Source organism: Silene latifolia, chromosome 11 (assembly GCF_048544455.1).
Source record: "Silene latifolia isolate original U9 population chromosome 11, ASM4854445v1, whole genome shotgun sequence".
Taxonomy (NCBI): Eukaryota; Viridiplantae; Streptophyta; class Magnoliopsida; order Caryophyllales; family Caryophyllaceae; genus Silene; species Silene latifolia.
In genome coordinates, this window is record NC_133536.1 from 202,610,336 (window position 1) to 202,671,283 (window position 60,948).

The window sequence follows — 60,948 nt, forward strand, 5'->3', positions numbered from 1 at the left end:
CTAAAGGGGAGGGGGAGGGGGTTGAAACAATAAGTGCGAGCCACGAGAGCAGAGGGAGGAAAAATGATAAAACGAAAATCCGCAAGGACGAGTGGTTTAGGCAAAATGAGAGATCTAGGCCAAAAATTAAACTTGTCAACCTAGTTTGATACTTCCTATCAGAGTGTCGGCGACATAAGAAGAAGAGACCAAGAAGGGAGAGAAAGGGTAGGTTAGAGTGTTCCAAGGCTAGATGGGGGAGGGGTTGGACTTTGGAGGACTACATTATGCCTAGCGCTTGGTGCACTAGTTGATTGTGATTGACTTTGTATTTATGGTAATTGTGTTGTATTGATTTGGAGGACCTTTGTGGTTGTCTACTTGATGAATTAGGAGGTGTTGCTATGCTTAGATGGTCTTGTATTTCAATAGCATGGAGTGACAAGGGGGAGAAATAAAGAGGATGTGGGTTGAGTTATGATGTCGAGATGAAGATTGAATTGGTGGAATTAGGATCATCTTAGATGAGGGAAGGCATAAGGAGGGCGCGAGCGAAGAGCGACTCTTGTTGGAGCATTTGGGTCACTTATCTTATTGATGGTTTGGGTGATTACTGAATATTGACCATGTTGATAATATGATGAGGGTGATATAAGTAGGGTGGGTGTGAGAGAAGAGAGACGGATTGTTTTGAGGTACCCATGCTTCTTATGAGCTTTTTGTGGATCGATTGGTCTAAAAATGATATGCTCGGGACGAGTAAAAGCTCAATTGTGAGGTTTTTGACATCGTCATATTTATGCTAGTTAAGTAGTACTTTTAAAGCACAATAAGAGGTTTTTGTGAGTGGTATTAGGGCGGTTATTGTCACAATTGCTATCTTGCAAATATCAACCTAATAAGGGAGCTTTGAGTAATAAACGGAAGCAGAAACAAGTCTCGAGGAAGGCCAAAGAACAAGTCACATATCATGGAGGAAGAAGCCACCCAAAAACAAAAAGGAAGGAGCAAATTGAAGATCGAGTTTAGTAAGAAAGGCGCATCGTGCGCCCTACCCAACCCAGAAAGGCGCACCGTGCGCCATTTCTGGGATTTCCTGTTTTTTTGCTTCATACGGACTTAGCAACATTTTGAGGCCTATTAAGCGCTCTTAGGTTTAGCCTGTGTATATGTGAGTGCACTAGGTTTTCATTATCTTATGCTTTATCTTTCTAATCAAGTTATAATTTTGGGATAATCATCTTATTTGGAGTTTTCTAGATCTAGAATGGAGTGCTAATCCATTTGCTTAATCCAATCCAACGAGGTGTAATCTTTGGTTATAAGACACTCTAATATGTCTCTTACTATTGTTACTAGTATTGATGTCCGGCTTCGCCCGAGCTACCTCAACTTACCACTATTTTTTTTTTCATTAAATAAAATTACTTAAAATTGTATAACCCATAAATTTATCATTAATATATTTTTCTATGACATATCCATTACGAAAATAAATTTTGAGTCAATTCACTACTCCTGCTATTAATATTTTACTCTTATTAATGAAATAATAGTAATAACATTTCACTAGTTGCTCCTAATCATTATTGCTTTCACTACTCCCGCCGTAATTATTGTTATTTTCACTACTGCCGCATTAATATTGATAATTTCACCACTCCCGCCGTAATTATTGTTACTTTCACTATTGCCGCATTAATATTGATTATTTCACTACTGTTGTTGTTGTTTCTACCACTTTCACTAATCTCGTTGATAATATTGTTACTTTTACTATTCAAATGTGTGACTACTATCATATAACTATATACAATGTTACTACAATTTTTTTTTTTACTGACGAAATTAATTTTACTACTTAGGCATGCAATTTTAAGAGGATATGCATTAAATCAAATTGAAAGAATTATGCAATATTATATATTATGGAATTTAACTTAAATTATTTATAACCTACTTATTATATTTTTGTATGTTAAATAATTAACATCTATACATTTAATAAACTATAAATTTTAATAAAATTGAATAGATTTTAAATTTAATACATAATTTTATGATGATAATAATTAATACCATAATTTGCATGTTTATACAAATTAATTATTTTATTTTAAAGAAATTTACCATCTTTTAATCTTCTCTAAATATTTAGGAAAACTACCAAGCATCTTCTTTCTTTTAGTCCCCTTCAAATTGACCATCTTAATTAATTATTTTATTTTAAAGAAATTGACCTTAATTAATTATTTTATTTTAAGGAAATTGACCATGTTTTAGTCTCTTACAAATGTTTAGGAAAATTACCAAGCTTCTATATAATTTAATTTTAACCTAAACTATATAATATTTGCATTGAGATCCCTTAATCGGGTCCATCACACAGTGCTATTTATTTAAAACTATATAGTATAATTAACTTGTATAACTTTCTTTAATTACATTGACGTCCCTTTGCTTCTGGATTTAATATATAGTATTACTTATACTTAATCTCTTGTGTTTAGTTGTTGGATTTTGGAAATCTTATTTGATTGAGTTAATTAAGTGGATTTCATTGTTGCTTAGTTTTATCAAGTTCCTTAATTTACTTGTTGTTAGAATTGTTAAGTGTGATTTCCTTGCAATTCTATCTTTGCAACTCTTTGTCTTTAAATTAATGAGTATGATTTCCTCCCAGCTTAATCTACAAGAAAGGGATTAAGTTGTAGTTAAGCATTAATTATGTTTCATTTTGTCTAATACCTCTAATTAAATCTCCCATGCTTATTTTCTTGTTAAATTAACCAATGTATGTAATTTCTAATTGGTATTTGATGAGTCGGGTGAATGGTTAATTGTGATTTCCTTGTTGTTGACCACTATTAAGGATGTTTAGGAGATTTATCTCCCTAATAGAATAGTAATATATAATTGGGGATTGATTGTGTCGAGGATCGAGAACATTTGAAAATCGATTACAAATCCCCCTTTCTTTGGGTTCGACCCTTGCTTTCCACTTTACCTTTGAATAATTAGTAGGTAATTAGTGAGGTTATAAATAGTTAATTTGACCATTTTAAATAGCGACGTTTTTAGCGAGTCAAATTTTGGCGTCGTTGACGGGAAAGGTAACAATTTTGTTAGTTGTGGTTTTAGAATAGTTGTGTCAGTTTATTTGCCCATAATAAACAGTCAAGCATACTGAACCACAAGGTTGAGATATCAAGTTGCTAGTGAGAGTCTGGACCATACATGCTTCTAGTTCGAATTGAAACACTATTTTTTCACATGAAAATTGACTATAAACTTTAATCCACAAATATTTAGTGAAACCATCGAAACAACCAATACACAACACGAATAACAAACAATGAATCCAATGAAAATCAAACCAATCATCCAATATCAACTAAGCACAAAAAATAAAACTGATAAAAAAGGTACGCCAGAAACCACCTCTGACTAGTAAGTCGCTCCCCGCCTCAACCTCGCGTCCAACTGCCTCGCCAGTAGCTCCCATTAGAGCACCGCGGTTTTAGTCGTAGTTCAGTGTAGTGGGCGCGAGACGGGACCTCTGGAAAGACACGCTCAAGAAGCTCGCTCGCAGAACCGCCTAAGCCACGACCAGCAAAGTGCCCGAGTAGTGCAACTCCCTGGAAAGAAGAGGAGACGACTGAGCCTAGGAGAAAAGCGTCACCAGACGCCTCTAGTGCCCGGTCGAGAACGGACGGCCTGAACACTGTCAAAGCCGTTTTCTTTATATATTGTTGTTAAATCGGCTACTTACGCTTACGAGTTACGATGCCTCTTGTTTGTTACGGGTTCTTATATTTTAATTTCTATGTATTTTAATCAGTTGCCTAATACGTCGTAAATATAAACAATTTTGGATAAAAACTACTTTTATTATCCATGAAATTCACGGGATTAACTATGTAGTGACGTTGCTGGTGTTATGCAAGCCCATAATTATGATCGCAATGGACCCTGAGGACAAAAGGACCCCGTAATAAAAAAGTATTTACTAATCAATACATATAGTGACATAATATATCGTCAAAGTATAATTATGTTATGTATATGACCACAATTGTTAAAAGTTTGCCACAGATTATTAGTATTTTGTCACGAATATTTCTATGTTTATTAGTAGTTTGTCACGATTATTGTTGTTACAGATGTTGTTGTCTTTTTTTGTATCCGTGAAAATTATGGGTGCGTTTGAGGCTAACTGTGTAAATTTACTCATAAACGTAACCTTATTAATCTAAGATATGTTGATATTTTTGTTGCCTTTTGTTACATACAATGGAATATAAAAATGTTATACATGAATTATAATTCATATATTTTAATGAAAAACAAAATAACATTTTAATGTTCAATTTCACATGAATTAACGTATGCAACAGGTAAATATATGTAATAATGTATATGTTCTAACTTCGGTTCTCGAACTACTTATTTGAATATTGAAAATTGCGATGCAAAATTAACCATGTCAAGTAATGAATATTCGATACCTACAGAACTTATTTTCATCATAGACCCAATATTTTTTTATATAATATAATATACAAATACGTGGTTGTATAGACAAATAAAATGTCACAACTTTCTTATTATCTTATTCTATAAATTTGAGAATATTAAAATTTATATTTACGTTAATTAACTAACATAATGCATTTATATAGTAACTTTTCATTTGCATGTATTAGCTTAAAAAGACAATAAACTGATCAATTCCTTAAAATTTTCCATTAAAACTAATTAAATTGATCATATTTTATATATATATATATATATATAGAGGCGGGATCTCGTGAGTTTGGTTCTTACGGTGAGTTGTGAGTTTGTGTGCTCACAAATCTCAGCCATTGAATAAAGGGAAATAGATGGCTAAGATTGAATCTAATAAAAATTATAATAATAAAAGAAAAAAAAAACGCTCAAAACAAACTTACGACTGCAAGTCCCAGACTTTTACTCTTCTTCGTCTCCAATTTCTTTGATTCAACATTCAAAATCCCAGATTCAAAACGTAATTCTCTCTTTCTCTTCCTCTAATCTTGAATTCGTGACATTCACCAACAAGAAATCGATGAACGATGCGATCGAAACAAGGCTTCTGATACCATTATAATTTTTGTTTGTTTTTGTGAGATTGATATTGAACAAGGTAAAATTTCAGTTGAATTCTTATTTCACGACATTTAGGCCCAACTAAGATGTAATCAGGAGAAAAAGAAAGGGCGATTGTACTACGAAAAGACCGGTAAAAGATGGGATAAACGACCTACGCGATCTGATATGAAGTTAAGTACCAAGTAACTTATATGATCTAGATTCTGGAATATTGTTGGTAGAGGTTAATGTATGTACGGAATTTTGTTGAGGACTTTGATTTCCGGGAAGCGCGATATAGGAGTACATCATAATGGTTAATCCAAATTTTAATGATACCAGATTCCGCCAGTTTAGATGTTTACCTCTCCCTTCAATAAATCGGGAAGATTGTCGGTGGAAACAAGGCTTCTGATGTCCTCCAGTAGCGTATTTGATGTAATTAAGGGTATTAATTTTGGATGCAACGATGCTACTGTCTGCCCTAACTCTGATAACTATGGAGAATTAATGGAAATTATCAATTTTGAGTCGGTTGATGCAACCCCAGATGCCCAAGGTTCTGATATCTGTCCTGAAATTGAAAATATTGATTTTGGGAGCAATGATGAAAATTTCAGCCCTCAATTCAATACTCAAAAACGAAGGAAAAGTTTTGATCTCACTGAAGTACTCAAGAGTATTGATGTTGAGTGCCATCGACCCCAAAGAGGTGTCTAATTTTCCCAGTCTAATCTAAACAAAAGCATAGGGGGCACAAATAACCCACACAATCCCCCTTATACTAAGAGAATAAGAAAACTGAAAATTTTCCCGCCTAAATGCTAATAGCTAGAAATTGGGCCTAACTTTATCTAGATATGTATTGGACCTAATATATGGCCTTTATGTGTCACAGACTCACAGTATCTTACCAAACACCGCAACTTTTATAGTTGGGCTAAATGTGTTTTATTGATTATTATCTCATTTGTCCAATATATTTATCTTAAATGTCGTAAATATTATATTTAAAACGTATGCATATTTTAATCATTTTATTAAAATCAGTGTGTGCTTTTCACTTTTTTATTCTTTAAATTTTTTACTCCGTTAAATTGTTACTCCGTATGTAGTAACAAAAATTACAAAAATAGTTATATGCTTCAAATACGTAAAAAAAAGCATAAGTTTTGTAAATAATCTTATATTTTTAATCATAAACTTATTCCGAGTAAAAATGAAAGATTTTCTCTATTTTAATTCTTAGTATTTTTGCACATTAACAATTGTAGATAATTAAAAATAAAATTGAAAGTTCATTTATATACTATTATCAGCTCTAATTATTAAGTTCTCTACACATGACCATCTAAAATACCGTGCATTCGCACGGGCTCTACACTAGTATTAAGTACACTAAATTATTGGTAGGTAAACAAATGCAATTCTAAATCACTGCATCACTCAAAACTAGAGCAAGAGTAAGAGTTATTATCTAGGAAACAAAAACAGAGTTTTTTTCAGAAAGGTAACAACAAACCACTGCCAAGTTTTAGAGGATGAACTACTTTCAGTCTATCCAGAACACCATCAAAGCTTGACTTAAATATTTCCGGTTTTGTTTTTCGTCATCCAAAAACACTGCAATACCAACTGATGATGCACCTGTAAATGCTGGATTAGAGACAGAAACCATGATGATTGTAAGTGCCAACTTTCACATATATTTAATAATGATTTATGTATGTGTTTTGCTTGGACATGCTCAACTTGGCTACCAAAGCTTAAGATCGAGCTCAGGCTCAGGCTTAGCTCGAACTTCGTCCATCCTAAACTAAGATCGATAATGACACGATAACTGATTTCGTAATAGTATCTCAGACCGCGATCAATAGTCAATACCATAGTTAGATCCACCGACAATTGGAGCATGCATATTAAGATTGTTTAATTGTTTGATCGATTAAGAAAGTGAGCTGATTCATATTTTTTGAAGATTATGTAGTAGTCAAGTGCTGAAATTATTATAGAATATGAACTTGGAACAATCAAATGAATACCATCTACTATCGAAATCCCAAGATCTATGGGTTATTGTGCTTGAAAATGCATTCGTGGGCAGAGAAAGAATTGGTGATGGCACCTGGTGGTGCTTGAAAATGCATTTAGTTTGTCAATAAATTAGAATAACACCGCCATAACAACACAATAACACCGGCGTAACAGTACAATAACACCAGAATAACAACACAATAACACGTGGTAAAAAAAGAGTAAAAAAATCAAAGTCGTAAAAAATACTCAAAGTGGCACCGGAATAACATCACAATAACACCAGAATAACAGCACAATAACATGCGGTTTAAAAAAAAGTAAAAAAATCAAAGACGTAAAAAAAATCAAAGCGGTGCCGGAATAACATCACAATAACAACAGAATAACAGTAGAATAACAGCATAATAACACGTGGTAAAAAAAAAAAGAAAAAAAATCAAAGTCGTAAAAAATTCACGAAGAATGAAATAACATCACAATAACAAATGGAATAACAATAACAAAGACAATAACATATGGTAAAAAAAAAAAGAGAAAAAAAAATCAAAATCGTAAAAAAATCAAAGTAACAACGAATAACATCACAATAACAAATGGAATAACAATAACAGCACAATAACATGTGGTAAAAAAATAAAAAGAGAAAAAAATCAAAGTCGTAAAAAAAATCCAGGTAAAAAAAAAGCACAATAATAGCATAATAACACAAGGTAAAAAAAATATGAGTAAAAAAAATTTCAAGTAAAAAAAAAATCCGGTACAAAAAGAAAAAGAAAAAAAGATAACATAATGAGTAAATTAAAGAAAAACATAAGAGAAAACAAAAATCAAAGTGGTGAAGCATAATAACACGAGGTAAAAAAAAGAGAAAAAAATAAAAGTAAAAAAAAGTAACATTAGAAAAAAGAGAAAATAAGTAAATGACAATGGTTTTATATGACATGTAAGATTTGATCTTGGCCACTCATCTTTAATATAATCTAGTGGTTGAGATTCCCCCAACTCACAACTCACCATAAAAAAAAAATCACCAAATCCAATCTCTCTCTCTCTCTATATATATATATATATATATATATATATATATATATATATATATATATATATATATATATATATATATATATATATATAGAGAGAGAGAGAGAGAAAGAAATTTCTTATAAGCCCTTACATCCATTGAGTCCCTAAGTCCTTATAAGGGCCTTTGGATGGAAGGGATGGAGGGATGAGATTACATCTCAATGGATGGTCATAAATCTCCCTCCCTAATCTCCCTTCCTAATCCATGTACAACTCCATCCTAATTTGTATAACTCCATCCTCCTTCTAATTCTCCCTTCTCACTTCCTCATAATTCATCCTCTCACTTCTCTCTCATTCACTCTCATTTCCCTCTCATTCTCACAAAACCAAAAAAACCAAATCAACAAAAAAAAAAACCCAAAAATTCCCACTCCCTCTTCCACACCTCCTCACGACCCACCACCCAACCCGGCCACCACCCGTCACCCACGGCTCAACCTCCTCCTTCTCCTCACCCACTACTGAACAAGCCACCACCCGTCACCCTTTTCCTCCTTCCTTTCTCTTTATATTTTTCAGATCTGAAAAATTAAAGTGGTTACTGTTGTTGTTAGTTGTTGCGGTTCCGATTTCTATTTCGAGCATTGACTAATTTACTATGGATTTCTATTGGTTTTTGGGTTTCCACTTGGTTTTCAGTGGATTTTGGTTTCCACTGTGTTTTTTTGTTTATTTTATTTTCTTGTCTAATTTACTATGGATTTTTGTTAGTTGTTGTTTTCGATGGTTTTTTTTATTTCCTTTTTCCTTTTTTTTTTAAAAAACAAATTTTCAACTTTTCAGATTTGTTTCAATGAATGTCCCCTCATATGTCTCCCTTTTCGTGTGTTTTGTGTTCAGGCTCCCAGATCTTTGTTTTTTTTTTAAAAAAAAATTTCGGTTGATTTTTTGTTTTATTATTGTTATTTGGTTTTTATTATTGGTATTTGGTTATTTGTTATTATTGTTATTATTGTTATTTGGTTTTTATTATTGTTATTCAAGTTTTTTGTTTATTGTTTTTTGTTTATTGTTCTTTGTTTTTTGTTTTATTTGTATTTTTGTTTTTTGTTTTATTTACGGTTTTTGTTAGATTTACGGGTTTTTTGTTAGATTTATGCATATAATTTGTTATTCTCATGAGTCATTCACCAACATTTTATTTTTGTATATAATTTGTTAATTTAATTGGGTTATACGACTAAAGTTATACAATTTACGACTTAAAACACCAAAGTTATATATTGTTATTGAAGTATTTTTGGACTAAAGTTATACATCTTGTCTATTAAAGTTATACACTGCGTGCATTAGAGTTATACACACGATATTTAAATTTGGTTTTTTTTTATTGTTATTTGGTTTATTTCAGATTTCGGGTTTGGTTGGGTTGTTGGTTTTTTGGTTTTATTATTGTTATTTGGTTTTTTGTTTTTGTTATTATGAGTTTTTTTGGTTTTTGTTATTATTATTTTTTTTTTTCATATTTTTCATATTTATTGTTTGATTTTTTTTACTATTTACGACTAAAGTTATACATTTTATGACTAAAGTTATACATTTTATGACTAAAGTTATACATTTTATGACCAAAGTTATACAAAAAAAGACTAAAGTTATACAAAAATTGGACTAAAGTTATACAAAAATTGGACTAAAATTATACAAAAATGAACCAAAGTTATACAAAAATGAACCAAAGTTATACAAAAATTGACCAGAGTTATACAAAAATGCACCAAAGTTATACAAAAATTGGACTAAAGTTATACAAAAAATGAACCAAAGTTATACAAAAATGAACCAAAGTTATACAAAAATGAACCAAAGTTATTCAAAAATCGACCAGAGTTATACAAAAATGCACCAAAGTTATACAAAAATTGGACTAAAGTCATACAACAATGGACTAAAGTTATACAAAAAATTGGACTAAAGTTATACAAAAATGAACCAAAGTTATACAAAAATGAACCAAAGTTATACAAAAATTGACCAGAGTTATACAAAAATGCACCAGAGTTATACAAAAAATTGGACTAAAGTTATACAAAAAATGAACCAAAGTTATACAAAAATGAACCAAAGTTATACAAAAATGGACCAGGAGTTATACAAAAATGCACTGAGTTATACAAAAGTGAGTTCATTTTTGTATAACTTTAGTCCATTTTTGTATAACTTTGGTTCATTTTTGTATAACTCTGGTTCATTTTTGTATAACTTTGGTTCATTTTTGTATCACTTTAGTCCATTTTTTGTATAACTTTGGTGCATTTTTCTATAACTCTGGTCGATTTTTGTATAACTTTAGTCCATTTTTTGTATAACTTTAGTACATTTTTTGTATAACTTTGGTCCATTGTTGTATCACTTTAGTCCAATTTTTGTATAACTTTAGTCTTTTTTTGTATAACTTTGGTCTATTTTTGTATAACTTCAGTCTTTTTTTGTATAACTTTAGTCCATATTTGTATAACTTTAGTCCATTTTTGTATAACTTTGGTCCATTCTTGTATAACTTTGGTTCATTTTTGTATAACTCTGGTTCATTTTTGTATAACTTTAGTCCAATTTTTTGTATAACTTTAGTCCATTTTTTGTATAACTTTGGTGCATTTTTGTATAACTTTGGTCATAAAATGTATAACTTTAGTCGTAAATAAATAAAAAAAAATCAAACAATAAATATGAAAAATATGAAAAAAAAAAAATAATAACAAAAACCAAAAAAACTCATAATAACAAAAACAAAAAACCAAATAACAATAATAAAACCAAAAAACCAACAAACCAACCAAACCCGAAATCTAAAATAAACCAAATAACAAGATTTAAAACCCGAAATCTTAAAAAAAAGTATAACAAGAAGAGATTTGAAAAAATGAATAAAAAAGGAGAAGTAACAAAATAAAAGAAAATAAAAGACAACAACAAAAAATGAATGGAAAAAACAACTCAAAACATGAAAATAAAGACAAAACGAAAAAAAAAAAAAAAAAAAAAAAAAAAAAAAAAAAAAAAAAAAAAAAAGAAAAAAAAAAAAAAATGGCGGCGGTGCGATGGCGGCGGTGCGGTGGCGGCGGTGGTGGGCGGTGAGTTGGTGTCGGGTGGGATAGTGGTGGGTGGTGGTGAATGAGGAAGAGAAGAATGAATGATTTATTTGGGTTTTTTGATTTAATTGGATTTTTTGGGTTTTTTGATTTAATTGGATTTTTTGGGTTTTATTTATTTATTTGGGTTTTGGGTTTTTTATTTATTTGAATTTTTTGGGTTTTTATTTTTTGGGGTTTTAGAGAGAAGATGAGTTGTGTAATATATGAGAGAAGTGGATGAGAGGAAAACAAGTTATAGTGAATTAGTGATTAATTAGAAGGATTAGTAAGGAGGAGAGAATGAGTGATATTAGTACATAAACACACTTTTGGAGGTTGATCTTGGCCATCCATCTCCCTCCATCCAATGGCTCACAATAGAACTTATGGACTTTATATTTCTATGTACCTTAGTTGATCCCTTCTCTCTCTCTCTCTCTCTCTCTCTCTCTCTATATATATATATATATATATATATATATATATATATATATATATATAGGGTCAGGATCCGGTGAGAACCACTAACATAATGAGAACCGTGAGAACCCTTACTAAATCTTCACCAAAACTTGTTTCGAAAGTTTTGATGGATTATTTAGCATTAGTTTAGTTTATTCAAACATATTCTTTAGTATAACTAAACAAAATTTATCGATTTTATTAACAAAATATAAACTTAATATACAAAAATACAATTAGGTATATTAAAACGGCTATAAATGCATGAAAACGAATTCTAGGTGTATGAAAAATATTACATGCATGAAAATGATTACTAGGTGCATGAAAATAACGGATTCTAGATGCACGAAAACGAGTTTAGGTGCATGAAAATTGTTAGATACTTGAAAATGAGTAATAAGTGCATGAAAATTAATAAAACGTATTTCGCCTCGATTTCCGTCAAAATTTTAATACTTTTTGGATCAAGAAATATGTTTTCTAACCATAAAATTCTATGTCGAATCCAAATATGTCATTATTTTTCTTAAAAACATTCCGTAAGGTGGAGTTCTCATGGTTCTCATTATATTGTTGGTTCTCACTGGATCCCAAATCTCTCTCTCTCTCTCTCTCTCTCTCTCTATATATATATATATATATATATATATATATATATATATATATATATAGTAAGGATCTGGTGAGAACCACTAACATAATGAGAACCCTTACTAAATCATCATCAAATCTTGTTCCGAAAGTTTTGATGGATCATTTACCCTTAGTTTAGTTTATTCTAACACATTTTTAGTATAGTTAAACAAAAAAATTTGATTTTATTAACAAAATGTAAACTTAATGTAGAAAAATACAATTAGGTAAACTAAAATGGCTATAAATACACGAAAACCAATACTAGGTGCATCAAAATTGTTACATGCATGAAAATGAGTACTAGGTGCATGAAAATATCAGGCTCTAGGTGCACGAAACCGAGTTCTAAGTACGTGAAAATTGTTAGATACATGAAAAATGAGTATGTACTAGGTGCATCAAAATTAGTAAAATGTTTCTCTTCTCGATTCCGATCAATAATTTATACTTTTTGGACCAAGAAATATGTTATCTAGACATATCATTCTATGCTGAATACAAATATGTCGTTATTTTTTTAGAAGAAAAGGTCATTAAGGTGGAGTTTTCACGGTTCTCACTATGTAGGTGGTTCTCACCGGATCCCAAATCTATCTATCTATATATATACATATATATGTATATGTATATATATATATATATATATATATATATATATATATATATATATACATATATATGTACATATGTATATATATATATATATATATATATATATATATATACACGATGTCACAATGTCACTGTCTCAATAATAAATCACAAGTAGTCGTTGTTGAGACTTCAGTCTAAGCTCAACTACACCATGTGGGTTAGCCACGCCAGGTCCATGGCCAACTCCGAACACCATGTCCTGCATGTCCTATCCAAACCAAGGTCCACGGCTCGTCCATATCCCCGTGTCTTGCCTATCCAATTCAGGTTCACAATCGCAGCCGTGCCTGACCTATCCAAATCACAAACCATCCCGCCATATTGTTGCCAAAACAGAATATCTAAATCTTACACAATTCATTCACTATAATAAATAATTGCCAAGTATTTTAATAGCCAACAATGCCAAGCTCCTTTTAAGTGAATTACAATAACATGTCAATGCCAAATGCAATACACTAAGATGTCAATAAGATACAACCAACCAGTGAACAATCAACAACAACACCCAAGTCACGGTTATAAAACCAAAGGCCAATTATAAAATTTCATTAGCAAATTCCGTCATAAGAGATTAATAACATGCCATAACAATTAATTGAGACACGTAATTGCTCATAAGAAAACCCTGCAGTTAATTGTTGAGTAGCTAGCCTACCTTTTAGCAACTCCGTTTAAATAATCCAAGTAAGCAAATTCAAAAAGCTTCCTCAACGAAACCGTCACCTAGTACAAACAATAGTACGAAGTAATTACTAATTAATTTATGTTTAAGACGGTATTAAAATTATTCAATTAAACCGATACCTATAACCCATGTCACGGCTGGACGCCACTAGCATTACTGCCACTAGGGTCCACCGTTTCCACGGCCAACAGCCACCCGTCACACCGCACACAACCCTCACCAACACCACCTTTCTCACGGCCTAAACGCGAGCCCTAACTTACCCGTGACCCTTTGCCCTAACACCAACAACACCCTCGACACACACCGCATACACCCTCCAATTAGCCACCACCGTGCCACCACCCAAGTCCCCGTGAACCACACCATCCACGGTTCCCAATTCCGCCATAGCAGCCCATTACACGATGGCCTAGACCTAAACCCGACTAACCACAACACATAACAACATCTATGGTCAAAGCCCAGTCATCCCTCGTTTAAACCACCATGGTCAGGTCAACAGTGGTCTCACGGTGGTCACGGTCAAGCAAGGTCTCGGTGGTCAAGACGGGTCAAACACGATATGTAAACAATTTATTATTTTAGGGCTTATATAACTTACCAAAATAAAATTAGAGCAAGGTAAAACCGTCTTACAATTCTTTCTCAAGAGTTGTCTCACAAATCTCTCTTTTTCTCTCTTTTAATATGAGTTGTGTTTTTAAAATAAGGGTTTAGGTGGTATATAAGGTAGGTTTATTTATTAGTATGGGGAAGCTTCTAGGTAATTCTAACTCGTCTTACCTGGCCATTCTACACAGCCCTATTACGCTTTTTTTTTCGCTTTTTTTCTTATTTTTTTTCCTCTTATTCTTATTATGATAACAACACTTGTAGAATATAAAACGCCTTTATAAAAATAAATACTTTAAAATGCCTTATAAAAATACCGGGTATTACAGTCTTCCCTTCTAAAAAGAAACTTTATCCCGAAGTTTACCCAAAACCAACGCCCTTCATGGCTCAAGTGTCTCACCAAAGTCAATCAATTACTCATATTTATCACATAATTTGTTATGTTACGACGGTGTTTTACATTCCACCTACCTAAAAAGAAGGTTACGTCGCCGTAACCACATACATACTTAGTGAAAAAATTAGGGTATTTCTCGCGCATTGATGCTTCTGTCTCCCAAGTAGCTTCCTCCACTTCATGGTTAGACCACAACACTTTCACCAAAGCCACTTCACCATTTCTGGTTTTGCGAATCTTAGTGTCAAGTATCTCCTTTGGGACTTCTTCATATGTCAATTGCTCATCTAACTCAATGTTTTCAATTTCCAGCACATGTGACGGATCACTGACATACTTCCTCACCTGTGACACGTGAAACACATTATGGACTCGTGCTAAAGTTGGTGGTAGCGCTAAACGGTATGCCACTTCTCCTCCAATTCTATCCAAAATCTCATATGGTCCCACATACTTCTGACTCAATTTTCCACGCTTCCCAATTCTCGTGACTCCCTTCATTGATGACACTTTAAGCAACACCTTATCACCAACATTGAACTCAATCTCAGATCTTCTCAAATCTACATAACTTTTCTAACGATCCTGTGCAGCTTTCATCTTCTGTCTTATCACTTGCACTTGCTCAATCGTCTCTTGCACCATGTCAGGCCCTACGATCCTCCTCTCGGCACTATCATCCCAGCAAATCGGGCTTCTGCACTTCCTCCCATAAAGAGCTTCAAAAGAAGCCATGCCAATACTGACATGATAAGTACTATTATAAGAGAATTTAATCAAGTCCAGTCTCTCATCCCAAGACCCTCCAAATTCCAGAATACACGTCCTAAACATGTCCTCTAGCGTTTGTATAGTTTGCTCAGTCTGACCGTCTGTTGCAGGATGAAATATTGTACTCATCTTCAGTTTAGTTCCTAAGGACTCTTGCAACTCTTGCAAAACCTTAGATATAAATCTTGAATCTCTATCGGACACTATATCTTTAGGAATTCCATGTAATTTTAGCACATTATTTCTATAAGCCTTAACCAACCCGGCTTTACTCCAGGTATCTTTCATAGGAATAAAGTGAACAGACTTAGTTAATCGGTCTACTATCACCCATATCATGTTATTTCCTTTCTGACTTCGAGGTAACCCCGCAATAAAATCTATAACGATACTTTCCCATTTCTATTCAGGCACTTCTAAAGATTGCACCCTCCCTTGAGGTCTCTTATGCTCTCATTTAACTCTCTGATATGTCAAACACTTGGCTACAAACTCTACTGTTTCCCTCTTCATTCCAGGCCACCAAAACGTTTTCTTCAGGTCTCTGTATAACTTATCTCCTCCAGGATGAACTGCATATGGTGTATTATGAGCATCAGACAAGATACTCCTCTCCAATTCATCATCATCTGGCACGTATCAACGGCCCTCAAACCGAAGTCCTCCGTCGACACTAATCCCAAACCGTGTGGTCTCCCCACTGGCGGCAAGGGCTCACAATCTCCATATCATAATCACTAACCAGTTTTATCCACCTCCTTTGCCTCATATTTAACTCCCTCAGAGTGTAAGTATATTTCTAACTTTTATGGTCTGAAAATACCTTATATGTCGCGTCGTACAAGTAATGTCTCCATAATTTCACTAAAAATACTACGGCTCCCAGTTCAAGATCATGGGTAGGGTAATTATCCTGATAAGGCTTCAACTGACGTGATGCATAAGCTATGACTTTCACGTTCTGCATTAAAACACACCCCAACTCATTCTTTGACGCATCAGTGTATACTTCAAAATTGTCACTTTCATCTGGCAAGGCTAAGATAGGAGTTGTTGTTAAGCACTCCTTAAGAGTTTGGAAAGCTTCCTCACAACTCTCATACCATCTAATAAACGGTTCTTATTCCTCATCAAAGTTGTCAAGGGCTTCGCTATTTTCGAGAAATCTTTCACAAACCTCCTATAATACCTTGCTAACCCCAAGAAACTTCCAATATCAGCCACGTTCTTCGGTCTCACCCAATTAGAAACTGCTTCAACTTTACTCGGGTCCACCCACACCCCTTCCTTTGAAATGACGTGACCAAGGAAGGCCACTTTCTCCGACCAGAACTCACACTTACTCAATTTCGCATACAACTCATTCTCCTTCAAGGTTTGTAAAACTAGCCTCAAATGTTGTGCATGCTTTACTTTGACTTTTGCCTTGTCCAAGCCTCAGTCAAAGTGGCGGCTCTGTAAATACCTCGTTTCTACACCTTCCACCAACCACCCAATGATGATTGCGTCGCATGTTTTTAACGCGGAGCGATTTATGACATTTCGTAAGTTCGTCGACAAGTGATAGCTCAAACAGTCGAGTCAACCTCATGGTCGTCATCTACGCGCAAATATGGTCGTTTTGACAATAGTTAGAGTACATTTAGAGTCCGAGTCAAAAACCATTTTCATTTTCTAAAACAATCTTAAGCCGAGTCGGAATGTTCTAGAATGTTCTACAGTTTTATTCCTAAATATTTAATTTTTTATGATTTAAATGTCGAAAATATCTTCTTTACAGAATAAGGAAGCATACAACTCCCCTAATTCCTAATTTAAAACCGCGGAAATCTTTCTTGCTAAGGAGGAAACTATCTGAGAGAAAACGCAACAGGAGTTGCGCCTCTTGGAAAGATAGCAGTTACTGCCGTGCCTCTTCCTGGGCTGCTTTTTTCCCCAGTTTCCAGAATCTTTCCGGATTTCTTTCCTAATCCAACTTTTTCTTAAATTCCTCCTCGTAATTAGTATAAATAGAGGCCTTCGCCTCACATATTTCTCACGCGAGTGTCCGCCCTTTCTCTTCTCTCTTTGCATTCTAGAATTTTGTTCCTACTATCGACGTCTACATGCTTGCTCTATGCGACTGCGTAAACCCAGATCATTATTCTGGGTACCAATCACGTTGCATAGACCGACCAATTTGACCACTAAAAATCATTAAAATCAATAAATCAATCTTTTTAAATCCTTTTTCAATGACACTTTCATATTTGCATAGATCGAATCGGGTTACAACTAAAAAGCCGATTTTAGTTAAATCTCGCAAAAATAACATGTAAGCCTGAGGGTGTAAACCCTTCCTAATCTTATTTATATTTTATAATTGTTATTTTTGTAAGATTTATGTCGTAAACATGCCAAAATCATATTTTAAAACCGTCTTTTAAAACCTGTTTTGCAAATTAGCAGCGATTTGGCGTGGGGAGGGATCGCAGCACCTGATGCGCCTTCTGTAAAGGTCGCAGCATCAGTCTTATTTTCTTCTTGTTTCGCCAAATTCACATATTTTCAGTTTTCTTAATTCTACAATTTGTTTTTATCAAGTTCTTTTCGACTTGAATCCCTAATAATCAATATTTGCGGATTTTCGTCATAAATTCAAACCTGGATTTTGAGGTTTCAATTTCCCCATATCGAACACCCTGAGTTCGTTTTTTGTACATAATTTTCATTCAATTTCCAGTTTTTAGCTTTCATTCTTTTCTGGTTTATTTATAAATCAAGTTTAATTCCGTCTTTGAAATTCCGACATCATAATATGTAAATTGTAAATACGCTGTAATACTCGTTTCGATCTGTTTTAATTCAACTTGTGACGATCTTCAATATGTCTATCACTTGCTAAATCACTTTCACTTGAGTCGTATGCTAATAATCTGTCTAAATTAACTAACGAACACTAACTAATTTGCGGATCTTACTTTCACAGTCATAACCCAGCTTGAGAACAGACGCAAGGGCTAATGCGCCTCTTTCAGAGGATGCACTAGTTGTTACGCCCGTTCTAGGTTCGGTTCCGCTTCTGAACTCGTTTCGCTTTGACGTAGGCCTTTCTAATTAGGATTTTAATCAACTATTATTCCTATTATCACCATAATTCGACATATTTTTCATAATTCATATTTTCCTTATTTTCTATTTTATTTTTATTTCCTTATTTTCCTAATTTATTTTATTTCCTATTCAATTAATTTCCTTATTTCTTTTATTTTCTTTTATCTCTTTTATTTATTTCCTAAAATCTTTTGGCTTGTTTATGACATAGATTGTTTCTCAGTTGTAATTTCATGATAATTTGTAATATTTCATATTTATCTTGTACGATTTATTTATCTGGCATATTCACATGTAATTTATTCTAAATTCCAACTTCGACCAAATTGTATGCTAAACTTGTATGTCAACCGACTTAGTAAATTTCACATGCTAGGTCTAATCAATTGTATGTTGCATTTTATGCATTACAACCAACAATACATCGAGTATAAATGACTTCCCTAATCATTAGTAGAGGCCGCTATCGAGGCGGGCGGGATTAGGTGTTCGATTAAAGAGCTTCTTAATACGTACTCTCATCCCTTACTCGGATATTTGTGAGCATCAGTGTTCATTGGTATCGCGAGAGTCGTTCTAGACATGGAATGCTAAGGGTAACGGATTTCTTAGTGTTCATGTCACTACTTTGTGTCTTGACATGACATGAAGTATTCGAACGGTTTCAATTTTCAATAAAAATTGGTGGCGACTCCACAAATGTAGGCTTGGTCAAATCTTTCACCAGTTTCAATGCCTCACAAATCGGTAGCGGCCCATGACGTGCTTTGGCTTTCACCACGGTTCTGTGGGATAAGTGTCGCCGCCTCGATTCCAACGCGCGGGATGTCGCGCGGCGCGGGTGGCATGTGTCCACAATTCTTAGTCAATCATAATAGCGTAACAATAGGACATGATCGTTGTTGTATGGTATGATGTGGATTCTTGCTAGGCACCGTTGTGATTTATGCGATTGCTATGAAGTGGCGAAAAGATAGAGTTTCCCTACTCAGTTTCAGTTTATGGTTTTTTGTTCAATCGTGTTATGTGATTACCATTATTATAACTATCTTGTTGTGTTAGTTCAGTTACGGTATTGAGATGGTGACGGTAGCGTTATTGGTATTACTGGTTTGTATTGTGGAGGCATTCTTGGGAGATGGTCTTCACCCCCCATGTTCGCCTCTTGTGGCTCCCGTCACAAGGCGGATGTGCACATTAATGATATGGGTTCGCTCTTTGCGATGTGTAGGGATTAGGTGCCAAGGTTGCGGTCTCCCACTGGCGTTGCAGGTTACCCATTGCGATGGGAACCATTGGAAACTATGAGGTTGGAGTGGTGGAACTCGGTAATCGATGGTCTTGAGTTTGTACTGTTCCGTTGAATTGCCTTATTTTACTGTCTTTATATCGTGTTACTGACTTGGGTGGTGTATCTTGTGTTTCTTCTTGTTGTATGTGTCTACGGTGATCCATTTGATATTGCCGACAAATGGTGAGCAGTGAGACTTTTCAAGTTGTTATGGTTGCTGTCTCGATGTAGCTGCTGGGTTGGAGAGGTCGCATGACATAGAGTCGATCTTTGGTTTATAATAGTTTCACCAGTTGTATTTTCTTATGCTATCATAGTTGAGTTGTTCTTCTTGTGTTTCCGTTGTAAGTTGTAAAGAGATTATTAATTGTTCTTTTATGGTCTATTTGATATAGTTACCTCGGGCAACCGAGATGGTAAATCTCTTACTTATTAGGGAAGGTCTTGTTAAAGCTCCTTGGTAGGTGCGGGTGTTAGAATACGGTCTCTCATGGGAACCAGATCTCTCATTGTGGCTTCCTCAAGTACACTAAAGGATTCTCAAAAGTTTCTTATTGTATGAGTACTTTTTCTATCAAATATTCCTCTGCCTTAGGATTTTCAATCCCTCTTCTTCTTAATACGTTTAACCTTCTTGGCCTTGCTTCAATATCGTGATCAATCTCAATATGTTGGCCTCTACGGGATTGTCTACTCATACAAGTCGGCCAACACACTCAAGTAGAGAGTTAATAAAACAAACGGCACACCAAGGTGTGCAAAATAGGACAATAATCTAGTCTAGACATTACTAAAATGTTCTAATATGCAATGGCTTCCCGACAACGGCGTCAAAAACTTGATGATTATTTTAAAAACCGCAAGTGCACAATGTTTTTGTAGCACTTAGGGGTCGATTCATGGGGAGCAATTATGCAATACTAGTCAATTTAGTACTTGTTTTTAGCTAAATCGAAAAAGTTGAGGTTGGTTCACTATCTAAGATTCTAAACTAATTAAGATGAAACGCAAATTAACTAAATGAAAACACTAATTATAGTGATTAAATAAATGAGGTTGTAAATCAATATATTAACGGGCTGGAACCTGATTTCTCCGCTGACATTCATTTCTACAAGCTTAATTCGCGTTAATCAATCATTAAGGTGATAATAAGGAGGAAGACGGCTCTAGGTCGCCAAACACCTCCCTTTCGGTCCCGTGTTTGGACACTAGTGACTCCTACTCACCTCCCTTTCGGGTTCGTGAGTTGGGTTTCTAAATACAGATATCTGTGAGCACCAGTGTTCATTGGCATCGCGAGAGTCATTCTAGACATAGAATGCTAAAGGTAACGGAATTCTTAGTGTTCATGTCACTACTTTGTGTCTTGACATGACATGAAGTATTCGAACGGTTTCAATTTTCCATAAAAATTGGTGGTGACTCTACAATGTAGGCTTGGTCAAATCTTTCACCGGTTTCAATGCCTCACAAATCGGTAACAGCCCATGGCGTGTTTTGGCTTTCGCCAAGGTTCCGTGGGATAAGTGTCGCCGCCTCGATTCCAACACGCGGGATGTTGCGCGGCGCGGGTGGTCTGTGTCCACTATTTTAGTCAATCTTAATAGCATAGTAATAGGGCATAATCGTTGTTGTAGGGTATGATGTGGATTCTGTTGGAATATGTGTCCTCCGATAATAATGCGATCACAATTGTCGATCATAATGATCACATGTTTAAATCTCATTTTAAGAATACATGTGGGATGTAATATTTTTACAGTCAACTGGTCCACACATATCGGTAATGATTGGCTGACTAGAGTTTGACATTAATGTCGTGCGACGGTGGTGATCAGTTGATCCCCTTAGGTCATACATATAGGGAAATACTCTTAATTGATTATTTAATTAATCGTATACCGATACGAGTTAATTAAATTGCTTAAAATTGACGGATGATTTTGTGAGTATAATTAACGTATCTTATTGTAATATGATTAAATGAGACACGGTCTAAGTAATCGAATTGTTTTATTACTTAAATAAAATTGTTGTTTACGAAACAATTGAAACAGAATGAATAATTTATTATAAATACAAGTTGTTGTAATTTATAAGTCTTTATAATTTGATAAACCATTTTGGTACAAGTAATCAAGAATTACTAGTTAATTTTGTATGTGACATATTTTATTAATATGTTGATTTTTAATATGTTAAAAATACATTGCATTGTAACATGTCATGTAACATGTAACATGTGACAAAATTGACAAATGACAAAATAAAATGGACTACCCATTTTATCTCAAGTGTACCGAAAATTAGAGGGTCTTAGTGGATAAATTGTGTTGATTATTTTAATAAGGGAAAAACACAATTATTACACTCTATATGTAGCCATGCAAGCCTACTCTTCATTTGGAAGAAAATTGGATCCATGCATTGGCTCCTCATAGACCCTCCAACCGGTTTTCCCTATGGAAAAACTAAAATGTTTTCCTCAAATTTATTCATCACTTCAACTAATATTTTTCTAGAGTAAGAAAAATTAATCTCTCCATAATTTGTGAAAACTTAGAGAGATAAATACTCACAAATCCTTCATCTTGGCCGAAAAATTTTGAAGAGCCAATACATAATATTTTGTGTCAATTTTAAGTATAACTTATATTTTTACTAGCTCATATTTATATAAGTTTTTTAAGAGATTTCTTTGGGTATTCATCCTTGGGAGGGATTCTACACTTGAATCCTTGTTCTTCCATTTTAGGAGTGCTCAAGAACAAGTAAAAAGGCGATCTTACTTGTGCCCAATAATCCGAAATATCAATGTGAGATGATGATTTCTTCTTTATTTATATTATTGTTTGCATGCATAAGATCATCTTTTAATTTTATGACTAAATTAAAATTATAACATTATGAATATGTTGAGTAAAGAGATATAGATTTCTAACAAGTGGTATCAGAGTACAAGGTTGTTTGCATGCAAATCGATTATAGTTTTTCCGAGTTATACGATTAACATATAAAACTTATAAATTTGTGTTTATTATGATATATCACGAAATTTATTGTGCATGTTAAAGTTTCTGATCCTAAAATATTTTAGGATATTTTGGTTTAATTTATGGATTTTATTGTTCGTTTTATATAATATTGGCATTAAAATGTGATTTTTATGATAAAAATGTCATTTTTGGACGAAAATTAGCTAAACTTCGAATTTTCCAGTGGTTTTTGTATATGTTTTCACATATAATATTTTTAGATGATCTAGAAATTTTCAAAATTTTTGGAGTTCTTATGCTCGAAATATGGATTTTTCATGATAAAAATCGAATTTAAATGAAAAATAGGTTAATATGAGAAATATTTCGATTCTGGTCATAGAAATTTAGTATGTTGTCACATGCAATTTTTCAAGATGTGTGTAAAATAATAGGCTATAATGAAGTCTTTATGCATGATTTATGATTTTTTGATGAAAAATAACATAAATAGTGACTTAATTAGTATAAATTGCTAAAACATACTTCATGACTAAGGAAAAACGTCACATGTTGCATTTTATTACCTTTTTCAGATCTAAAATTGAAAAGTTGATGAATATAATTTTTCTCATGTTTTTATGATTATTATTGATAAATCCGACAAACCGCAACATAGTTTTTCCGATAATTTTACGAAATTTTAACCTAAGTTTTTTTTTTTGAACATTATGAGTGTCATGGTATTTTTCCAGAATGTTCATAAGTTTAAATTTCAAATTTTGAATTTATTTGAATTTTTATGATTTATTTGGAGTTTATAGCATTTTATTATAATTTTGAGTCCATTAATGAACAATTTTAAGAAATATGAGTTAATTATAGTCAAATAGTTAGTGAAGACTAATTTTGAGTCCTAAGTTGGTTATGGTAATTAACTTGTGCATAAATATGATTTTATGTAATTTATTGTGATTTTAAAAGGTTGAATCATGCAAATCCGTAAAAACCGTTAAATGTACGATATTGGCTCCTTAAAGGCGATTTAGCATAAAATTGGGCATGTTCATACATATTATAATGCTGCATTTTATTTATGATTGTCATAATTTTATTTTATGTATTTTTTGAATTATGTATTTTTTACTTAGTATGGCCTTAGCTTTTAATTGGTATTACCCGAAATGTATGGGAATATCGATTCGGTTGTAATTTATTGTAATCTCGTATCACCGTTTTGTAATTTAATAGATTTATTTTTATTTGAATTACAAATGTATAATAGGAAATTATGTCATTTGTTATGTAATTTATTTATTCCGGAGTTCCTTGAAGACGGTGTCACTCAAGAAGGCGATACATAAAGACGGTGTTACCTCGAGATGCGTGCCAAAACCGAAGTTCAAGGGACCAATGGAGTTGGTTTCCGAATATGTAATAGTTAATTAGATTTTCTATTTTAGGAAGGCCATACTAGGATTTAATTTATGCTTTGCATTTTATTTATATGTCGCATGCATCGCTAAATCACCATAACTAAAACATGCATTATCATTTTAATCGAGTTTATCGACCGTGTCAATTACAATTATCGTAGTTCACCGCTTTAGTTCACTTAAAACGTGATAGATAATAAATTGACATGACCTCTCGCTAAAAATAAACAATTGAGACATAGCCTTACCAAAAAGTAGAAACCATGAAAACCTATTTCATGAGGGAGTGCACTCAGCCATCCCGGGGTACAAACCTTGTTACGTAGGGGAAGTGGGTGATAAATGTCTATCCACCGAATTCGTGTTGATGAGGGTTTCATCGGCTATCCCGTGCCCAAGTTGATGTGGATTTGGATCATGGACACATTTATTCGAAATTTGGATTGAGCTCAACGGAAGTATTCGTGACCGTAGTCGCATGTGTTCCGGGCTATAGATAAATATTAGAGTAATTTTATCGACCGAGAATTCTAAAAGTAGAATCGATTAAAGAGTTAGTCCACCGAGTTATATTGATAAGGGTTTCATCGGCTATCCCGTGCCCAAGTTAATATGAATTTGGATCTCGGAATCATTTATCATAGTTGGGTAGAGGTCACTATGTAAATGTTTTACTTGTTATCTACAAGTATTATTATAACGATGAATGTTTTTGTTTTCACTATTCCGTTATCATATTGTTCTATTTCTTTACCACAATTCATATACGATATCATTTCGTTTTTTGATTCAAATCTCCATTAAAACATCGTAACTTAAGACAAATATGATTTTTTCTTCTAAAACCTCATATTATCCATTGGAAGGATCTCTTGTAAAGAGTATAGATAAAAGGTATTCATTATCAAACAGGTTTTTGATTCTTGACTAACACATCTACTTAGAAATGATTGCTTTTCATATACTTAATTGAATTAAGTACCTTGAAGCGATAAATCGTTTTGGTAATTAGATTTGTCAGAATTCGTAATTGACCAAAATAACGCAACCACTTCAATGAAAGTTTTAAGACTAAAACGATTGAATTGAAGAGTAATCTTCATAAGATTCAACTTTGCTTCTCTAAGTAAAGACTCTTTGAAATGAGTGTGAGCATTCTCTTAAACCGTTAAGAAAAGGATGAGGTTCAAGAAGTAAAGATTATAATGGAATTGATACAAGGTAATGTTAAAAGTAAAGTTGTTGAGAATAGCGATACTAAACCTATCAATCCCGACCGATAAAGTTTCCACTGTCTTAAATGTTGGACACTAGAAAGGAAACTACCCCAAATTATTGAAGAATCAACAAGTTAGTTGTGGGACATCTAATGAGACCTTCTTCTTTAAATGTTTATTTGATTAAACATAAATTTTGCTAGTACTATTTCGTCAATATTAGAAACCAGTGGAGGTTTTCATCATTGTATTCGACACATAAGATGATTAGAATATGACGACTAGCAACAATAATGTCGAGAGATAGAGTAATTGTGTACTCAATCTAGTTTTTGGATTTAAAGTTGTACTTAATTGTGACTATTAAGTGCATAAACTCAAAATAAGAATATAAACTTGTTAAAGATACAAAAGAGGTTTCACTTTTGTGACTCTATACACCATAATTTGATGTATGGCTAGCCCATTATCAAGGTGATTATATTCTAAACCAAACTAGAATAACACATCATGTAGATGATGTAAGACTCAAATCGGTAACCCAAGATTAAACCTTAAATTTTGGAATGATGAACGCAAAGAGTTATCGAGTACTCTTGAAACCATTAGATTGTTAATGGTATATGCGTATCTTGTATTCAAAGCAAGATGTCTCGTGCCTTTTGGTTGAAAAGGAGATCGAGGTTGTAAATCATTGATCCATAATAGGTTGATCATTTTCTTTTACCAACGATTTAAGTTGATACTAATGTGTTCACTTAATAAGGTAAATAGAGAAATCTTTGAAGAAGTTCAAAGAGTTCAAGGAATCACGATTTAGTCGTGATAGGGGTTATCAAAGTGAAGACTTTGATATAAGCCAAACGAAATGTGATATAATATCACAGGTTAATCTCTCTTAACACGCATTATGGGATAATATGTGGTTGGATAAAGAATTCAAATGCTGTTCGATATGGTTTGGACTTCAATCAAGTTACCTTGAGTTACTTGATCCTTTTGGGGAATTTATCATTTTTATCTAAATTATTTTCCACTAAATCTAAACGAATCATATGAGATATGAAATGGTAATGTACCATGTTTGTAAGCTTACACAAGAAACAAATACTCACTTTTCCCTTTCAATTATCACGAGTACAACAAGTTTGTGGCTCGTGAAACTGTCTTTCTAAAATACAAGTTTATTCTTAGAAGACAGAGTGGGAGAAATTATTAAAGAGCCACAAAGAATGTTATATCGCTATCAACTGGTCTTTCTTGGCTACATGAGACGTTTTGTGAAAGACGTTGTTTCTTCAAAACCTAGGAGGTTAAAATCATCACTCGTTGAAGATGATGAATTAGTGTTACTTTTAGAAAGTAAATAGATTGTAACTTACAAAGAAATCATTTGATTCAAGTTGATTACTTCTAGAAAGTGATGGACATATGACTTACATGAGAATGTTTAAGTCACAACTCAATACAAGGCTTAGAGCCATGAAAATCCGAAATTAAAGGCTTGATTAGTTGCAAAGGGTTTTGCATTAATAAAGAGAGATTTCAAAGCTTGATTGGTAGCAAAGGGTTTTGCACTAGTTGAAATGCTTAAGTCTATTTGGATCTTCTTAGGGATTGTGTTTCATTATGAAATACATAGCGAGTGAATCTAAAACCCACTTCTTCAAAAGAAGGAATGTATTCAATACATGTCATGAGTTTTATAGATTCTTACAATCCTAAGATAATGTGAAACTTAAGAGAGGGTCTTAAGTAGGACATCAGTGAGTTGGAATCAATGCTTTGATTATATTATAAAACTTTTCTCGATAAGTCGAGAAGTTGTGTTTATACATGGAGTTTAGTGGGAGTTACGGAAATTTTAATTAGTCTTATATGTGGATGACATATTGATCATTGAGAATGATTTAAGACTTTGGAGAAATATAGTACATCTTTAATATCCGGATTTATGGAGATAAATCTACATGATGTTAGCGTCAAATAAGAAGTCTTATGTTTATAAGATTCATGACTAGTTCAATCAAGTTGAACATATTTGATTGATTCTATTCGCTTCCGCTGTCGAATCAATTAAATAGGAAATGATGTATAACACTTCATATACTTTGAGTATGATGAATTGTTTCAAAATCGAATTCAAGAAATAATTACCAAGTAGCCATATTGATTACCCTTAAGTACTTGCAGAAGCATTAAGGATATAATGCAAAGTGTTTTTGATGCAATTTTGTGTAAGGGTATTACACAAGTGACAATTGACAATTGAGATTGCGCATGGTTTCTGACAAAACCATAAACAAAACACATTAGGATGGTTAAGATACCATTGTGGCCATGTTAATTAAGAAGTAGATTTTCTAGAATCGTTCTAGGCAATAAAGAACAATGAGAAATATTTACAACGGAAATTGAGTACACTTGCAATCATGGGATGTGCAAGAAGGATGAGTCCCGCATACTGTGAAAACAGTGGGAGTTATTTTAAGGCTAGAAGGCCTATGTCTTGATTGGATCTCGACACGTACTCAGAAAGTTTTGTAATGCAAATGTATACATTACAAAGGAAAACGAGTATGTAGTAAGGTTGAGTAAGGTACAAGAAGTTGATAAAACCTACTAACCAAAGCCTTCTCATAGGCTAAACATGATGAGTCATGTCATTTCAATTGAATTAAAATGAACAACTACATACAAGATCAAATTATATTATAGAACATGAAATAGTAATCAGGCATTGACTATTCATATGTGATAATCACATTTGTCGTTCGAGTTTTTACTTTAAAAACTCCTTTTATACTTTGTTACATCCAAACGGGTTGTAGAGACAACATTGAACCCCGTTAAAGTGAACCCGGATTAACATGGTATTCGCCCCATAGTCACTTGTATGAGGTGACGTCTCGAAGTGACTAGAGTGTGATGCGATTGATGGCAAGTTCAAGTGTCATAGAGTCATGTGAGATGACTAGTCGATCACATAGGCAGATCGTTAGAACACTTTGTCCTGGCAAAGTGACCGCTTATAGAGTTCTGGCAAATTTATATAGCCTGGTCGTGGCGAGAGCTACTATAGTATTCTAATGAGTCGATTCTTTTGACTAAAGACTGTTCGCCTAAGGTGGCACAGTTTCAGATTAACTTTGATTTGTGTTACTACGACCTTCGTAATGGGGTCAAATGGGCATATTTTGGGTTATGATGGTTGTGGCTAGTCGAAGGGAATAAGTGCGATAGGAATTGTCCACCCCCTTGTCAGGGTTAAAACAATATCTCAGGGCCACTCGAGGAGTAATGAACTGGAAATGCGTGGCCACGCTCGGAAGGTATCTATGATAGATAAATCCGGTCAATCAGTTATTCTCCAGATCGAGGAAACCACTCTCGATATGATCACTTGCAAATACGACCCGAAAGACACCTTGCATTGAGTGGGAGATAGTAATAGGACAAGAGAATTGGTGACGCACACTTGTCGAGGACAAGTGGGAGATTGTTGGAATATGTGTCATCCGACAATAATGCGATCACAATTGTCGATCATAATGATCACATGTTTAAATCTCATTTTAAGAATACATGTGGGATGTAATATTTTTACAGTCAACTGGTCCACACATATCGGTAATGATTGGCTGACTAGAGTTTGACATTAATGTCGAGCGACGGTGGTGATCAGTTGATCCCCTTAGGTCATACCTATAGGGAAATACTCTTAATTGATTATTTAATTAATCGTATACCGATACGAGTTAATTAAATTGCTTAAAATTGACGGGTGATTTTGTGAGTATAATTAACGTATCTTATTGTAATATGATTAAATGAAACACGGTCTAAGTAATCGAATTGTTTTATTACTTAAATAAAATTGTTGTTTACGAAACAATTGAAACAGAATGAATAATTTATTATAAATACAAGTTGTTGTAATTTATAATTCTTTATAATTTGATAAACCATTTTGGTACAAGTAATCAAGAATTACTAGTTAATTTTGTATGTGACATATTTTATTAATATGTTGATTTTTAATATGTTAAAAATACATTGCATTGTAACATGTCATGTAACATGTAACATGTGACAAAATTGACAAATGAAAAAATAAAATGGACTACCCATTTTATCTCAAGTGTACCGAAAATTAGAGGGTCTTAGTGGATAAATTGTGTTGATTATTTTAATAAGGGAAAAACACAATTATTACACTCTATATGTAGCCATGCAAGCCTACTCTTCATTGGGAAGAAAATTGGATCCATGCATTGGCTCCTCATAGACCCTCCAACCGGTTTTCCCTATGGAAAAACTAAAATGTTTTCCTCAAATTTATTCATCACTTCAACTAATATTTTTCTAGAGTAAGAAAAATTAATCTCTCCATAATTTGTGAAAACTTAGAGAGATAAATACTCACAAATCCTTCATCTTGGCCGAAAAATTTTGAAGAGCCAATACATAATATTTTGTGTCAATTTTAAGTATAACTTATATTTTTACTAGCTCATATTTATATAAGTTTTTTAAGAGATTTCTTTGGGTATTCATCCTTGGGAGGGATTCTACACTTGAATCCTTGTTCTTCCATTTTAGGAGTGCTCAAGAACAAGTAAGAAGGAGATCTTACTTGTGCCCAATAATCCGAAATATCAATGTGAGATGATGATTTCTTCTTTATTTATATTATTGTTTGCATGCATAAGATCATCTTTTAATATTATGACTAAATTAAAATTATAACATTATGAATATGTTGAGTAAAGAGATATAGATTTCTAACAGATTCTTGCTAGGCGTCGATGTGATTTATGTGATTGCTATGAAGTGGCGAAAAGGTAGGGTTTCCCTACTCAGTTTCAGTTTATGGTTGTTTGTTTAATCATGTTATGTGATTACCATTGTTATGACTATCTTGTTCTCTTAGTTCAATTACGGTATTGAGATGGTGACGGTGGCGTTATTGGTATTACTGGTTTGTATTGTGGAGCCATTGTCGGGAGATGGTCTTCACCCCCATGTTCGCCCCTTGTGGCTCCCGTCACAAGGGGATGTGCACATTAATGATCTGGGTTTGCTCTTTGCGATGAGTGGGGCTTAGGTGGCAAGGCTGTGGTCTCCCGCTGGCGTTGCAGGTTACCCGTTGCGATGGGAACCATTGGATACTATGAGGTTGGAGTGGTGGAGCTCGGTAATCGATGGTCTTGAGTTTGTATGTTCCGTTGAATTACCTTACTTTAATGTCTTTATATCGTGTTACTGACTTGTGTGGTGTTTCTTCTTGTTATCTGTGTCTGCGGTGATCCATTTGATATTGCCGGCAAATGGTGAGCAGTGAGACTTTTCAGGTTGCTATGGTTGCTGTCTCGATGTAGCTGTTGGGTTGGAGAGGTTGCATGACATAGAGTCAATATTTGGTTGATAATAGTTTCACTAGTTGTATTTTCTTATGCTGTCATAGTTGAGTTCTTCTTTTGTTTCCGTTGTAAGTTGTAAAGAGATTATTAATTGTTCTTTTATGGTCTGTTTAATATAGTTACCTCGGGCAACCGAGATGGTAACGCCCTTACTTATTGGGGGGGTATTGTGAAGACTCATTGGTAAGTGGGGGTGTTACAATACGGTCTCTCATGGGAACCTGATCTCTCATTGTGGATTCCTAGCTCAAGTACACCAATGGGATTCTCAAAAGGTTTCTTAATGTATGAGTACTTCCTTTCAAATATTCTTCTACCCTAGGATTTTCAATCCCTCTTCTTCTTAATATGTTTAACCTTCTTGTCGTTGCTTCAATCTCGTGATCAGTCTCAATATGTTGACCTCTACGGGATTGTTTACTCATGCAAGTTGGCCTACACACTCAAATAGAGAGTTAATTAAACAAACGGCACACCAAGTTGTGCAAAATAGAACAATAATCTAGTCTAGACACTACTAAAATGTTCTAATATCATGGCTCCCTGGCAACGGCGTCAAAAACTTGATGATTATTTTAAAAACCGCAAGTGGACAATGTTTTTGTAGCACTTAGGGGTCGATTCATGGGGAGCAACTATGCAATACTAGTCAATTTAGTACTTGTGTTTAGCTAAATCGAAAAAGTTGAGGTTGGTTCACTGTCTAAGATTCTAAACTAATTAAGATGAAATGCAAATTAACTAAATGAAAACACTAATTATAGCGATTAAATAATATGAGGTTGTAAATCAATAGATTAAAGGGATGGAACCCGATTTCTCCACTGACATTCATTTCTACAAGCTTAATTCGCGTTAATCAATCATTAAGGTCATAATAAGGAGGAAGACGGCTCTAGGTCGCCAAACACCTCCCTTGCGGTCTCGTGTTTGGACAGTAGTGACTCCTACTCACCTTCCTTTCTGGTTCGCGAGTTGGGTTTCTAAATACAATCCCCCCCCCCCCCCCCTTCCTCCCAATTTTAAGAGTAGTTTAAAATAGATTTCGATCATTAATTACGTACGCATCATAAATCCGAGTCATCTCCCCCCCTCCTCCTCCTCCCGAAGGTCGATTTCAAACTCTAAAATGAAGGTGTTCTCCCAAGGTTCTACCTTTTGATCCCAACCTAGGTTAACAATTAGTTAGCTAGATTACCCAACTCTAAGCCTAATCTACTTTCGCCAATGGACAAGGGTCCAAAATCAAATTGACCTCCAACTAATCTAAATCACAAGCCAAACCCTTTAATTCACCCTTTTTACCACCTAAATGACCAACTAATTAGGTCTTAATCAAGTAGAATACTTATGTTAGGGATAACCGAATCCTAGTAAGAGGACTACTCACTAATCATGTTGATTAAGACTAATAAAAATTGACACTTTAACAATTAACATGTTATTAAATTAATTTCTACAATTAATCATGCAATTATTAACAAGGATGATGATAATTGACTAATTAAGCTATAATTAAAGTGAAATCAAATATAAAGGTGGTAACTTTAACTACAAGGAAAGTAAGAGAATTACTATCTACCTTCTCTTTTCTACCTTCTCTTCTACCTTCTCCTCTCACAACCGATTAAAATATCGTTTCTTTTGCTTTGTTCACTTGCTTTTCGACCCCACACCGTATATACTAAATTAATCAATTGTGAGAGGAAAAGGGAGAAGGTCCATAGCACCACTCGAAAAGTAAATATTGAAAGATAAGACAACAATAAACTAGGAAAATGAAATTGGCAGAACAAAAGAAGAAATTAAAAGAAGGAAAAGAAGTATACCAACAAAAAGATGAAGGAATTAATAATACTTAATTAATTGCTTGAGAAAAATGAAGAACAAAGGTTAGATCGAATTCTCTGCAGCAAATGCTTAAACCCTAAATTTTTTTGTAGACATTTTTCTGTGAATCGCAGACAAAATAGCCTCAAAACCAACACATTATAAACTCGGAATAGATAAGGATTGTGCTAACAAAACATGGTACTGCACATTTGAACTAATTCTGCTGCAACTACAAAATTACATTTGTACATTGTACAATCCGAAGGTTTGACAGGGTAATAAGTTCAGATTTCTTCCCCAGACTCGGATTGCATTTCAGACTCAGAAAATTGATTTACTTCAAAACCAAAACTCATCTCTTGGCTTACCATTTCAGCAAGATCAGGCCGGTTCGCATTTGCATACGCATTTATAATAGCATTGAGTAAGGACTCATTGGTCTCAATTTCTCGACTTTTGAGCTGCCCATAAACCCGCTTCACACCTTCAACCATGTTTGCTTTTCCATAACACTCCACAAGATGGATGTAAGTAATCAAGTCCGGTTCATATCCCTCGTCTTGCATCCTCATAAAAAGATTCAAAGCCTTGTCAGTTTCTCCACATAACCCATAAGCATATATTGCAGCATTATACGCAAAACGGTCAAGGCGGTAATTGACTTTAGTAAATGCCTCACAAGACTCAATTGCTAAACCAAGCAAACCCACTACCGAAAAAACACAGGCGACAATAGCGTTCCTTGCATAAGGTCTCCCTTCTCGATATGCTGCCTCCAGTTGATGGACAGCTTCACCTGACATCCCACCCTTCTTCAATACTGTAAATAATACCTTGAAGGTACTACTATCAGGCTGTAAATTTCGAGATATCATCTCACGCAAAAGCTCACCACAGTCAGCTAGTTGGCCATTCGTTGCATAGCATGCCATCACCTTGGTAAATGTTACAGAATCTGTGAGTAAGCCAGATAATTTCATTTCCTCGGCAACTTCAACGGCTTCATCAAGCATCCCCATGTTCTTGTATAACCTCATCATGGTAGCATACGTTACACCATCTGCTTGACCATTTTGCCTCAACTTATCAAATATGAGTTTAGCCTCAGAAATAATGCCCACATCAGCATAAAGATTTATCATACTATTAGAAGCAACTATATCAGGACCACCCTTCAAGTGTTTCAATGACTCATATGTCTCTTGCGCCTTCTCTATGTATCCTCCCTTGCTAAATGCCTTGATAAGTGAAGTCAACACAATTTGGTTTGCCGTTATCCCATTATCCTCCATCAACCGATAATAGTGTAAAGCTTCATCTGTCCTACCAGCTTCCGCAAACCCATCAATCAAAGCCCCATAAACAACTTCGTTCGGCTTTATCCCAGCTTTTGACATGTCATGAAAGATAGCAATGGCATCGGACAACAGACCAAGGCGTGCATAGCAAGCAATCACAGCAGAAAATGTCTGGCAGTGTGGCTTTAATTCAGCTTCCTGCATTTGGGCCAAAATATCTTTTGCTAGGTCCACTAGATCACCTCCGGCAAGCATTTGAACCAGAGAATTGTAAGTGCACTCATCTGGCCATGTTCCAAGATTTCTCATGCTTCTGAAAACGGACAAGGCCTTTTCATAAAGTTTTCCCTTCCCAAATGCTTTGATCACAACATTATATTCCAAGACATCGTTCTTTTTTCCCGTCAAGTCCCTTTTCGCATAAAAAATTTCCTCTGCCTCCGCCCAAAGCCCCATTTCAGCATAAACATCCATGATTGCAGCATATGTCCTCGTTGAAAATCCTCGGCCAATCTGACACTTGTCCAAAAACATTTTCCCCTTCTCAAGAAATCCCAAGTTTACATACATCTTTATAATACCTGGAATAGATTGTTCATCAATTTGCACACCACATCTTTCCATCTCTCGGATCACTGTTTCTACCTCATTTGCCCTTTGCCTCTCACATAACATAAGTAGGACAGCTCTGTGAGTCACCACATCCGGGATAAGATTAATTTTCCTAATTTTCCGGTACCATTGCAAGGCAGCTTCCACATTTCCAGCTTGAGCATAAAGAGAAATCAATGTATTATAAGTTTTAGTATCAGGTGAGAGCCCCCTTTCTTCCATCTTCCGAAGCAAAGCCTCAGCTTCTGACATGGACCCATGGGTTCCCGAAATGTGAATCATAGTATTGAATGTAATTTTATCAGGTGAAACCCCTGATCTCAACATATCAGCAAACACTTCAGCAGCAGCATTCACACGACCAGCTTTGCCATATAAATCAATAAGTGTGTTATAAGTAGTAGTAAGTCTAGGCTTTTTAGGAGTACTTTCCGTTTCCATAACAGCCATCTCTGAAGGTGAATACCTTCCTCCTATCTTGAACAACTCGGTGGAAAGAAAATATTTAGAACTTATAGGTTCCAAGTCATCCGATTGAAACTTGTTGGCATCAAACAAATCTAGGGATTTCACATCAAGCTTCCCATCACACCAATCCTTGTAAAACCTATCAGCCATATCAAACTGTTTAGCATCCTTGAGCACCTTGACTACGGTACTCATAGTCACTTCATCAGGGAAAATCCCTCGTATCCTCATATGCTTAATCCATAAAAGAGACTCCTCAACAAGCCCCGCCTTTCCATACACATCAACAAGCATACTATAAGTATTATTCGTAGGCAAAACGCCACCTCTTGCCATCTCAATCCAATACAACCTCAACTCATCCCATCTCTGAGCACGACCTAACGAACGCAACACGATATTGTAGTGAATAACATTAGGAGCATAATCTTTCTGTGACCGCATCCAATTAAAAACCCTAACAACTCTTTCCCAACTCCTCTGCTCTTTCAAAATCACAGTTTGCTCCTTAGGATTCAATTTCCCAACATACAATTTGAGAACTTTCTCAACATCCTCTTCACCATTCAAAGACTTCAACACTACAGGCAAATCACCCCCATATTTCTTCCGCTTAACATTATTATTATTGTTATTATTATTATTATTATTATTACTATTACTAAAACCAGGAGCTTTAGAGGGCAAAATCAATGCATTTCTAACACACTGAAGCTTAAACCCTAAAAAAAACCTCGACCCAGATGAAATTTTACGGTGATTAACAGGTTTTGTAAGCGAATTAGCAGTAAAACATAGAGATTTAGGTGGGTTATGAGAAGATAATCCACTACTAAACCCTAGATAAACCCAAGGAGGTTTGAAAGGGGAATAAAGGGAAGAGAACTTACATGGATCGTGAAAATCATTGTAACCTAATTCTCTGGAGCGTGAATGACAGTGGAGAATCATACCACTCAAATGTCTATCTTTCCTTCTCTTACAAATTAATTGATTTTCTTTGTGGAATGTCTGTCAATTTTCAACACCGTCCACAATTCAGGGGTTCAAGCATACAAGCCTTTCTCCATATTTTTCTTTTAAATTAAATTTTGAAAAAAAAAATGCATTTGGATTTTAGATTAAAATTTAAAATCGACTAATCAATCTATCAATCTATCAATTTATATATAGGTTTTTTTGTCAAAAACTACCTTATATTTAGAGGTATTTGTAAAAAAACTACCTTATATTGTTTTTCTTGTTTTAAACTATCTTTGTTTTCTCTTATCTTGGTCAAAAACTACCTAAGCTCACGAGATGACGAGATTTAATCGATTTAGCGACATTAACCTATCTCACATAACCCTGTTAACATCAAACAACAATGGTCAACCGCATAAAAACCACGATTTAACTTCAGATGACCAAGATTTATGTTTTTCACATTTCAATAATAACTACTAGCATCTACTAAAATTAAGCGTAAGTACATCATGACTTCCCAAAATCTGGTCTAGGCATGATTTAAACATTAAAGAGTCGTATGAGATAGTTTAAAGCCCAAAAACTAACCAAATTTGTCTATACTATTAGCATTGGTAGTTATTGACCAAAAATAAAGAAAACAAAGGTAGCTTATTGGAAGGATGGAGGTAAAGAGGGGACGTCATGGGAATAGTCTTTGGACCACCCAAATGCCCTTTGAGTTTGCCGTCATCATTGGTCATGATGTCGGCTGATCTTTGTATTTTCGTTTTGAATGAATTTTAATCGAACCTCGCTCTCGATACCATGAGAAGTTCTATGCTCTGTGAATGTGATGAATTTCTTATTATGCCAAGATTGTAATACTACGGATTTTCTTTGGTGACTACTCGACCGAGTAGAGCCTACTCGGCCGAGTAGTGCTGTTGTTATAGTCTGTTTCGGTTCTGCCGAGTAATACTCGGCCGAGTATAGTGAATACTCGACTGAGTAGTGGATACTCGGCCGAGTATACACTTTACTCGACCGAGTATCCGGTCTGGCGAAGCGTATTTTGACGGTTTGATTAGAGAATGTTTAGGGTTATTTTATATCCCGCGTCAGTTTCTAAAACCTCATTTTCAAACTTCATCATTTTACGTTTACCCTAATTACTTCCTAATCATTCCCTAGCATCGTGGTGTGTGAAATCTTCGTGGTTCTTGTGTATAATTCCCCATTCTACTGTTGGTAAGTTCTATTTCTATGTTGTTTGTGTACTTTGGGTTACTGTATACATATATGGAATTGGGAATATGGGGGATTTGTGCAATGTGTAATTGTGTGATGTGATCATTGTATAGGAGAAGACTTCGTAGAGGAGCCTTTCTGATTGTCCGAGTTTCGTGCTACTGTTGATTGCTAAGGTAGGGTTTCCTACTCGCCATCTTGTTCATTGTTAAGGCATGGTTGTTTTGTAAATATTGTTATCTGCTGATCATCGGAGTATGAGTGTTGTGGTGACGGTGTTGGTGTGGAGATGTTGTGACGGTTGTGATGTTGTGTGATTATGATTGTGGTGGAGTCACTTGCGGGAGTGGCTTCACACCCTAGTTCGCCCTCCGTGAAACCCGCCACGGGAGGGGATGTGCACATTAAGGGACAGGAATTGTTAGTCGCTCGTTGATGAGCTGGACTAGGTGGGAGCGGTTGCGGTCACCCACTGGCGGCGAGGATTACCTGTTGCGATGGGTAATCTGGCAGGGCTACACACTTTGGTGTGTAGTCGGTTACTGTGTGAGATCGGGAGACTGGAGTTGGAGGATGATCAGCTGGTTATCTCGTCTGTTTGTCTTATATTGTTTGAGTAATACTGACCCCGTTGTTGTTTGTGGAATCTGCGGCGATCCATTCGGGGATAGTGAGCAGGCTTGACAGCTATTGCTAGTGGTGAGCTTGGAGCAGTCATGAGAGCGTTGTCATCACCCGTCATAGCATCACCGTCCGAGTCTTAGTTTTGATTTTATTAGTTGACAGACATTGAAGTTGTATTGTTGAATCAGTTTTTGGATTTTGGTTTGATGTAAACTTTAACCCTTTATGGCATTTACTAAATGTGCTCAGTTCAGACGCCTTTGATATGTACTAACCTCGGGTAACCGAGATGGTAACACACTTTCATGGTAGGGTGGTCCTAGTAAGACACCTTGGTATGAGGGGGTGTTACAAAGATGATATACACGTTCTTTATATACAACTCTTCCACAATCACAATCTTTGACTATCCTACTTATTAGGTAACTAAATATATACATTACCTAAGATACAAAAATAGTATACAATATGAGATCCTAATATTATCACAATAATATCAAAAGATATTATTCTTTTACACAAAATAAGTCGTTCGATTGCATGACTTGTGCATACCTTGTCATGTATCCTGGATTTTTCCTAAAAATTTGCATTCTAAGGGTTGGCTTGATTATTTTAGGTAATTAAGCAAGATAAACCATAATTATTACTCTCTTCATCCCTGTTAATAGTTACGCTTACTTTATTTTTCCCTCACAAAATAAAACAAATGTAAACTATTATTACGACAGAGGAACTAATCCGTAATATATACATAATACATCAAAGAATTACTGATAGAGAATAAGACTAGGTTGTTAAATACTAGAATTAACCTACCAAATTAACAATTTATAAGCCAAACTATACTCTAGATTACTCTAATGGATAAAGCAATATAGTGCAAGTAAGGGTCGATCCCAAGAGAAGGACTTTTAAGCTAAAGACTTGAATTGTAAACTATTGACTACTAATTAGGACTCTATGGACTAATCAAGATACTAACCACAATCAAGACCTGCTAATTATGTTTATCAACAAACAATGATTATGAACAATGGTTAACATGTAGTATGACATAAATGGAGAAAGTTTGGTTTTGAAGTAGTATAAGGAAAAGTAAAGATGCAATTTTTATCATAGAAGCAAAACAACAAACACTAGATATGCAACAATCAAATATGGGAAAGACTTGATGTAATTCTCTCTTAGTAATCCAACAATGACAAAGTTTGACTCTTTTCTCTCTATTGTTATCTATCCAATACTATCATCTCAAGAAATTGACACACATAATTAAACCATATATGTGAGTCCTTCAATTCCAACCACAACTCATTAAACTATGAATGAAAACTAGAATTGAGCATGAAGCTTTTTCCAAGAGATGTAAGCTAGAATCAAATCCTACTAGATTAAACCATGCTAGCAAGAAAAGACATGTAATTTTCTACTTGAAATATGAATCCTTTAAACCAAATCAACATACAACAAGTTTGCTCCAAACAATTCTAGATAGATTAAACCATTTCTCTAGAATTTGCAATAGTTGGGTAAATAAGATGCAAGAGTGATCAATTCATATATTCATCTACTCAACATAAAAATTTAAGAACAAAGGAAAGAACAATAGATAAATTGAGAGAGATTTAGGAGTCTTACAACATCAAAGTTGGATACTTTGATCAAATTACACCAAGTAAGAAAGATTAACCTTCCATAGTTTGCTTACAACCCATAAAATGAAGAAAGATTAACATGAATTAAGGAAAGATTAAGTTTTAATTATTACAAGATTAAAGCCAAGCATGAGATCTTAATGGTAAGGAGGTTGTATGATGTGTGTAAAACATCAATAAAAGTATTGATGTTATTAGTAAAGATATGGAGAGAATGTTATGAAATTAATTGTGTAAGAATTTCATGTAAATCAAAGTTATGTTACAATGATGTATATACTTTCTATTTATAGCCTATGTACACCGACCTATAACTAACTTCCTCTACTAACCATAGTTTATGTTCTAACTAACTTTAGGTTGTTATAACAAACTTTATAACTAACCCTCAATATGTTGTGTTGTATGTCAATATTCCCCCCTCAAGCTTGAGATGGGTTAGATATCAATCCAAGCTTGGCTGTCAAAAACTGATGTTGATCTGTGCCTAATGCCTTGGTCATTATATCTGAAATCTGGTTGCCTGTCCTGATATGCTTAGTGATTAGGAATCCTTCATCCTGTTTATCCCGAAAATAATGGCAATCTAAGCTTAGGTGCTTAGTCCTTTCATGGAAGACAGGGTTTAAAGATATGTGTTGTGCAGCTTTGTTATCACAAAATAGAGGTATTGGCTTAGGCACTTCAACTCTGAAATCCTTCAACAGACCATCAAGCCAAACTAATTCTGAACTAGTATAGGACATACTTCGGTATTCTGATTCTGCACTGCTCTTGGAGACAGTTTTCTGTTTCTTTGTCTTCCAAGAGATGAGGGATTGCCCCAGATATATACAGTAGCCAATGAGTGACTTACATGTGAAAGAACACTGACCCCAATCAGCATCTGTAAAGGCTGTCAAAGTCAGGTCAGAGTTTGCTGAATAAAACATTCCAGAATTGACTGTTTTCTTTAGATACTTTAAGACATGAATGGCAGCCTGGAAATGTAGGAGTCTTGGTTGACTAACAAACTGACTCAAATGCTGGACAGAGTAAGAAATGTCAGGCCTAGTCATGTTGAGATACAATAATCTCCCAATCAGTCTTCTATACTTCTCTGGATCCTCAAGAACCTCCCCTGAATCAGTACTGAGCTTCAGTCCCCTTGGCATACGGAAGTCTGATATTGCTGAGTTCTCCATCTTCATGTCAGCCAAGATGTCTAGGATATACTTTCTTTGATTAATAAGCAAACCAGTAGCATTTCTTGAGATTTCCAGACCTAAAAAATATCTAGCTGGTCCCAAATCTTTAATAGAGAAAGTTGTATCCAGGCCTTGCTTAAGTTGCTGGATTTCTTGTTCATCATCCTCAGTTAATAGTACATCATCAACATATACCAAGGCAATTGCAAATTTGTTACTGGTCTGATTAAGTTTTGTAAATAATGAATAATTATGCCTAGACTGCTCAAAACCTTGACTGATCAGGTATTTGGAAAACTCCTTGTTCCATTGCCTTGAAGCTTGCTTAAGGCCATACAAGGACTTAGTTAATTTTCAAACCTGTCCAGGTTAGACCTTGTAACCCTCAGGTGGCCTCATATAGACCTCCTCATCCAAATGACCATGTAAGAAAGCATTGTTGATGTCTAATTGGTAGAGGGGCCATGCCTTTATTGCTGCTACAATGGCTAATAAAGCTCTAACAGTGGTAAACTTTGCAACTGGTGAGAAAGTGTGAGTGTAATCTCGATCCTTGACTTGATTGTAACCCTTAGCCACAAGTCTAGCCTTAAATCTCTCCACACTACCATCAGCCTTATACTTTATCTTAAATACCCACTTTGAGCCTATGGTCTTCTTTCCATCTAGTAATGGCATGAGTTCCCATGTTTTATTGTCTTCAAGGGCTTTGATTTCCTTATTCATAGCCTCAATCCATCTGGAATCTCTACTGGCCTGATAATAAGTTTAAGGCTCATGTTCTTGTAGAACATTTGCCATAGATGCAATATACTGTTGACTGAAACCCTGCATCTCTTGCAGAACAACAGTATGCAAGGCACTAGAAACAGTTTTTGATGAACTTATATTCTGAAGGCCTGATAGCTTCAGAGGCAAATGGTAACCCTGCAGTACAACAGACGGTTGTCTGGGCCTACTAGACCTTCTTATGTTATTATCAGTTATATTATTACTGATTTGTGTATCAGTCCGCAGAAAACTAGTCTCAGACATGACACTAACATCTGCAGTGGGGGTTTCAGTGACAGCACTAGTTTCTGGAGTTGGTTCTCCTACTGATGGAGTAACAGTCCCATGTTTATTAGGTACAATAAATGTAGAAGTAGCAGGATTGACTAATGGGGTTTCACTTGATTTAACATTTTGGAAAGGAAAGGAATCCTCTTTAAAAAGAACATCCCTACTAACAAATATTTTCCTAGTATTAAGATCATAGAGTCTATATCCCTTTTGATTATTGGGGTATCCCAAGAAAACACACTTTCTTGCCCTTGTACCAAACTTGTCTGAGTATGTGGGTGGCATAGATGAATAACAAGTACAACCAAAGACCCTTAAGATAGAATAATCAGGCAATTTGCCAAAAAGCACTTCATAAGGTGTCTTCCAATCAATAGTAGGGGAAGGCATAAGATTAATAAGATGAGTAGCTGTTAAGAGGCAATCTCCCCAAAACCTGACTGGCAAATTAGCATGTAATCTTAATGACCTAGCAGTATCAAGTAAGTGCCTGTGTTTTCGTTCTACTCGACCATTTTGCTGTGGTCTCCCTACTATGCTAGTTTGATGTAAGATGCCCTTACTTCTAAATAACTGTCCACAAACATGATTTAAAAACTCAGACCCATTATCACTCCTAACTACCTTTACTTTAGCCTGAAATTGATTCTCAATGTAAGCAAAGAAATCCCTAACTAATGATGGAACCTGGTCTTTTGTCTGAAACAAAATTGTCCAAGTGTTTCTTGAGTGATCATCTAATATAGTTAGAAAAGACTTAGCACCAGACAAAGAAGGGGTCCTATATGGGCCCCAAACATCCATATGCAACATTTCAAAGTTACAAAGAGCTCTAGAATGACTTTTAGGAAAAGGTAGTTGATGATGCTTAGCAAGTATACATGTCTCACAATGAAATTGAGTAGTTTTAACATCATATTATGTTTATTTACAACTTTGAGTTTATCATAAGAAATATGACCAAGCCTTGAATGAAACAAAGATACATCAGTTTGCACTTTATTACATACATTTATACTAGATCTAGCAGAAGAAGAATGAATCAATTTTAAAACTACAGCAGCAATATTGTCAACTAAAAGTTGAGTATGAGCATCCTGAAATCTATAGAGATCTCCTATCCTTTTTCCTGTTGCTACACATTTATTACTGGAAATGTCCTAAAACAAGCAATGTTTAGATAAGAAAACAGCAGACAAATTATTATCATCAATCAATTTGCTAACAGATAACAAATTCTGTTTAAAATCAGTGATAAGAAGTACATTCTGTAAAGTGATGTCTGAAGTTAAATGAACATTCCCAGATATTGAGACAGTCTTATGTGTGCCATCAAGTAAACCAATTATGACTGGTGGCTCTAATTTAACCTTATTATGCAACAAGTCAATGTTATAGGTCATATAGTTAGAGGCACCTGTGTCTATGATCCAATCACTCAAATAAGAACCAGTATGTGTAGAATGAACATGATGTTTATGTGCAGTAAAAGCAGGAATGAAAGTACCTGCAAAATTGGAAGTAGAGAGTCCTGATTTACCGTCTAAGATACGTTGAAGGACTTGATCAATCACTGAAGTCACCAGCCCATCAATCACGGCAGAATTAATGGAAAAAAATTGAGAAGGACCAGCATTTGCTGCACCAGTGTCATCACCCAAAGGAGAAGAGTCATTCACCATGTCTGCACTATTAGCTGATTTCTTAAAGCCTGGCTTAGAATTTTTATTATAGGACATTCTACCCTTGCCTTTGGTATTCTTGCCAGGAAACCCAACAATGTGAAAACACTTGTTAACAAAATGACCTACTTTTTCACAAGAAGGACAAGGATTAACCATAAAACATTCCTCTAGACTATGGTTATTCATCTCACACCTACTGCAATACTTGTTAGAAATAGAACCAACCTGTGAACCAGGTTTCTTGGGTGGACCTGAAGCATCTGATGGTTTATAACTTGCATAAGCTGTAATATCAGTAACATGCTCAACAATTTCAATCAATTGCTTATGCTTCTCTACTTTCTGAAGAAGACCAATAACCTTACTCATGGAAGGTAATGGATCCATGGATAAAATCTGGGTTCGGACTGTATCATAACCAGAATTCAATCCCATCAAGAACTTAATCAACTTGGCCTGCTGATCACGAGCTTGCATACGTTTGAGCAAGGTGCAAGTACAGGTGGCCAATTTACCACAAGAACAATCTGGAATAGGGTCCAAACTGTCTAAAGTCTCCCAGATTTGTTTCACTTTGCTATAGTATTCGATTAGAGAAGAATTTGCTTATGAAACAGAATTTAAATCTTGAGTCAACTGATAAATTTCAATGAAGTTGGTCTGACCATACCTCTCCATTATTTCATCCCATAAAGCCTTTGCAGTCCTAATATACTTCAATGTCTCCCTGATTGATTTGTCAGTAGAATTCAGAATCCACTTGAGCACCATTAAATCACAGCGGATGAATTGATGGTACTTTTTGTCTGTTGCAGAAGGCTTGACCAGTGAACTGTTGATAAAACCATCCTTATTTTTCGCAGCCAAAGCCATGAGCACGTCTTGTTTCCAGCTCAAGAAATCAGACCCATCAAACAATACAGGAGTAAGTAAAGAAGTGGGCTGATCAGAGGACGAGAGATAGAGAGGATCATCATAAAATTCATAGGAATCAGATGATGAATGATCAACAGAATCAGGCATGATGAATAGATGTTTGAAAAAGATGAAGAAATTAAAGGGGGAAGATGAAGATGTATAGAAATGTTGATGGAAGATATGAAGATCTTAAAGCGGAAGCATGTAATGAAATCAAATTTTCTTGAAGTATCAAGAACCTGATACCATGTAAAACATCAATAAAAGTATTGATGTTATTAGTAAAGATATGGAGAGAATGTTACGAAATTAATTGTGTAAGAATTTCATGTAAATCAAAGTTATGTTACAATGATGTATATACTTTCTATTTATAGCCTATGTACACCGACCTATAACTAACTTCCTCTACTAACCATAGTTTATGTTCTAACTAATTTTAGGTTGTTATAACAAACTTTATAACTAACCCTCAATATGTTGTGTTGTATGTCAATAATGTGAGTAGGAGTCCCTTTAGATCTCAAAATTTTAGATATATATAGGGAGGCACGAGAATCTAGGTTAAGACCCTTAAGAAAGCCCAAAACACGGAACTAGAGTTGCGATAGTAGCGCGTAATTGCGCAGGCTGCGCAAACAATTGCGCAGGCTGCGCTTCAAACTGACAGCAACATCTTGTGAAGGCCATATCTCCATCGTTTCTTGGACAAATGAGGCATGTGACCTACCGTTGGAAAGCTAAGATCACAAGATTTCACCTCCAACTGACCTTGCGTCAATACGAGCTCTAGAACTCGAGATATATCCATTTGAAGTTGACCATTGTGAAACCGAGTTTTCAATTCTTCATTTTGGCTCTTGTTTGTCTATGCCAAGGCATCAAATCTTCCATTAGCTTACTTTTCTTGACTTTGAACTTATTCCCTTGGCTTACCTTTTGCTCTCCTTCTTCACCTTGGTTGACCGTGGCTCGGGTTTGACTTGTGAGTCGGTTTGTACAAAATGATCCATTCATCTCAACTTACCAATATGAAGTATTTGAATTACCTTGAGATGTAAATACCACCAACAAGTTCACATGATCCAAATTACAACAAAAGTGGAATCACCGAAAAATACCACGATTAACAGTCAAAACCGGCTTTATAACAAGTTTATTCAACTAAAATTACCTAATTAGGCCGACACTATTTGACTCTATCAATTACTCACAGTCAAGGAATTTCTCATATAAACTAAGAATTCTTCTTCACTGGGTGTTTTCTAACAGAGTTGTAAGTTGTAGGCCTGTGGCCCGTTTGGAGTCCGAGACCCGAGTCATATCGTTATTAGGTTGTTATGCATGTGTGTACTGGGCTTTGGAGTAATTCCAACCCCAATTAATTATCCCTAGTACTATAAATATGTATGTCATACGATGAATGGAAGCGGACACACTGTTATATCATATACTCCCTCCCCGTCCTGATCATTTGTTGTGCTTTTCCATATTGAGGTGTTTCAGTGAGTTATTGTCCTTTCTATTTTAAGAATGAACCTAATGAACAATTTGATCATTCACCCTCAATTTGTTCCACTTGTCATTTGATAATTGAATCCCTTCCTTTTTCCTTAGTCTTTATTCGAAAACCAAAAGATAACAATTGATCGGGAAGGAGGGAGTATATATATAAACTAAGAATTCTTCGTCACTGGGTGGTTTCCAATATTTCAATCCATGGAAGAACAAATATTGGAGAATTATGTCTTTAATTAATACTAGAAATATAAGTGAAATTACGACTGCAGATCAAGGAAGAAAGCCAAAAATCCGAGCACACGCAACATCTCACTTAAAACCGTCTTAAACTCTTACGCCTAAATGCTTAAAAATGTCTTATTCACCTCTCATGTGGTTCATTTAGTGATAACTATAACGACAATTTTGTAAACTTAAGATTGGCTTACACAAGACTAATCGCCGAGAATAAGGAAAATAATGGTGGCTCATATTTTTCTTTTTTTTTTTTTTTTTTGACAGCTGTAAAATAAGAGTTCTACAGACGCAAGGCTTGTTTAGCCAAACCATGCGCTATACTATTTAGACTCCTAGGAATAAAACTTAGACTCAAGCAATGAAAGAAACTGAAGCGATCACGAACATCCTCCAGGATACCGGCAATCAAGTGATCTTCATTGTCGATCCCCGCTACCTGATTGATCAACTGGAGACAGTCGGACAGAACGGCCAGATGGAGAATTCTCTGATCTTGCGCCCATGACACTACGTCCCTGACCCCGAGTGCTTCTGCTTGTAGAGCTGATTCAGCCCTGGTGTGCACTTGTCTCCTCGCGATTTCCTTACCTGTTTGATCTAAAGCAATCCAACCGACCGCCTCTTCAAAGTTCCGTAGCCAGCTAGCATCCACTTTGACCCTAACCACCCCACAAGCGTTGTTGTTTCCAATGAGTTTGACGGGGTGACCAATAGGGATGGCTTCACGATCCTCTTGTGACGAGACTTCCACAGAGCTTTGGAGCTTTGTCTGGGCTGAATGTGTAGGATGGGAATTACTTAGTACCTGAATATTTCTCCGGATTGAACTAAAGAAACACCCGGTAATAGTCATCGGGTTTAGATCCAAATCCTGAAAAATTACCCTGTTTCTTAACGACCACACACCCCACAGGATGGCCATAAAAGTAATCATCTTGGCCTCGCCCCCTTCACTTTTTGAGAAGTATCGCATCCAGTCATAAATCCATTCCGTGACCGATAGCCCCTCGGCACTTTCCACCCGGATTCCCAAATCTGAGGTCGCCCATAGTCGCTGAATAAGACTACAATCGCGAAAGAGATGTTCCATGGATTCCACACATTTCAGACCCTCTCCACACATGCCACAGAAAGGTTCGATGTCAAGCTTACGCTTCAGGAACTCACCACCAATAGGCAGAGCCTTTACAATAATCTTCCAGATAAGAATTTTCCAAACCTCCGGAACGGGTAATTTCCATAACGTTTTCCTACAGAACTCTCTCCCTCTGTCATTAATTCTTGACCTGTCTTTAATGGAGCTTCTTGCGGCCATATAGTTATGAAAAATAAGTCCGTAGCCACTCTTAACCGTAAAAGCTCCATTCTTAGTAAACGGCCAGTAAACCTTATCCCTCACCCTAAGCGCGCAAGGTGGGATGGCAAGAATATGACTTGACCACTCTTCCTTGAAAACTGTACTAATTAAATTAGCATTCCACTTACCATTTTGGTCAAAAAGATCACTTACTTGCAAACTTGCCAAGTGGCTATTGTTCAGATCAAGCCACATATCCTTTGGTTCCGGTTGTTTGCCCCCCACCCATCGAGCGGTCCACACATTCAACCTCGAACCCCTCCCAATTTTCCAACCAAAATTATCTAGGATAAAAGACAGCCCATGTAGAATGCTACGAATACCCCACGAACTCCCAGTCCCTCTGATAGGGTGCAAATCGTGCTGGAAAACCTGAGACCCAAACACCTTTTGCCTGAAAATCCTGCAGAATAAAGAGTTTTCCCCAGAGACAAGCCTCCATCCATGTTTGGCCAACAAGGCCTGGTTAAGACACTCGACATTCCTGATTCCGAGCCCTCCCGCACTCTTAGGTAAGCTCAGAAAGTTTTTGCTACACCGGGATGTTATTACCCATCTTACATCCCGTCCACCAAAATTGTGTCAAAAGAGAATTAATCTTTTTTGCCACACTTACCGGAATTTTAAAAACCGATAGAACATAATTTGAAAGATTGGATAGAACCGATGCAATTAAGGTAAGGCGACCCGCTGGTGATAGAAAAATTCCGTTCCAAGAAGAGATACGTTTGGTGACATGCTCAATAAGAGCAAGAAAAATACCTTTTTGGATTCTAAACTCTGCCTAATCCCCAAATACTTACCAATGCCCTTATTCTTAGTGATCCTGAAGATCTTCAACATCCTTTGTGCCTTAGCCAAGGTTGTATTAGGGCTGAATAAAATCCCAGATTTGTCGAGGTTTAATTGTTGTCCCGAGACCTCGCAATAGTCAAGAATAAGTCCCATGAGATGTTGGACAGTGTCTCCCTTATCCTTGAAAAAAAAGACCGAGTCATCTGCGAAGAAAAGGTGAGTAATAGGCCGAGTACCCCTAACAAGTTGAACTCCATGAATCATATTCAGGTCATGAGCATGATCGACATTACTGGCTAGAACCTCCATGCACAGCATAAACAGATATGGTGACAGAGGGTCTCCCTGCCGTAGACCACATCGGGGCCGAAACTGGGGAAGTGGAACTCCATTTACAAGGATTTCATAGCTAACCGATGTGACACAGTTCATGATCAACATCCTCAAATGCTGAGGGAACCCGAATTTTTCCAAGACCGCCTCTAAGAAGTCCCATCGAATACGATCATAGGCCTTACTCATATCTGCTTTAAAGACTCCCACACCAGCCCTCCCCTTCTTATGGCTAGATATTTTATGAATTGCCTCATGAGCCACTAGGATGTTATCGCTAATGCTCCTTCCCGGGAGAAACGCATTTTGCGTCTCCCCGACCAAGGAGTTCATGACTTTTGCCAACCTATTTGCAATGCATTTGGAGACAACCCGCATCATGACGTTACACAAGCTGATAGGTCGGTAATCAGACACTCCCTCCGGACTCTCCTTTTTAGGAATAAGAGTAATAAAAGTACGATTTACCTCCTTTAGGAGCCTTCCTGAGTTAATCACAACTCATTATCCTTGATAAAAACTCACCATTGATATTATAAATTATAAATGACATTTAATATAGTACAACATCAAATCTAAATTATTCAATATTTTATGCTTCCTTATTCCCAGACTAACTTCTCCTTGTCTCAAGGGAAACCCTAACCCTAATTCTCAACATCCTTAACATAGCTCCGAGAGTCCGAGATCTAGCTAGAATCACATAAATATAAAAACAATACTACAATACATCAGCTAGTATAAACAAAATAACAAGATTATATAGCTATAATTCTTCTACACTATACTTAGGTAAATATGATATGACTCGATTACCCGATGCGCAACAAAGGTAGCGACTACGGGTTTTCTTGTCATCCAAAAAAAAAGATAATGACTATATTTATATTATACATAAATACATATGATTATATGCTAAGCAAAATGAATTGAGACGTCAAAATGAACCAATTCTCCTATAAAATAATTAAAAAGGGGGGAATTAATTTGAAGAAAAATAACTCTTCATTCCCTTATTCTAAGAAGTAATTAATATTAATACTACTACTAATAAATCCTTCTCAAAGATCTAAAAAATGTAATTAAATTGCCACTAATTCAAACTCCTTGGAAATTGATCATGTATATTTAGGGTTTGCTGCAATTTTGACCATATTATTATCTCCTTCAGAAGTTCAAACTTCCCACCAACTTTCCCAAAAGTATAATTAATCTAATCAAAATCTCATACCAAAAAGATTGAGAAATTAATTAGTTATACCTTCATCAAAAACTTGCATGCAAGTATATGCAACGTTAATGATGATTAATTAATCTTCCTTAATTGAAATCAAACAAGAAAGGATCACTATAATCCCATAGACTTGCATGATTATGGAAATCATCCACTTCTCCTCCCAAAGGAACCGGCCAACCCAATGGCGAACCGAGTAGATTTGGTAAACCCGGATCCGAATGACCAACTGCTTGTGAACACAACGACAAACCCGAATCCACCGAACCTACTAACGAACTTATCTCGTCACAAAAACTACCATGATGATTATTGTTATTATTATTATTATTATTATTATTATTATTATTATTATTATTATTACTATTATTGTTATCGTTTCCAAAATTTTGTAGGAAATTATTATCTTGGTAATCATAATTTTGACGAAATTGCCCTCGATCTACTAATATTCCATTCTCTTCTTCCTCTTGACGTATACCAAGTTGATTATTATTATTAGTAGTAGTAGTAGGAGGAGGATTGCTAATAATACTAACAACGTTATCATCATAGTTTTGCATGGTACCAACATGAGAAACACTCGTATCATTTTCTCCTTGTTGTTGTTGAAGTTGGGATTGTACCGGACCTACGTCAGTAGGTCCATGTACAATATTCGTACAGCCGTACTGATACGGCTGTACAGAAAACGAACCAGTCGATGACGTATTACCATACGACCCAATTCCCGAACCAACCATATTCGTCGGATAATACGGAAACCCTAACCCTAACCCAACTCCATACCCGGAACCCGGAGCAGGTTTGGGCAATATGGGACGAAGAGTAAGACCCGATCCAGAAGATGATGATGAACCCCGTGACGAAGCGGAACTCCCCGGTCCACCAGGACCGGTAAGCGGTCCTGATGGCTGTAGATTCAGCTGAGCCCTAGCACCGTAAAGAATGATAGCGGCTCGGTCATATGCCCGAGCCGCATCTTCAGCGGTAGCAAACGTACCTAACCATTTACGAGTCCGTTTACGTGGCTCGCGGATCTCAGCGACCCATTTACCCCAGCTACGTTGTCGGACCCCACGGTAACGGAACTTTCCGTTGTCGGGTCCTCCTTTTCCACGTCCTCGTTTGCTAGTAATACTAGTAGTACTTGTACTACTAGTATTCTTGTTGTTGTTGTTGTTGTTATCGTTGTCGGTTTTTGTTGTTGTTGTTGTTGTTGTTGTTGTTGTAGAAGAGGAAGAACTGTTGCTAGTTTGTTGTTGTTGTTGAGAGAACAACTGTTGTTGTTGTTGAGGGTGTTGGGGATGAAATGGGTGGTGTTGAGCATGCATGATAAATCTTGGAAACTTAAAAGAGAAATAAAAAAAGGAAAAAAAAGGAAAAAGGAAAACCTCGGAGATGGAGCTTGAGTAGTCTGGAAACAGGTTGTGGTGGTTCGTGTTGATGCAGAAGAAATGTGAAAGGTGGTGGGAAGATGAGAAAGAATGCAAATCGTGGAGGGTTTCTAAATGGTTATCTTTGGCGGTGGATACTTCTCTCTGTTTATTCAACTTCTATTTTTCTTTTTCTTTTTTTTTATATTTATATTATACTCCCTCCGTCCCAATAATTTATTTACGTTTGATTAAAATACCTCTAACAAATACGGAGTAATATAAACTATAAACGTAGATAAATGATTAGGGTAAAGAAGTATTTACGATGCTGGACATGACTAAGTTATTTACTCTAACCATAAAGTTGGGGGGTTTAAGTCTCAATAAAAATGGGCTCATTTGAAAAAAAAAAAAAAAAAAAAAAAAAAGACAAGTTATTTAAGCCTTGTTCTATTCAACTTAACTAGTTTTAAACCCGTGCAAAATTGCACGGGTATGTATTTGGGCCAGTATTAATGTTTTTAGATATATATTTGTTTTTGCATTTCTATTGTACTTATCTAGTTGGTCTAAATCTACGATCTACGTAATTTATGTTTAAATTTGTTAAAAACACGTGTTCACATACACTGGTTTATAAGGAAATAACGCAATCTACTCTTGTAAATAAAAATTGCATACATAAAAAACTTTACATCCGGATAAAAGAAATATAATCTAATATAATAAACTTTAACATATGTATGTATTCATTTGCGTTTTATGTTCGATCCCGTATATAAATGTTATTCCTTCTTGAAATTATGTAATTTTATTATTATGTAATTTTGTTTTAAAAATTATGTAATTCAATTTTATTTACTCGCATTTGTAATTCATTCTGCGTATATGTTATTAATTATTTACACGGAATGTATAAAAGTATTTCATAATATTAATTCATAGAATTTTTTCATAATATTATTTCATAGAATTTGTTGTAAGACGGAATTTATCGCGTATTTGAAAAGACGGAAATGTGAAGAAATAAATACATTGCACACTCACGGGTCCCATCATAACATGAATTTCCCAAAAAAAAAAAAAAATGCATTAATGACGTGGCGCGCTGAGGATTGAGTATTATCTTTTGTATTAATATAGATAAGATTTTAACTTTTCATCTCAATTCAGTTCAGCTTTATTCAGCTCTCCGGTTTAACTCAACTTCATTTAACTAAAAAAACAGAACCTTGCCCGTATAATATTATTGTACATAATACAACGTTATTGATTCATCATTTTACACAATACTATAATTGTAAAAACCGTTTTATAGTATGAGATGGTCATCCGAACCATAAACACGATATCGTCTCATATTATAATTCAGTTTTGTTTTTAAATTTGCCAATAGGATAATTATCGAGAGTAGAGTAATAAATATCTGGGAGAAATATGCATGAGTGGGGGGACTGAAAAAAAAAAGCATGGATTGCTGCAGAGCGAAGGAAGTGGTGAACAGTTCTGAACTCTTGCTCATTGGGCTCAGGCCCTGTAAGGTTTTCTTGGGGTGTGGTTCATGCCTGCCTTTCTTTCTCTTTATTTTTGTCCCTCTCCTCTTCAATGGTAAGCTAATTGGTATTAGCTTACTTTTACCCCATCATTTTTTTGAGCTACAATCATTTCAAACTATTAACTTACTCCAACGGTAAAGCCGGTTTCCTACTAGCTTGATGTGATCCACCTAACACACTCTCTTATTTTTTTATTCAATTTTAATTTTCTAAATATAAAATTAAAACATTATAAATGAGACCACTATTTTCCTATTGGTTACTCCCTTCATTCAACTCCACTTTGCAACATTGCCTTTTACACGGATATTAAGGGTGCTAATAAACAATGATAAAGGTACCATTCAACAAAGTAATTCTGTTTTATTAGGGAAGAAATCAAGCAAGATTAAGCATATCATTAGTGGGTTAAAACTCCCTCCAAATTGTACTTCTGATTACATTTCCCCATCAAATGTGAGGGAAGTTTAAATATTCTAACATTTCCCTCCAAAACCCATCAAATCAGCAACTTGAGTTGCTCCTTTACATAACCTGAGTTCATCCTACATTATTACACATTTCTTGAGCCAACAAAACTACACTCTACTTCCTCTAAATAAAATTACAGTTTCTTTCCTCTAAAAAATTTTACAGATTTCTGGCAACCAAACTTAGAGTTTCAGTCCAAAAAGTACAGTTTCAGTCCAAAATTACAGTTCAGTGAAAAAATTACAAGATTCAGTCCCAAATTACAGTTCAGTCAAAAAAAAAACTAGAAACATCAGAATTACAATGCCGGGCAAGTGTCTTTCAGAAGATGGTAGGGAAGGAGTGGCGATTTACTTGCTCCAGCAGTCGGAAGAAGGAAAACTGTCTCATGGTGCATTCAAGGCAGCAGCTGTCAGGTTTGGAGTAAAGGAAAGAACAATTTCTGATATATGGAAGCTTACAAAAACACCAAGAATAGTTGGTCAAAAGTTAGATGTAAAAAGCAAAAGATTTGGCAACAAGAATAGGAAGCGTATACTACCTGACCTAGAGCTCATAAAATCATTAGAATGGGAAAAAAGAGACACCATGGAAAGGGTCTCAAAAAACACTGGAGTTTCAGTGGGAACAGTCCACTCATGGGTTTGTGAAGGTTTATTGAAACCACACTCAAGCCCACTACATCCTCAACTCACTGATGCAAACAAGGTTCATAGAATGAAGCATGCTTTGAAGTACTTACTAGTTGAACAAGTTGTGCAAGATTTTATAGATTTAAATGCAATACCAATGACAAAGATCAAATTTGCAGAAATGAGCAATGTGATACACATGGATGAGAAGTGGTTTTACATTAGTTATGATGGTCACAAGTTTTATGTGGTTGAAGGGGAAGAATTGCCACATAGAAGTTGTCAATCAAAGAGGTATATCACAAAAGTCATGTTTATGTGTGCAGTTAGTAGGCCAATTTATTCAGAAACTAGTGAGTTACTATTTGATGGAAAAATTGGCATGTTTCCTTTCACTAAACAACAACCAGCAGAAATATCAAGTAGAAATAGACCAAGGGGTACATTGGAGACAAAGCCAATTGACTCAATCACAAAACAAGTGACAAGGCAATGCATAATTAAACAAGTGATTCCAGCAATCAAGAGTAAATGGCCAGAAGGAGCAAGTAAGCATATATTCATACAACAAGATAATATTAGGCCTCATATAAAGAACAATGACCCGGAATTTATGGCTGTTGCAAACACAGATGGGTTCAACATTGAGTTAGTTTTTCAACCTCCAAATTCACCAGATTTAAATGTTAATGACCTTGGTTTTTTTAGGGCACTACAGTCCTTACAATCAAATCAAGCATCCAGGTCAGTTGACGAACTAGTCAATTCAGTTATGCAAGCATTTGTTGATTATGATGCATACAAACTCAACAAAGTTTTCCTCACACTACAATGTGTTATGATTGAAATTATGAAAGCTACTGGTCATAATAACTTTGCAATCCCCCATATGTCAAAGGATCATCTTGCTGCCCTTGGCATATTACCAAGAAATTTGGAGGTTAATGAAGACTTGGTGAGGGAAAGCATTGGGTATTTACAAGGACTAGGTCAAACAGAAGGTTTAGAGTACTTGATGACAGAATTAGGTTACAATGTTGGAGCAAACCACTAATTTAGAAAGTTTAAGTACTGAATAAGGATGACTACTCTTTTGTGATTTGTTTAGAGAATAAACATTTCAATGGTAAGAAATGTTTAACTTCTAACCAAACTTATAACTTTGTAATGCACAACAATGTATGAAGCTCAGTTCATTGGCAATGTTATCAGTTCAGTTTAATGTTATCAGTTTAATTCAGGGAGGAATGTTTAAAATTCAGTTTACCTTAAACAAACATCAAATTTACAACAACTCTCAGGCCTAATTTGGCCTCATCATTGAGTTGTGTGAACTCTTAAGCCTTCCTACACAGAAATTGTTAACCATGTGGTGGCTTTACGAGTTCATCAAAGTTGTAATGCCTCCTACACACACACCCAATGAAGTAGACCACACTATGTCCATTAAGCAAAAACCAACACAACTCTCAAACAGTTGAAGCTAATGTCATCATGGAGTTGTCAAACACACTGGTTCACATGATTACTGCAACTAAAATGGAACAGTACACACACGCTTAACATTGGTAGACCATGTGGTGGCAAAACTACTTCAATTAAATGGCCAATTACCTAAAATTAGTTCAATTCACAGTTCAGATATTGCTCTCAAACCATTAAGGTAGAATCATCATCGAGCAAATACCAGCATAAGGCAACAGATCTGGACATGTTTAAATACTTATCAGAATCAGCATAAGGCAACTTTGAACAAACAAGATCTGGACATGCTTAAATACTTATCAGAAACTCAAATACATATCAGAAACCAATTATCAGAAACCAATTGTTTATCAGAAACCAGTTATCAGGAACCAATTATCAGAACTGAACCCAAAAATAACATGCTGACAAACTTATCAGAACAGAATGACAAACAACATGCTGACAAACAGAAGGTCCTAATACCAGCATAAACCAAAAACCAACATGGTAAATACAAAAAACAACATGAAAAACAGGAAAGTAACAAACAACATGCTTAAACCAAAGTACATAAAACCTAAACCTAACAACAACAAATCCCATAAACCATAAACCAACAACCAACATGCTTAATAAAACGAATAACATAAAAGCTAAACCTAACAGCAGCAAATCCCAGCAGCAATATGATTAACAACAAAAAAATATCAAAATATGAGCATAAAAACATGATAAACATGAAATTAATTGAAGTTTTAGAAAAATACCAAACTATTTTGAGTTTTTACTTTGCTTGTCCATGAATCTCTGTACATAGGCGTTAAACCTCTTTGAGCCTGGTGATTCAGGTATAGATTTACCTCGCTCAGCCTCGGATTCCGCCAGCCATCTCTTCACAGACGCAGTGTATAATGATTTTGGTGATTCCATTTCAGTCACCAGATTATCAGAGGGAGAGACATCTGATTCAGGGGTTTTGGGTACATAAGAAGATGTAGCATCGTCGAACTCAGTTTCAGGGATTTCAGTCCCCAAATCAGATGGATCTAAGGAGTCAGGTACAACCCTGATTTGAGGTGGCGATGATGGTGCAGGTGAATCGTCTCCTTCTTCATCTTCCGAGGACCCAAACGTATACCAGTGAAGGACGCACTGAAGACACTCCTTCCCACAGTTTGCATGTGGAGGAGCCATGAAGATGAAGAAAGGCGATGATGGTGCAGATGAAGAATAGTGAAGATGAACAAAGGGGACGAAGAAAACAAAGAAAAGACACGATTTTGTTTATGGTGCAGACGATTTTTTTGGATATACTCTAGATTTTTTTGGATAGATCTAGAGTGAAGACGAAGAAAACAAATAAATGGAGAATATCAGAGAAGATGATGACGACAATAGCAGATTCTGAGGAGGGTTTCAATAGATTTAGAGGAGAATATCAGTGAAGACGACAATAGATCTAGGGTTTCTTCATAATTTTTTGGAGGGAAAGATTAGTGGGTTGGGGTGGGATAATAAGTTTGGGTGGGTTAGTTAGATGTTTAGGGTGGGTTTCTATGGTAGATTAAGGTGGGGTATCAATGGCATTTTTTGTAAATAGGTGATTTTAATTAGGATAGAAGGGTCTTTTTTTTGTCCAAATAAAGAAACCTGTAAAGTAGAGTTGAATGGACGGAAATGGAATACCTGTAAAGTGGAGTTGAATGGAGGGAGTATGTTCTTTTTGTGGGTTCATTTAAGCAAGTAGCTCCATGAAGCTACTAACTTAAATTTTTCTGAGCAAAGCTAATCTATTTGGACTACTTCAATGGTTGAGCTACTAGCTTTCAATTTCTTAAAATTGCAATCAAGTCCTTTTTCTCAACCATTGAAGATGCTCTTAGTTATTGTATCCAAATTTTGACTTAATTAGGAAAATGTTTGACTCAATAGACCACAAAATCTAGGTTACTAAGATTGGCGCAAATATTAATATTGAATTCTGAATTATGCATTTATTCTCATATTAGTTTGTGTTTATGGCTTTGGTTGGGGTTTTTTCACTAGTCCGGACTCAGAACGGATCAAAAGAATACGAGATCATGCAATCGGAAATAGAAAATCGGGGACCGGAATGATTAGGAGGAAACCTAGAATGATTTGGACCATTAGGTCCAATTTCGCAAGTTTGAACCAGACTGAACCAACTAACAAGGGTATTTTATGTTTTCTCCAATTTAGACCAAAAACGAACATAGATCAATGGCCTTGTTTTTGTGGACTTGAAGATTAGATCACAATGTAGTCAATCTGGTTTGGTCTGGTTGACCCAGTTTGCCGGTTCAAACCTCACACCCCTACCTTTACTAAGTTGTTGAGTTCTGCGCAGCGGGCTTATAGATAGGAATGAGATCGGCCCATAAGCGAGTGAAGTTTCATCCTAGAACCAATTGGTGATAAGAAGAGTAGTCCACTTACTTATAAGCTAGTCCATTCAATATTTTTTTTTACAAATATGAAAATAATATCCCTCACACACATATGGGAAGAAATCTCAACATAAGTCTTGACAATTTGGAATACGTACACTTAATGGGGGGACACGGGAAGCCGGACTTACTTGGCCACCTTTGTTTTTCAAATTTTCTTTTCGGACCGGGCCGTCAGGGTAATCTTGCACCAGCCCGACCTGAGGTGGTAAATGGGTTGTGGTAGGCTAGTCGGGCTGCTGAACTGGGCCCACCAAATTGGCTAGGCCGGATTAGCCCACTACTTACAACCCGAGCCTAGCCAATACGTATAATTTTGGACTATGGAGTACACTTTTACCAAGTTTAGGCTGCGGACACGTATAATTTCACTAGTTGCATGTGTCGATAATGACTAATGGACACAGTACAAAGTTATATAAATGTAATAATGGTTATTGAGTAAAATCATCCTTTATCTATAATCTATATATCCACTACTGCAAAATGGTATAGATTGCATGTTGTAGATCAGAGCTGCTGGTTTATGCCAACGCATGTGGAATTGTGGAAACTTGAAAGTTAGTAGTAGTAGTTTGGGACAGTAGGATTGTGCTAAATAATGCCCACCTTATTTCAGTGATTAATCTACTGTTTTCTGCACTTGGCCACTTGGGTCTGAAAAATGATTCTTCATACGAGCAGAAGATATTCTACAACTGCTGCTATTTTCTGCCGCGTATTAGTTGCATCTTAGGACGATCCAGAACTTAATGAAATACGAGTTGGCTAAATAAGACAATTATTTTGCTAGTTTCTAAGAACTTTTTTTAAAAGTTAAAACAGATATATTTATTTTAAATGAGAATTTGTGTAATAGCAGTATTATGATAAAAATTCATATCGAAAAATCTACTAGAATAAATGAGTAGTAATGAAGAAGGGGAGCAGGCAGGAGAATATGGATAATGTAGTAGAGAGGGGGTCCAAAGTAGTGCATGTGATAGACAGGCAGAGAGTCTCGTAATCCGTGAAGAAGAGAGAAAGAAATATACGGCACACAGCCAAGCCGCAACCTCTCTGTTTCAATAATCTTTCCCATCTTTCATTTGTTCCCCACTTTCTGATTCCTTTACTTAATAATTTTTTTCTCAATAGGTCTTGGTATAGACGGGTAGGGCGTATAGACGGGTAAAGACCTCTAATAAAATGGGTAGGGGGACAAGGTGGGGTACCCCATGTGATTCCCACTTTATGACAAATGGGTATTTTATGAGGGAAAATAGTATCCGTCACGAATAATGTCCGTCTATAATGAGAATTTGTGTTTTTTTCTATATCCAATTATTTGATCTTGCTCATCCTTTTCTTCTTTTAAGGATACTTGTATACTTGTTGTATACTTGTATCTATATCTGTTTTTGTTACGTCATGTTAATATCTAATCCATTCCTTACACTTTCGATCAGGGATGAAACGAAGTTCAAACTCTACTTAGAATGAGGAGCAGAAAAAAAAATTGATCTTACCTAAATTTTTAATCATATTATTTTATTTTAAAAAAGATATATAGTGATTTTTTCGGAAAAGGATCAACGGAGTCATGACGTGGTCATCTTGTACTCGGCTCCGTCCTTGCTTCCAGTGATAATATCAAAGGAAATCTCGAGTCTTTCGCAGTAATTCAATATGCTTAAATGAGATTGTTACCTAAATAAGACGAGAGGTTTGGGTTACATGAATCGAAGTTGGCTATATCTCATTTACTACTATACAATTATACAGGTATATATAGTCTCAACACTTCCTAACTTCTAAGACGTTAGCAAAGAAAGATGTCTCCTCCCAGCCTAAGATTAGGGTGTTTATCTGGTTAGCTTGGTGGGATTAAATCCCACACAAAGTGTCCCTCTTTAATAGGAATATCTTACCCTCTTCTTCTTGCTATCTCTGCCTTAGTCCTTCCCTCCCCGAATCCTCGCTTCATGTTCTTCGTTCGTGATTGTAGCTTAGTGTCAACCCAAATTTCTTCACTTTAGACGTTAATCAATGGATTTTTTCTGTGACTCCATTTCCTCACAAGCTGCGGCTCGAGCGTGTGCTAGTGCCCCCCCTCCCCCGGTGCTACCCCAGCAGTTGGGTCCCTTCGCCGTCTGGTTGGTTGAAGACCAACGTTGACGTAGCTGTTTCCTCTTCTTCTCGTGCAAGCTTGGGGTGTGTCACTAAAGATAGTTTTGGCTACTGGATTAATGGTTGGTCTACCAATTTGTTTGCACCTTACTCGTTTCTTTGTGAGGTATTAGCTATTAGGGATGGTTTTGCGATGGTCTAGTACTCATGTGAATAACGTTTTGGTTGCTTCTTATTGTATGAATGCACTCTATTTTGAGGACGGATTTCCCATGTGATGCCTATGCTAACATAATACTTGAGTGTAGGGAACTATTGTAGGACTCACCTCGTTTGATGCTCGTTTTTTAGAGGAGAACAACCAACCGTGTTGCCGACGCTATTGCCCACTTCTCTATCTTGGATACTAGCATGTTTAATGGTTGTTTTGAGTGGGAGGTTGCCCCCACCTTTTGTATTAGATCTTTGTACGAGTGACTTTGTATTGGCCAGTATGCCATTGCTCCTGACCCGCCCCTTGATGTAACCGACTATTTTAAACCTTTATTTATCTAAGTTCGTCGTTATCCAAAAAAAAATGTAAAGATCTCAAACGCTAAATTTAGGACGAAATAAAAATTTTAGGTTGCATTAAATTGTAACTAAAAATTAGTTAAATTTGAGGGAAAAAAAGTTCGCCCACAAAGTGGAAAATTTGTCAAAAGTCAAAGAGGCTCAATTCTAGTATTTGACCTATGAATTGGGCTCGTAATCAAAAAATAAGTTGGCCAATCAAAATTGAACCGTCAGAGTCAATTGCACTATATCAGACTTACCTTCAAGCCCCAAGACTTTAAAGGCTTGGACTGGGATTTTCTTCCATTTAACAAGTCCATGATAATCCATCTAAATAA

General features: G+C 35.5%; 4 protein-coding genes and 1 long non-coding RNA gene across 5 annotated transcripts; 2 read left to right on the forward strand and 3 right to left on the reverse strand.

Annotated features, from left to right (window-relative positions):
• The first annotated feature begins 6,495 nt into the window (after positions 1-6,495).
• Positions 6,496-20,438, forward strand: LOC141615333 (uncharacterized). The gene is made up of 3 exons (XR_012529803.1): positions 6,496-6,776; positions 19,842-19,938; positions 20,093-20,438. It is a non-coding gene; the product is annotated as an uncharacterized LOC141615333 (long non-coding RNA).
• Positions 20,439-32,852: 12,414 nt separating this feature from the next.
• On the reverse strand, positions 32,853-36,277 carry LOC141612340 (pentatricopeptide repeat-containing protein At1g73710). Its single transcript, XM_074431093.1, has one exon. The coding sequence runs from the start codon at positions 36,115-36,117 to the stop codon at positions 33,073-33,075; it is 3,045 nt and encodes a 1,014-aa protein (XP_074287194.1). The 5' UTR covers positions 36,118-36,277; the 3' UTR covers positions 32,853-33,072.
• Positions 36,278-46,534: 10,257 nt separating this feature from the next.
• Positions 46,535-47,806, reverse strand: LOC141614688 (uncharacterized). Its single transcript, XM_074433432.1, has one exon. It carries the CDS (start codon positions 47,804-47,806, stop codon positions 46,535-46,537), a length of 1,272 nt encoding a protein of 423 aa, XP_074289533.1.
• A 2,253-nt stretch (positions 47,807-50,059) lies between these two features.
• Positions 50,060-51,307, reverse strand: LOC141614689 (ethylene-responsive transcription factor ABI4). The gene is made up of 2 exons (XM_074433433.1): positions 50,409-51,307; positions 50,060-50,270 (listed from the first exon to the last, which is right to left on the reverse strand). Exons 1-2 carry the CDS (start codon positions 51,305-51,307, stop codon positions 50,060-50,062), a joined length of 1,110 nt encoding a protein of 369 aa, XP_074289534.1.
• A 2,375-nt stretch (positions 51,308-53,682) lies between these two features.
• Positions 53,683-55,065, forward strand: LOC141614690 (uncharacterized). Its single transcript, XM_074433434.1, has one exon. The coding sequence runs from the start codon at positions 53,683-53,685 to the stop codon at positions 55,063-55,065; it is 1,383 nt and encodes a 460-aa protein (XP_074289535.1).
• Positions 55,066-60,948: the final 5,883 nt, after the last annotated feature.

Bases quoted from the DNA above. Each gene is read 5' to 3' on its own strand.
- LOC141612340 (XM_074431093.1), bottom strand. From the start codon at position 36,117: ATGATTCTCCACTGTCATTCACGCTCCAGAGAATTAGGTTACAATGAT.
- LOC141614688 (XM_074433432.1), bottom strand. From the start codon at position 47,806: ATGTGGCTTGATCTGAACAATAGCCACTTGGCAAGTTTGCAAGTAAGT.
- LOC141614689 (XM_074433433.1), bottom strand. From the start codon at position 51,307: ATGCATGCTCAACACCACCCATTTCATCCCCAACACCCTCAACAACAA. The intron at 50,271-50,408 runs GCAATTTCGTCA...TCATCATGGTAG, and splicing joins GGAATATTAGTAGATCGAGG to TTTTTGTGACGAGATAAGTT.
- LOC141614690 (XM_074433434.1), top strand. From the start codon at position 53,683: ATGCCGGGCAAGTGTCTTTCAGAAGATGGTAGGGAAGGAGTGGCGATT.